General features: G+C 41.4%; 1 protein-coding gene across 3 annotated transcripts; it reads right to left on the bottom strand.

The window, feature by feature from the left end:
* Positions 1–5,614: 5,614 nt before the first annotated feature.
* PPDK (pyruvate orthophosphate dikinase) lies at positions 5,615–43,686 on the bottom strand. Of its 3 annotated transcripts, none has more exons than XR_015689585.1 (21): positions 43,053–43,686; positions 42,907–42,963; positions 42,504–42,737; positions 42,266–42,403; positions 41,997–42,159; positions 41,653–41,888; positions 41,423–41,551; positions 41,083–41,262; positions 40,846–40,983; positions 40,567–40,731; positions 40,282–40,443; positions 40,103–40,192; positions 39,874–40,012; positions 39,605–39,782; positions 39,313–39,442; positions 38,781–38,909; positions 7,127–7,264; positions 6,909–6,986; positions 6,703–6,794; positions 6,197–6,331; positions 5,615–5,996 (listed from the first exon to the last, which is right to left on the bottom strand). XR_015689585.1 is itself a non-coding variant. In XM_087672167.1 (20 exons), exons 1-20 carry the CDS (start codon positions 43,323–43,325, stop codon positions 6,283–6,285), a joined length of 2,898 nt encoding a protein of 965 aa, XP_087528293.1. In that variant the 5' UTR covers positions 43,326–43,686; the 3' UTR covers positions 6,002–6,282. The 3 variants fall into 3 exon arrangements, 1 of the variants encoding a protein (XP_087528293.1); XR_015689584.1 differs by having other exon boundaries at positions 5,616–5,972; XM_087672167.1 differs by lacking the exon at positions 5,615–5,996 and having other exon boundaries at positions 6,002–6,331.
* Positions 43,687–72,089: the final 28,403 nt, after the last annotated feature.

Raw genomic sequence — 72,089 nt, forward strand, 5'->3', positions numbered from 1 at the left:
GGAGGTGCATGGAAGGTACGATTTCCCATGAATTTACAATGTTAATGTTGCAACTCTTGAGGAGTGCGTGACCTTCACTAAAAAATATATTTTCCCATCTATGGTGCACTTTCTCATGAGGTTTCTTCATGCCCAAATTCCATTTATTACCACTTGTAACTATCTATGTCTTCTAAGAACCCTTCTTAATAAAAAGCCTATTGTAGAGGAAGAGCACTTATTTCTCCTCTTTTTAATGCGGGCATAGATGGTTGTGCTATGACTAGAGACTCATGATTATGAGTGCTACCCTATTGTCAACCTTTTGTATGAACCTACTAGAGGATATGAGCAATAGTCAGTTTATGAGGTGTAACCACCCATTTTTATCCACTACATCTTTGAACGTGAGAGTTAACTTAAAAGGCTATATGCTAAGCCAGTCCTTCCTAAGTAAGTCACTTAAACCTCCACCCAACTCTACCCCTATAAGAGAACGGGATGCAACTTAGTATCATCCCTTGCACAAAAAAAAACAAAATTCTCTCATTTTTAATGTATGAGTACCATGAACACTACATCTAAGGACCATTAAATCCCTAGCCCCTCCCCACTTCATGCACTCAGGGCACATCAAGGGCATGAAATTGTGATAGACCTGTCTCCTTGAGTCATGCACAATACCTCCCTCTTCCATGAATTGGGTCCTTAATTGTGGAACAACACCTCAGTCTTGCTTATGGTTCGACATATCTCCCAATCCCAATACTACTTATACAATGCACTACACGATAAGGCAGACACACCCCCTAGGTAGTGCACCTATTTTTCCTTTATAATTACATTCTACAATTGTGCAACTAGCCAACAATGTCAAAGGCCCCCTTTGATTAGTCCACATATATTCAGCATGAGCAGTCTTCGATCATATGTCACAAGCTTATCCTACACATGACCGATTTTTAAAAATTGCCAAGTACCATTTCACAGACCACTCTCAACCTCTCCAATCCATACCATCTAATGCCATGGGAGTGGCACTCACTTAGAAGGGGGATAATGTTAACTCTCGAAATTACACAAGGCGCAAAGAAGACTTGTGAAGAAGCATAAGAACACAACCTGATGGAAAAAGAAGACCAAGAGGGTGAAAAATTAAATTAAATCAAGAAAAAGGGACGTGAGATAAAGCGCATTTTAGTCCTTGTAAAAGAGCGCCAAGCTCCCTCTTGTGCAAGTCGTAAATGAAAAGGCATATATAAAGGAGCCATGAGAATAGAAACGAATAGGAAAAGAGTAAAAAAGAGGACCAAGGTCGAATGGCCAGTCATGGAAATGGATTGGGTGCCCAAGGGGAGAAGGGCATGTATAAAAAAGCCAAAAAGTGAATGGATAAGCTCATTTTTAGTGTATATGCAAACTGGCTCTCTTCTTGTTCCTGTTTTTGCTTCTTGATTATGCATGAGAGAGGGAGAGAGGAAGTGTGTGAGTGTGAGGGACCATGGAGAAGCTCTTCTTCTCCTCATCTCATCATCTCCTTCTTCTCTTCTCTTTACTCGCACGAGCGACTATGAAGATTGGAGCTTAGAGCATGGCGATGGAGCTTGCTTGAGCTAGTGCCTTGAATCATAGAGCCATCAAAGGATTCGAGGAAGAGGACTACAACGATCGGATTCAATGGTAAGCTCGCTACATCCTCGTGTATGAGCATGCACGACTGGCTTGAAACACTTGATGAGCAGTCTATAGGGTCTCGATGGTTGCTACTGATAGTGACAAGTGAATTACTTGCATATAGAAGCAATATGCTTCATGGCACCACCATCAAAGTATCACAAAATCTAAATCCACAACAAACATACAAGAATCATATGTAGTAGGATCATAACTCCTTTAACACTATAACAAGAGTTATTGGCACATAGACTAATATTTCCCTTAGAGGCAAGCTCAAGAGAAGTGAGTAGATTACATATAGAAGTAATATGCTTAGTGATACTACTATCAAAGTACCACATATCTGAATACAACACAAACATATGATAATCATGTGTAGTATAGTCATAGCTACATTGTATACTAAATGCTTACTCTATATCTTATACAACATATACTTAGAAGGAGACACCTACAACCATCATGCTAGCCTCTTTCCATTCGTAAGGGTGGAGTACCATTAACAACAATCAACAAAACTTTCCCAATTCCTTTAACATGATAAGAGGGGTTATTGGCACAATCACAATATTCTCCTTACAGGCAAGCTCAAGAGAAGTGAACATAATACATATATGCTTCGTGGCACCACCATCAAAGTATCCCACATTTGAATACACAAACACACAAGAACCATATGTAGTAGGGTCATAACTCAAAGCTTCAACACTTAACAAGAGTTATTGGCACACAGCACAATATTGCCCTTAGAGGAAAGCTCAACACAAGTGAGCAAATTACATACAGAAGCAATATGCTTGGCACATAGCACAATATTGCCCCTAGAGGAAAGCTCAAGAGAAGTGAGCAGATTACATATATAGAAGCAATATTCTTGGTGGTACCACGCATCTGAATGCAAAACAAACATACAACACATATGTGTAGTACGATCGTAACTACATTATATAATAAATGCCCATTCTATATCTTACACAACATATGCAGATTCTTACCTATAGTAGCCTCTTTCTGCTTGGCCTCTTTTGCAACTAGTTTAGGACAATCCTTAATGACATGATCTTCTATCTTATAATATTTGCAAAATATCTCTCTTCTTATCTTGACTAGCCTTCTTTGTCTAAATAGCATTTGCATATTTTTGCTTAGTAGTAGAAAGGAAAGCTTTTCCTTTACCTTTTTGACTAGCCATTGAAGCTTGGTCTCAGCAAGATGCAAATGTACCTATTTTGCCCACATTGTTGTTCTTATAGCAAAATAAAAACCAACTCATCAAATGACAAAGCATTCGAATTGCCCTTCATAATCAAAGGAAGAGTAGATACAAAACTTTGATAAAAACTAAGAAGTCCATTGAGAATAGTCTTACACAAGTGAGTTGTGCTGGCAAAATCTCATTTGTATCAAAGATTGTTGTCAAAAAACTATATGACTCACCTTCATCCATATGTTCTCTCTAATTGCTTATCCAAGTAAGCAAAAAAATGTGCAAGAGCATCCAAACATGCTTAGCTATCTTAGATAAGTAAATATGTGGGATCATGGTATGTTTAACGAACAACACAATCAAAGAATCTCTCTCTCTCTCTCTCTCTCTCTCTCTCTCTCTCTCTCTCTCTCTCTCTCTCTCTCTCTCTCTCTCTCTCTCTCTCTCTCTCTCTCTCTCTCTCTCTCTCTCCTATTCTAATGAATCTACTCAAGAATATGTAATGGTTATGCTTTAATATTAAATGGAGCAAAACGAAAACCTATAGCATCCTACACACAAAATTTTTTAATTGCTCTTGCTACAAACTTTTGAAATACCATCGAGACTTTTTTCAATTTCATTTGCAATGTTCCAAAGGCCCTTTAAAACCAATACATGACACATCATATAAACCTACAATAGATGGATGGTCCCATCCATATTGTCCTCGAGAACTAAAACAAAATACATTTGGCCATTGATTGTACTTGATACAAAAGTTGCATGTATAGAGAAAAATATACACAAACCAACCTATGCTCTATAACATAGTACAAAGGAGGCTATAAGGACTCTTACTTGTAGAATCGACAACGATAAAAAGTTCTACGCAAAAGGATGAAATAGCATGTGTAGTACTAGCAATAGTGCAAATAGAGACTAAAACAAACCTACATAAGAAGCCTAATAACGCCGTGTCCTTACAAATTCTATTGCAATATTTTTCGACCTATGAACGCTCATTAGATCTCATCCCAATCTAAGGAAATCAACGCTCATTAGATTTCATCCCAATCTAAGGAAATCAAGTGGAGGGTGTCACAACTTTGTCTAAGACGTTGAAACCCCCTTTGATACCCCTATTTGGATCTAGGTTTGCAAGAATACAAGTACACAACTTGGAGAAGAAAAGCTTTAACGATTGCAAGAATGTGAGTACACAACTTGGCAAAGTAGCAACTTGAGAGGCGAAGTAGCAACTTGAGAGAGCACGACTCGAAAGGTATCGAGAGGGGTCAATAGAGAAGATTTATGGGACTAAGAATATCCCAAAAGAGAACACAAACATATATAAGGCCAAGGAAAAAAAAAAACCTTCTAAGGCCAAGGAAAAAAAACCTTCTAATACGAGGAGTGCCCAACCAATCTCAAGTGTGTTCACAAATATTGCTACAAAAATATGATAACATATAGCTCTTGAAAGCAATATCAAATGTGTAACGAATCTTTAGTACTTTATGAGGTGATGAAATGTACCTAACATAGTTGATTAATAAAATATAATATTAAAAGCACAAAATGCATTTTTACTGTCTCAAATATTCTAACAATAATAATTAATACTAATTAATTGGCTTCTTTAAAATTTTTCAAATAAAAGCACATCTAAATATCATATTGAATGTTTAGTTCAATACTATGGAATTTTGACAACCACCTCACTTTTCACATCAACTCAATATTTTCTTCTAAGTTTTCAAAGGTTTTGAATGTTGTGAAATGTTAATATGGAGTCTGTTTTAAAGTAAAATTTTTAAAATAAAAATATCTAAAGGAAAAATGATTTTATGACAAGTCATGAGAAGTGACTAAAGACACTAATCGTGTAGAACCTCTGTAGTTTGTGGCTACTCTATTGTTAAACACTTGCTCAACCCAACACTATGCATCGACCCTATTCGATCTAGTGAAGAGACATCCACATCCCACCACTTTCCATACATCAAGTGCACAACATTGGAAAAAGATGTCCATAAAACTAGATTTCATTACATACCACACAAATAAAATTACGAAAAATGCATTGAAAAATATATATTATACATAAAACTACATAAACTGGAAACTCAACATTGGCAAAAGAGATACATACAACCAAGGGAGCCTTCTCTTTATTTTGACCCTTTTGACAAACTCTATTCTAACCAAGCGGTGAAATTGGAGTCCCTTGACATCACACTTGGCATTATCAATAAAAGAAAATTTTCGTACACTTCACTTGTACTTAGTTTATTCACATTAAAAATAGAGGTTAGTTTCCCAAACAATTTATTCAAATTAAAAATAGTTTCATTTCATGAGACTTCAATATTGCATTATCAACCCCAAAAAAAAAGGGCTTGATAGTCATTTGTACTTAGTTTATTCACATTAAAAATAGAATTTTGCCTTTATCACTAAGTTTTTGCTATGTTGGTCATCCAGTTATTGTTGGTTTTTTGCTATGTTGGTCATCTAGTTTTTGTTGGTTTTTGCTATATTGGTCATCCGGTTTTTGTTGCTGAATGCTTATAAAGTCATTAACACTAATAAACATCAATTTTTGAATACTTGGGAATCATTAATACTAATGAAACTCATAAATCTTTAGAGACTTGATAGGAATTATTTGATTACAAATATGTTTCAAGCCCTTTCATGGCTTTTACTTTAAATTATTTAATCGAACAATAACGATTGCTCTTGCGCGTAAAGCTCACTGATGCTTAAATTTTTCTTCTTGTTCAACTGCATTTCCATTCTAATATTTATTATACTCTTCCATAAGGCTTGCCATTGGATGCTCTTGCTTGTAGAAGTAATAATTTGTATTTTTGTTCAATATTAAGACCTTTCCTTTTCTACTATAATTTACATTCTAGTTTGATCCTTTATTTTCATTCAATACTTTTTTGCTACATTTGAATGCTCCCTACTCGGAGTGTCTAAACTCTTTGCTTTTTACTGATTTTCCTCCTCTTGCTTCTGCTTACCTTTCTACTTTACTTCTCATTTTTGAAGGATCACAATGCCTGTCCACATTGATCCCCTCTGCGAATATCGCAAGGCCATAGCCAACCCCTTGCTCCTGTTTTAAGTATCAATGAGTTACCTGGATATACAAATTTTCTATACATTTCAAAATATCACCAAAAGGGCAAAAAACAAAACAAGTTTGGTGCAATTAACTTCATTTGTGCTTGGTTTATTCAGGTAAGAACCAAAGGGTAGGCTTTGCCTTTATTTTTCAATGAGTTATCAATATATACACATGGGACACCCTGTGATCCTGTACATTCCAAACTTCTTTACCAATTATTCGAATTTACAAACCACGCCGGGTTTGCAGTAATGCAGATATGATGATGGCATCAGCATCTGCTGCAAGCTCTGTCATTCTACTTTTTGGTGGCTGCTTGAGCTGCTGCTAGCCTTGCTATCGGTACCCTGTATGACCAAAAACATAGCAAAACAGAGCTGCTTATATCAGACAAACTCTCGTGTAAGTACACCTGCTGATCACTTTAAACATACACTTTTACTGGCCATCATGCTTATAATCCTACCCCCGAGTTATGGGGCTATTACTTGGTACAAATGGCATAGTTTACACCTGCTTGGAAGTCTATCAGGGAATCATTGTTTTTGTACTTATTTAACCTTTAATCCAATAAAACCTTTATTTGGGGAAACAGACACAAAAGACAAAGATACCTCTCAGTTTTGATGGAAGTTTAAACTCGTGCCCCTGAATGAATGTGTGTGTGTGTGTGTGTGTGTGTGTGTGTGTGTGTGTGTGTGTGTGGAGTAATACAAACCTGAATGGCGAACAAGAAACATAGTCTAAGCCTATGTTGGAAAAGAATTCCACTGAGGATGGCTCTCCTCCATGCTCACCACAAACTCCAACCTACCACATTTTAATAGCCAAAACAGAAAAACGAAATCTCAGTTGATGGGTCCAAATACAGTTAAGTGCAAGGCTCGAAAGAAAAAACAAGGTTCCTGATCTGATCTGCTTTACCTTCAAGTTGGGTTTTGTCTTCCTCCCGCGTTCTGTTGCTATCCTGATGAGCTGACCAACACCCTTTTGATCAAGAACCTGCCCACATTGAGTGCAGTGAGATGCAAAAGACCGATCACCCACACAAACACTACCCACCCACCCATGCCCCAGGCAGGGGAACTCAGGGGAGCCAAAATAGGTACTACATTGGCAGCTTGATGAGAGCCTTCCCATACCTCGAAGGGATCATTTGGGAGAATGCCCTGTGCTATATAAATAGGTAAAAACTTGCTCACGTCATCCCTACTGTATCCAAATGTCATTTGTGTCAAGTCATTGGTCCCAAATGAGAAGAAGTCTGCGTACTCTGCAACCTGCATAGTAACAGAATGGTTAAAATAAACCACAGGAGGTGCTCTCTTCAAGATAATGCTGCACTTGAAACGAAAACTGCTGCAAGTACATATAATTATCATAGAAGTTTATAAATCAATTGCTCAAAAAGAACACATTACAGGAAGCATGATCGGCCCTATGTCAAGAAATATACAAATTCCACATATTATCTTTAGAATACATCAGAATGTATAAAGTTCGGTTGCACTTGCGAAGATCATCTTCCAGAAGCATGATGGGACCCTACATTTAAGAACACATAAGAAACTATATAAATTCCACATACTGTTTGTAGAGCACATCGGAATGGATAAATTTCAGTTGCTCTTGCAACAATCATCTTCCAAAGCAACATTTTAGTAGGCTCCTGAAAATTCTTAGAACTCTAGGGGGTGCATACCCTCAACCCAGTAAGCGAATAGCTTAAGATAGGTTAAAAGAGGTCACAGAGAAGCTTGGCATAGTGTACTGACCCCTTCAAATTCGCTATTTTTGTTTCAGAAATGGAGACAGAGAATAAATGATTTGCCCAATTCTTCCTCATGTTCGCATATATCAGATGGGTTACTTAATTTTCACCCAGGCATATGTTGGAAAATGACAGTCAGCTATGGAGGAGAGAAAAGAGAGACAATGAGAGTGTGCTGAAGCAAAAGAGTAGACAACTTGCGGAACTGAAAGAATGAGAAGGAAAGGTACAAGATAGGTCTAAGATAGACCTAGATCTAACTCAACTAGAGTTAACTGACTCTAACTCTTAAGAGTGGTGACACAACTTATAACTTTAGTTGTGTTCACACTAAGAACTGAAAAAGAACTAAAGACTAAAACATTGGGCACTGCCCATAGAATTGGCAAATTCTAACAGCATAGTGGATGATGATACTTCATCCTTACTCCTAAACCCTGTGTGCTGTGATAATGTTTATTACCTCCAAAAAGCCGTGACATACAGCCACTATGATGTCCTTTAACTGCATCAAAACAGAAAACCATATACTATATCACTGCTCTTATACAGAATAGCCTCTTTTATACCTGATAGATGCAGCCTGCATTCCACGAGCTTGCATGTACTCTCTCTCAAAATACCCTACTAAATTTCAAGTGAAACGTCTCCCAATATATACTCATCTCTTATTAAATTCCCTCCTTCAGAGCAACCAATCACCAACTCTCCTACTGTTGCTGCTCCTTCAATGGTCACTCCTGTGTGAAAATTACTGTTCCACTTGCACTTGTTTGAAAGATTTGACTGTATAATTGCTCGGTCATCTAATGTCCCATCATAAGTAAGACGTGAGATAGAGCCAAAGCTCGTCGCAGGAGATTCGATCGATTGCGCACTCGCCAGGATTTGGCTATCGATCAGTCAAGCCAAGGCATTTACGACATGACCTGAGTCACTTACTGTCATAAGTAAGACGTGAGATAGAGCCATTCAATTGATCAAAACACTTGCTCAGAAGAGGCAACTTCCCAGCAAAAGTATCCCTTGTGACCATTAGCTCATTCTCAAAATATATTCTACAACTAAATCTACAAGTCTGCAAGAATCCCAATTGGAATCATCTCTATAAACCACTAAAGCTTTTTTTGTAGTTTGCAAGGCACATCAAATCTGAATTGTAAATCTGTTTGAGCTGCTTGGTGAATTGTCTGGTGAATTGTCTGATCTTTCTTTCCAATAGTAATTTGGGCGTACCTTCTTCCTAATAATGTACACCTTGTTACCTTCTAGGACCCTAGCACCTTGTATAGATGCTTGTTATCACCTGCTACAGAGGTGATATTATGAAAATGCTGCATGACAGCAAAGATGGACAAGAAGACAGGTCATGTCGCAAATATTCACAGTAAGCCAGGTCATGTCAGATCATCAGTCTAGCTGCTAGCACAATGGTTTTTGTTTGGTCTAGTGCAATCGATTATTCTTCTCCGGCCTCCTCTTAACAATTATTGATCAACTCTCCAACAGTTGATGCAACCTCACCCGCAATATCTGTCACCTGGTCCAAGTCTCTAGACCAAAGCTCCCTGATCTGTTTGCATACCAGTTCCTGCACATTGATCAAATCAGAGACCTAATATGATCGGGAATCTAGGTCTGAAATGGGTGCCTCCAAAGTCAAAAGAACTAAAGTGTAATCTGACAGAATGTACCTGCCAGCTGCCCCATCTGTCACCTTGAGAGCTACCTCAATATTCCACATAGAGAGAGGTTCCCTGTCAGCCGCTTCTACCCCCAAAAGGAATCCAGAGTTTCATCCTGCTTGGGTCTCTCCAAGCACCTCTGACACCCTCCTACAAAAAGAAGGGGATCTTGTGCCTCTCTCTCTCTCCATCTGCTATGCCCTAGGACTTTTTGCCTCTGCCCTTCTAATCCTTCAGTGTCTCTACATTGTTGAAATGTCCTCCGACAATCCAAGACTAGATTGTGGGCAAGCCTGCCACTACCTCGAACCAAAACACAGAAGGGGTTTTTCCCATGTGAAAACCTCTCAATGGGTGTGGTATTTTAGTACCTTAGGGATTGTGCCTTCATTATCATTCTCACATAGTGGATGTGAACTTCTAGCAACTCCTCTCTTGTACACTTGTTCATCACTCTTAAGACTTTAGTACCTTGGGGATTGTGCTTTCATTATCATTCTCTCATAGTGGATGTGCCCTTCTAGCACCTCCTCTCTTGTACACTTGTTCATCACTCTGAGAGAGAGAGAGAGAGAGAGAGAGAGAGAGTGTGTGTGTCTGTGTGTCCGCATGCTGCTGAATCCTAACCTAACACAAAACCATACCTCTTTTCAGCTGCCACTTTGCTCATGATCCACCACTGCCTCAGCTGCCATCAAGTCTTGAACTTGGTGACTGCTGTTTGCAATCTATTTACATTGGAAACCTACCTGTGCGATTTGTTCATGAAGCTTCCCAGCTTGCATAGGCTGTTCGTGCTTACTTCAGTCTTTTCATCATGTGCTTGCCTAGTCCACTTCACAATAGGTTCCCACCTCGTCAGCAATTGCCTGTGAAGTTGCTGCTTGGTCCAATCTTCTCTACAGCTATGTCATGTTGGCCTATAGGTACTATCCACACTTGTTCTAGATGAGGCCACTTGCTCATGGAAGGCTAGGAATGTCTCCACTATTATTGAGCTGATGCAAGGCCTTTTGCTTTGAGTTTTATTCTCAGCTTCAACATTTTGATTTAGCATCAAAGCATTCAGTACACTTGATTGACCCCTATGCAGCTCGAGATAGGACTTGCCACATAAATCTTGACCATGAGCTCCAAAACTTTAAATCACTCACAGAGATGACTTGAAAGCCAAGTTGGTTGAGTATTAGTAACTTCTCGCCAAGTTCTCTACCATGAGGGCTCATAAGTCCTCAATGATTAGGTCACATTGTTCCTTAACAAGCTAGCATGAAAATACTTCCATTTTGTGCAATAGGTGATCTCACAACCCACCATGCCTACATTCAATGAATTTGAGTATCGACCACTACGTTACACTCAGTTGTTCAATTAGTTTCATAGTATGACCTCTATAAAGGGGACTCTCAATGCATTTTCCTAAAAGGGGCAGCAAGGGAAGGGCAAGCAAAATCAAAACTCAAATCAAAATCAGAAGCAAAATTAAACTCAAAACCAAGCTAGTGAGACCCAAGGGAAGACCCAATCTTCTCTAAAACCTTGTAGTAGAATGTACCTAAGAAGAATAGGTATTATCAACATTGTCAAAAGGCTGGCCACTTTCACAATAAGTGTCGATCAAAGGCAAGAGACACGACACCAAAATCTATGGAGACCTACATTATCTCCTTAGAGACATTTGAGGATGCAAATCTATCCACATCTCCGAGTTGCCTCCGATGTTATCTTAGTTGTTTTACATCATATCGGATAGAAAAAGAAGAAGGATGATGATTGATTGTGAGAGACTAAGAGGATGCAAATCCACCCCCCCTTACTATGATGAATAGCCCTCTCCAGAAGGCAATGAGTTTCTTGGACTAGGAAATAGTGTAGAATTCCATGGATAGAAAGAATGGATTAGAGTACGTTTAGGATAACAAAAAATTCAAGAAATTAACAAGAAATAATTATAAAAGGTCTCACCTAATGCATGGACAATTAGCAATAAATAAACTCATAATGATAGATCATGCATGAGTTTGAATTAGGAGCTTCAAAGATTGATATTTTGTGACTACAGAGGCCCACTCGTCACAGCTGAGTACTTCAGCTACTACTCAGATTGTGAATAGTGGATAGTCCATGTTGGGAAAAACTCTTCAGTCAAGATTTACGCTCATGGTTGCGCTAGTTTTGCCATTGACCAAGGCCCAGATCTCACTATGCTAGATGATGTATAGTATGCCCCCCCCGCTTGGAGTGAACTTGTTATCCATCCAACAACTTTGCCGATTGGGACAAATAGTTTTCTTTACGATGACCACAATCGAGGTCCCCAACTCTCTAACTGCTTTAGTGATTGCTCGCAGTGAGACACAATCTAGTGGCCTCTACCACATGATCCAATTTCTTTTCAAGCTAACAACCAAGGGCTCTGAGTTCCACCGCTCCAAGCCTTAGCCACTACATGGTAGCCTATGAGTATTGAGCATCTTTGGCATTTTTTCTTAGGACATCTCAAATGCAGCTCTAATTATGAGTCGTCATATCGTCATATGGTTGAGGGCCTTCCACGCCTTAAGCTATCTCGAGATATCTGTATAGTGTGTTAACTTAGAAAGCAGCACCGTACCCCATTTCCTCAACAATCCACACACAGAACTAAGGCACCTCTAAGATTAATTCATGTTGATTAGCCAATTTGACTTTCCAATCATCTAGACTAGTGATTTTAAAGTTTTTGAGCTCATGGTCAAGATTTTTGCGACGGGTCCTATCTTGAGCTGCATAGATATTAGTCACGTGTACCCAACGCTTTGATGCTAAATCAAAATTCAAAAGCTAAGAATAAAACTCAAGCAATAAGTCTTACATCACTCGATAATAGCGGAGGCATTCCTAGCCTTCCATACGAGGAGACAACCTCATATGGAACATGTGTGGGATTGGGTTGGGGTTCCAACCTTGCATAATATCCCATAGGTTTTAGAAGTCAAAGACATGTCTCATCAGATTAGACCAAGTAGTAAAGTTAGACCCCTTAAAATGAGTCTTATCAGTAAAGGCACGTTTAGCTGCTGAGGAAAAACCATAAAGTGTTTGATGAGGGGGCTTAAAAGAGGATAGTGTGGATGAGGAGGTGGTGGTGGAGGGGGATAGGGAGGAGGAACAGGAGGTGGGAAGACAAAAATAGGATGGAAGTGCCCAATGGATGCTTATTGTTGCGAAAGCATTAAAACATGAATGTTTCCATAAGGTGTCGGTGGACATGGAGCATGGGACACATAACCCCTGTCTAAATGTCAACTCGGGCACAACAATATAAATACAAGGCCCACTAGGTAATACCGTGGAGGCAAACTGTGGAACCGACTAATCTATACTCGATAATGGCTCGATGGCATTCCCCAGCAGTGATAATCCCAAAAGTGTATGGATGGGAGGACAAGTTTCCATCATGGGGACACCAACCAATTGAGGAAAAAAACAAGGTCCTAAAGGCTGTGCCTAAGGGTGAAGGACCCCCCGGTCTCATGTGTGAAGACATATAAGATGTACTTAATGGATATAAAAAGGAAAGAGCAGTGAAAGTAGAGGGAGGGGTGGGTAGGAGATTGAATGGATTGGTAGATGCAATGGTTGGAAATATTTTTGGTTCCTTCTGTCCATTAAATGCATTAAATTGAGATGATGAAAGAGATGATGCATCTTCTTCAAGGAGATGTTAAAACTAAAGGAAAAGAAGGGAAATAACTTACATGTGGTTGAATTAATCTTTAGTACTCATCACTTTTTTAGTGTTCATGGACAAAAGTCTCTCTTCTTTAGGACTTATGAACCAGTACCATGATTGCATGGTCCCTTATTCATGAGAATCACCTAAATCTTGTTGAAAAGAGAAACTAGACTCAAAAGATTGATGAGAAGAATTAAATTGTGTACTTAGCATAAGCATGAATGATGGTGGATGGTCGTACTTGGCTCTTGAGATCTCATAGGGTCTTTGGACTCCATGGAAGTCTGATGTCTCTCCGACCATATCAGAAGTTGGTAAAGCAAGTTGTGAGACCTACTTAGGCTCGTTTCTCAATGGATTCGGCTTGGGAGAATAAAGCGGTGATGTCGTGTTCAAAGTCATCTTGTCCTCTTGTTCTTGCTTCTTACAAAGGGATTTTAGATCAAAGGCCTAGGTTTCTTCGTGTGGAGCTAGGAGTACCAAATGGACATAGACAGTGTGGGGCAGCTTCAACTAAGATGGCCTCCATAAGTGGAGTATGGGCACCAAAGTTCCAAAGCTACTTGCAAAACAAGATTGGGAAGGGTGGGAGGGTAAGCTGTCTATTTATAGAAAGTTTAGAGCTTCCCAAATTAGGGTTTACATGTGGGACATTGAAACACTCTCGAAGCGCTCTCAGTTTAAAAGAAAGGTTAAAATTCATTAAGTCATTGAGTTTTGGGGCTGTTTCATAGAAGCTAATGATAATTTAGCTCACTCACACTACTACATTTGTGCCTCACACAGAAGGCTGCCTTACTACCGGACATCTTCAGAGGCTTCCTTGCTGAGTTTTGGGATCCGTCAGAGTACGACACTCTCCAATGCAATCTTCGAGACATCAGAGTTCAAGGTATAGTATTCATTCAATGCATAGTGTATTTGTTGCATAAACATTGCATTATTCAAATTCATTCATTCCCAATTCTTTACTGTGTTCGTTGTCCCTAAGTTACCCTAAACCTAACTGTATTTTGTTATCAGTTTGTGTTTTTGCATTTAGAGTGTTTCTTCACAGTATATATGTTGAATCACAATGGGGCTAAAGCTCTAGCTAAATATATGCCTTATGAAGCTTGGAATGGCCGGAAGCCAATGGTATCACACATTCGTGTCTTTGGTTGTTGGTTGTTTGGCATATCCTTTGGTACCACAACCACGAAGACGCAAATCACAAGACAAGGCAATTCATGAAGTAAAGGGTACCGCTTGTACCAACCCTCTACAAACAAGATTTTCATTGGTAGAGATGTGGTATTTGTTGAGCAGAACTTCATGGGTTGCAAAATCAGCCCAATGTGAGGCCTATGGGTATGTTTAACAATTTGCTACCATTGTTCCAACAAAGTACACCCAATTTACATCAACATCAGCAGCCTGCTAAGGGTTTGCAGCAGCAAAATCAGCAATAAACACATGCTCAACAGTAACCTGATTTTCAGCCCATTGATCAAGGCACTACTAATGATGAAGTGACCAATGAAAGGGCTGCTATTCAGGAAGCTAAAACAATCGACTGATACACATTATGGAATAGCAAACAGTCCATTACACTTCCAGTAGAACTAGAGTAGCCACTAGCCATGCACAAGGTAACTTGGTTGCGCAGGCACTTCTAGCTACTACATGTAACAAGGAACATATTTCTTAATAGGATGCTTTCAAGTATTAGCATTCGATGATAGCTACGCAGTCAAAGTTGGACTCTATACATAAAGATGGCACATGGGAGTTATGTGACTTGCCTCTTAGCGAGCGTGCTATAGACACAAAGTGAGTTTAAAAATTAAAACACAAATCTAATAGTAGCATTGATCACTACAAGGCACATCTTGCTACCAAAGGGTATGCCCAACAAAGAGGGATTGACTATGATGAAACATTTGCATCCACTTCACATATGACCACCAATTGTAGTGCTACTGCTTTGGCTGCCCATTTTGGTTGACATGTGCACCAGTTGGATGTGAATACTACTTTTTTGCATGTGGTGATCTTCATGCGAATGTTTATATTACACAACCTCTTGGCTTTGTTCTAAGAGGCTCAAAGACCAAAGTGTGCTAGTTACACAAGGCCCTCTATGGTTTGAAACAAGCACCTACGGTATGGTGTTGAGCTAAAAATTCGTCACCCACTAATTAGCTCTTTAAGACCGATCCCTTAGCTCCTACCGTTGCGTTGCTGTGCTGCGCTGCACCCCCACCATCGCTTGTGTTTCCCCTTGCCAATTGTTCGTGGCCGCCCCAGCACACCCCCCCCCCCCCCCCCCCGTGACACACCGTTTCCATCCCCCCCCCCCCCCCCCCCCGCCTGTCGTTTCAACCGCTCCCTTGTCCAACACTACTTCCATCTCCCTCACCAGTCCAGCTCCCTTGTCCAATCCGACTTTCTTGTCCAACACCACCTCCGCCCCCCTCGCCATTGCCCTTCCGGCCAAGTACTGGCCACAGACGCCCCCCCCCTCCCCAAGCGACATCTCTGCCTGGCCCCCCCCCCCCCCCCCCGGGGCCCCCGCCTGGCCACCCGCTCACTTCCCCCCCCCCCCCCCCCCTTGCCTATCCTGCCACCTTGCAACAGCCATCCCCCGCCTGACTCACCGCCTCTTCCACACCTATGGCCTCGGCCCTGCCTGACAGGCCCAAATTCGCGTTGTGTTGTTTCAGAGTCAGCCTCCCATAGTGTCCAGAACACACCCCCCCCCACCGGCACAAAAGAATTTTTCCGCCCCCTCCCCCCCGGTAGCACAGCAGCGAGATTGATAGGTCCTTAGCAGAAACACGCAATGGAAACCTCTAGTCAGACGCCGGTGCATTCTACAAATGCTCCCCAGTCAAACATCTTGCACATCGTCCTATTTGAGAAACAGCTCTTAGACATCCACGCCACAGAGTTGGAGCTTAAAGAAACAGCAATCTTCGATCAAGTAGTAGGACATTCCCCAGGGCCCAGCTTCGGGATTGGCTTCACTCCACATAGTGCATCGGCACTGTGCAGATAGCGAAGGCAATTCTAATGGGTCAAGGGATCTTTATGGTATGACTTACCTCTGCAGACGCAGCACGTGAGCTACTGGCTAGCTCACCCTATGCCTCCACAAGGGGGATCATACATATGGTCCCCCGGTACAGTGGCTTCACAGTGGAGGCATTCACGCTCCACAATAGCTTCCTTAAACACCCGGTCACCCTACTATTCCTCGGACTAGCAATAGAGTATCTCCAGCTTATGGAAGAATTCTGATAGCTCTTTGGCACGGTCTTTCCCGCCTCTTTCACGGACGCAGTGAGAGCCGCAGGAGTCCCAAAGGTACGGGTGACAATGAAAGAGACAAAGAATATACCACAGTTTCTAGAGATTGAGGCAGGTGGACACTCCTTCAGGCAGCACGTCATTGTGACTGGGCAGCCACGGCAGTGTCTACGTTGCTATGACTTTGGGCATATGGCAATAGATTGCACGTGCTTCGAAGCTAAGGCGGCTTTGCTGACAGGCCCACACGTGGATGCGGACAGCTTTACATAGGTCCAGAGACGACAGAGAGGAAGATGGTAGAGGGGGCCGCAGCCAGCCCCTCAGACATAGCCACGGTAGCAAGGTGTAGGAGGGCGAGCATCACCCCATCGGCAGAGCACCGCGAGAGCCCCCTGCCCCACCCGGTAGAACCACATGCCCACACATCCACTCCCAATGAAGGTGTCACAGGCCAACTCACCCAAGGGCCCACCCCCCCCGACCCTAGTCCATAGCCGCAAACCCCCCACCCCCGAGCTATTGATCCCCCCGCCCACAACACCCGCCGGGTGCATCAAACCACCCCACCATCCTTAGATCCCCCTGTTTCCCACCATCACCCACGCCATCCAACCCCCTTGATCCCCACCCAACACAAGTGACCCACCCCCCCTCCCCCACAGAAGGTGAGGAGCCCCACACGCCATCATCCTCCACTTGTTGGTAGTCTTGTCCCTCTTCCCCCCTCCCCTCCAAAACAGCCACTAGTTCTTCTGTTCATACTGCCCGACACACTTTCCCAAGACAGGCACAACTGCTACCACGAGTTTTTTCATAGAGTGGGCCATGGTCTTACTTGAGAGTTGCAGAGCACGGAGTGTTCCCACTACCCCCTGGAGGAGGGAATCTTCGTGGTACGCAAATCTAGGAGCGGCAAGGTCCACCTACTAGCACCACCGGATGGACCAAACTATGCATTCCTTCTCCAAGCCTCTCACACAGGAGACTAGATGACATCTCAGATTGAGGAGGTGAAGAGCCAGGTGGCACACCACATCTCCCAGTGGATGGGAAAAGGTGGACTGGCACTTTTCTCCCAGCAGTGGCCAGGTTGCATGATGGACATTAACTGGTGGTGGGCTGGGGCCGACGTCCCTCATCTGAGCATTATCTTTTGTGCCCCTCCGTAGTGGGGAGCGCCGATGGATGTGATTGAATGGCCCCTAGTACAAGCGGCCCTTTTCTACCAATGTACGGAGTCTCGCCTCTCAACATGGTTGATAGATGCCTCGGTGGTTCCACCAGGCGCATCCATCACCCCCATGGTCCCCGCCCGAGGGCCACCATGGGGAAATGGAGTGAAATGGAGTTCACCTTCCAAGCTGGCAGCGAAGCATATATACATGCCTCATAGTTCCTCTTCTTCGTCGGCAGCTTCCACACCGAACAGACGCTTGTTCGGTCAGCCATAGGTCTCCCCATGAGTTTACACCTTGCGCCCTGGAATGTGAATAGCCTCCACTATAGTGGGGCACGTGGTTCTAGGAAGTTGATTGTCCGGCAGAGCTATAGCCTTCCCTTGCCAGACGGATCGACATCCTACTTCTACAGGAGCACAAGCTTACTCCTGCCCAAGCCCAACGGGTAGGGAAGGTACTTCCGGGCAGCTCACACACTTACTGGGAGCACACCATCCATGCCTATGGTAGGAGTGGGGGTGTTTGCACCTCTATTGGCCCGAGTCTCGCGGCCTGTGTACGAGACCACGGGACGATAGTGGAAGGGAGGGTTCTATGGATCAGATTGGATATTGGGGACTCGTGCCTGGGAGTCCTCAATGTCTATGCCCCTACTGAGGTTAGGACACACAGCAGGTTTTGGGTAGAGATCGCGGAAGAAATCCCAGAGGTGGACTCCTGGATTGTTGGAGGAGACTTCAACAACCTAGAGGCTTTAAAGGACCAGCAGGGCAGAGGCAAAAACTACCAGTGCATGACTAGGGAGGAGCAGGAGGCATGGGAGGTCTTTCTACTATAAGCCACTAACAATAAGGTGATCGGTCTCCACTAGGAAACCTCCAACCGGTCTCCCTCTTTGGGGAGAAGACTAATAAGGCCTGCCGAGAGACTTCCTGGCATCTATCCTGAAGTGAAAATCTCCTAGAAGGCCATCAGTAGGGGGTCTTTCACCACCTCCCAGTAGGTAGTGAAGAAGGCCTTTGAGAGGCCATCCTCTCTCAGGCATTTCTGCCTATCCTGTGTATGGAAAGCCTCCTCTAATTCCTTCTCTGTGAAGGGGACTAGGGGAGAGCGTCCCATCTCCTCTATGACGAGGAACAAGATGTGATCCCAGACCTGCTATTTGCAATGCTGTCCTCTGGTTGAGACCGCCTCTTGTTGGAAAAGGCGTTTGTAATAGTTGGTGGCAATCTCCATCACCTCATTTGGGCTAGAGCGAATCCTCCCATACTGATCCCGAAGGCTGCATATCTGCTCTCCTGAGGTGCGGGGCTAGTGTGCCTGCAAGAACTCCTTGCACATTGTATCCCCCTTCTGTGCCCAGAAGGTTGTTGAGGTGCGGAATGAGAACTCCCAGCGCCTGTCCTCTAGATGGGCGATGGCTGCTCGTGCACGCACCTCCTGTGCGTGGAGGATGGGATCCCCTAGTGTCTCCTGTAATAATCTTTGCGTGGCTGCTAGGTCCCGCCACAGTGCTCTCTTCTCCTCCTAGCACTGCTGCCTGGCCTGTAGGGCTGCCTCCTGGCAGATGCTGCTCGACGCGGCTAGGACCTCTGCAACCTCTTCTGCAATCTGGTCCCTCCTACCCCACTCCCTAGTCTAGATCTGCTCAATCTGACTTTTCACCTCTCTCCTGTAGATCGTGTCAGGGATCCGACAGGATCGTGTGTCTAGGGCAGATGCTGGGGGATCAAGTGTCAGGAGAACCGGGCAATGATCGGACTACGTGATGCTTGCCAACTACCCATGCCAACTGCCCAACCTGGCCTCCACGAGAGCATCCCCACTCTCCTACATAGAACTTATCCAACCACTCCAGCAAGACTCCACCTAGTTGCCTGTAACCCCAAGAGAAGTCCAGCGACCTCTCCCTCTTGTGGAAGGCTGGGTCTCTCCAAGCATTGCGTGCTCCTACTGCAAGCCACCAATAGGGTTCTCATAGGTGGTAGGCGACGGAAGGAGTTTTGGCTGGAGAGATCAGTATAGTAGGGCTGCCCCTTGGCCTTGTACATGTTCCTACTCTTTGCCAAGGCGATGTCTCACTTCCTCAGGTCATGTGTGAGCAGATTATGCGGCCTCTGACTTCCAGTGAGAGAGGAGACTGAGTTGCTAGACTCAAGAGTATGCAAATAATACAACACTCTACAGAGGACGATGAGTTGATGCTGAAGAGAGTGAGACTGGCTCTTGAGGTGTTATGTTCTGCAACGGGAGCGAAAATCAACTAGCGAAAGTTGGTTGGTTTCCTCACAGACCCGGACTCTAGCACGGAGGGGGGTGTCCACCTGGGATTTAGATGGGTGAGCAAAGGGCAGATTGTCCGTTACCTAGGGTTCCAAGTGGAACTCGACATCACTCCCACCCAGCAGTTTCTTCCAGTCCTCGATTCTATTCGAAGGAAGCTAATCTACTGAAGCATGGCTCACCTCTCACTAGCAAGCCGAGCCCTGGTAGTTAATCAGGTCCTCCTAGCGACGGCCTGGTACATCGCCTCGTGTTGGTGCTTCTCCTTATCTTGCGTAGTGCAGCTCTGCTCCCTAGTGCGGAATTTCCTTTGGTCCGGGTTAGATGGCTCCAAGGATTCCAAGGCCAAGGTGGCGTGGGTGACCATCATACGGCATCGGTCAGAGGGAGAGCCTGGGATCATAGACCTGGAGTATGAGAGTATCGTCCTCTTGGGCAAGCTAGTTGTCCACGGCCTCACACCATCATACGGCATCGGTCAGAGGGAGGGCTCGGGATCATAGACCCGGAGTATGAGAGTATCATCCTCTTGGGCAAGCTAGTTGTCCACGGCCTCACACCAAGAGGACAGACCTGGAAGGTCCTATTGCAAGAGGATCTTCAGGATTGTAGACCGAGGCTTGGTAGCGAGTGGAGGCCATCCCTGAGATGGATCTTCACGTCAGCCCAAATCACCACCCCTCCCCCCCCCCCCCCCCCCCCCGATCACCCTTCCTTCGCAGTTTGCTCTGTGTGTAGCAGGGACTCCGTAAGGCCCTAACCCAAAGCCCCCTAGGCTGCCAAGAGGAGATAGACCATCAGCCGATGGTCTAGATCCCCCAGGTCAGAGATCAGAAAGGGGCACAGATTGGCGAGCACCCCCACATCCAGTGGGTTGGCTAGGAGGCCGACCCGGCTCATACCATCAGGACATGGCGGGAGGTGTACAGGATGGTGGACGAGGAGGTGCTGCAACGAGTATCAAGCTGCCAGAGAGAAGTGGAGTTGAGGAGAAAGGAGATAGACACAGCAATACCTCAGGAATCGCTTGCTCCCCCAATACGAGAGCCAATAGAGCCCAAGGAGGTATGAGCCACTAGGTTTTCACCAGCAGGCATCCACCTAGAGATGGCAGGTAGAGTGAGCGGCGCTCCACCGGGGACCTTCTTCACCATACAAAAGGGGGGGTGTCTGGCTCTTGACATAGGACACCAGGATGAGGGGATAGTTGTCCTTTCATGGAGGAGGATCCAGATGATTGGCTTGCAGGGGAAGACATGGTGGCTGGACCCTTTTGTCTTTTGGACGGAGCTCAGGGAGTGGCGCCTCTGGATCTGGGAGGGCAGGCCGCTTGATGAGCTGGAGTGGAACCTAGGAGTGGCGATGGCCGGCCACTGCGGTCGCCAAGAAGCCACCAAGGTTCTTGGAGTACACTACCAGGATTGGTAGACACGTACTAATGTAGGAGGATATGGATTGGGCACCGTCACGTAGCAGACACTGGGTGGAGCATAACATCACAGAGCCTTTCCGACGGACCTTCTGGCGCCGCCTATGGGATAGTTGGAGGCCGAGGAGGGTATCGTTTTTCTTACGGCTACTGGCACGGAGAGGCTTGGAGGTGGGAAATTGGCTTGCCCAGATGTAGGAGGAGGGAGGTTGTAAGCACTGCACACAGCAGCCTCTGGAAACCCCAAAGCACTACCTTTGGTCGTGTGAGGCGGTGCAGCTTGTGTCGAGAGAAGCATGCCGCATCCTTCGCCGTATAGCACCCAGCCTTAGATGTATCTCATGGGAAGCTTTCTGTTGGCAAGCAGTCAACCAAGGTTGTCACCTTCTGTATGAGGTCGAGATGCAGGACACGATATTCATTATCAAGGCAAGGTCGTGCGCAATGGTCAGTTTGGAGGCTCTTCCCATCCGCTAGGTACTGGAGCCCACAATAGACCACTCTGAGGTGTGGGAGATCTTAGGGAGTCTTACTCGCATATCTAGAAGGCACGGTGTCAGAAGGCTTTCAAAGGATAGAAACTTTCAGTACATGCGACCTTAGTAGAGCTCTGGACCTCCACTATCCACTCCCTCTGCAGCCGATGGGATCAAGTGCAGGGCAAGTCCAGGGCTCATCAAGAGCTCCGATGTCATTTCATGCGCACTTGGGGTGGCCAGGACTTGTTTTTCATGATGCAGGCAGGTAGCCCTAGATGGTGATACACCCCCCCTCCATGGCTTCTTGCCCCCATCCCCCCTAGACCGCCCTGAGAGGCTTGTATACTTAGAGCATGAGCACTTCCTTGTATTCAGGTTTTTTCTGAAGTAATATAATTAGCCACACTTTATTTGCACAAAAAAAAAAGCTCTTTAAGACCCCCAAAACTGTATATTACCAAAGTTTCACTAAACGGGGAGTGGTTCTAGAAAACTTCTATGTCCCACATGCAAAACCCTAATTTGGGAGAATGCACTATAAATAGATAGGCTGCCAACCATTCAGCCCTATCCTTGTGTGCAGGTTTCTCACTCCCACATGCAGATTGTAGTCATCAGCCACCTTTCCTCTACTGTCCAGCCCCTACGATCCTCTGCAACACAAGGCATCTCCATCCTTGCTATGCCTCGAAGCCTCATACTATTGCATTTTCAGCTGCCACTTGTCACCTGCACTTTCCTCATCATCAACACCCAAATCAGCAAGCATTTATAGCTTCTAACTTGGCAATGGGCTGATCTCCACCTAGCGACCATATCAACCTGTATTTTGCAGCTGGTGTGAGGCTGCCTACATCATCCTCCACTTCCTCTACTGTCATCTGGGTCTCCCACTACCTTGTTGATCAACATTTTGCACTCACTTTGACATTCTTCAACTCTACCCTCCAGCATTCTGGACACTCATCCCATGTACATCATTGATTTACTTTAGAGCTTTTTGTGTGTGTGTGTGTGTGTGTGTGTGTTATTCTGTGTTTAGGATTTGAGTTGTGTAGGTCACTGTCTAAGTCTGTGTGTTTTAGTTGAAGTCATGCTTTCTGTGTTTCCTCTATGCAAACCCTAGCATATCTTCACATGATATTGGAGCCAGTGCTCTTGTAAAGAGTATCTTGCGATATTGTGGAGGCTTGGTGTGACATTAATGTGACATTAAAGTGATATTTAATGTAACATTAAGGTCACAAACATTGAATGTGACATTAAAGTAACATTTAATGTGACATTAAGGTAAATCAAGGGGAACATGCACGAGGATGACCGTCCAGGCTCTTGGGCGCCCGAACAGGGTTTAGGGGAGCCTAGAACCAAAGAGAGTCCAGGAATAGTAGGACTCACCAAGGTTTGACAACTGGCAATCGGATCACGATGGTCTAGCCAGCAATATACTAGGCAAGGCTGGGAGGTGAAGGAATCACTCGTGCTCATTCATCCCGACAGCTTTCTTTGGTTTTTATGGTCTTCTTCAGAGCCATCTGTCATTGGTATCAGAGCCTATGGATCAGCGGACATGATCCGTCATCCGCCAGGTCGTCTGTCGCTTGTCAGGTCGTCCGTCATCCGTCAAGTCACCCATCGCCCGCCAGGTCACCAGTCGATTGAGGGTTGCCTGCCATTCGTGAGCCGTCGAAGATTTTTTCGAAGTGGTCACTTGTGGTGTGCCACGTCACGTAAGTGTGACACCTTGCAAAACAACCAGGCGTGAGGCGAAACGACCGATGTGAGGCGAAACGACCACGCGTGAGGCAAAACGACCCAGCATGAGGCGAAAAGGGATCCGATTGTGGTCAACGAAAGGCGAAATGTGAAAAAGGCGTCAGCTGTGAGGCGAAACATGAAGACGACTGCTGTAGTCGTGATGATAAGTACCAGATAGCATTCAGGCTATATATGTCACACAGCTGTCTTCAAGGAGCAATTTTGCAGTAATATTGTTCCCTCCCGACTGAGCCAGCATTTAAATCGCCACCAATGGACTGAAATCAGTCAAATTTGTCACACATATAAAAGACATATTTGTGGTCCAAGTGATCGTCCCGTTTTCTGCCGAAGAACTTCATTTTCAGCATGACTGGTCTAGTCCGGGAAGATAAGGATTGTTCCTCACTCTTCGGGCTTACTAATAAATCCAGCAGCAGCTGCCCTATCATTAAAACCAGGGAAGTACTTTACTTTGTATGCAAATTTCTTATCTTTGCTTTCCAATTCCAGTGTATTAATGGCAGAAAAAGGGAAAGAGAGAGTAATGGAAGGTTCTAGTTCTGGGGACCACCCTATGGTAGATCCCCATGAACCAGAGATGCAAGAAGAACAGTGGGAAGAATTTTTTGCTACACGAGAACAATTTGATGATCTTACTGCTCATGTACAGGCTCAGGGGGTTCAAATGGAATTTTTAACCCAAACACTCACTGAAATAAAATCTCAATTAACTTTATTATTAGAAAGAGATAAAAATAAGATAGAAACCTCAGATGTCCCATCTTCATCGAAAGATTTAGATGTGACTATGCGACATCCTAAGGAACCCCACCATAAGTTGAGGGATAATCCAGTTTTAAAGGATATGAAACCCCCTCAGTTTCACAAGGAGGAAAAAGATAGAAATAAAGATACAATCTTTAATTTCCTCCAAAAATGGGAAGATTTACATAAACTTAAAATACCCCACCACATCTCCAAGCACTGGAGGCTAGTTTAACTTTGGGGCCCAAAGCATATAAGTGGTGGCGAACTTAAAAGGAGGCAAATAAAATACCTGAAACTTGGGCTCAATTTGAATCCGTCTTTTTGAAAGAATTCCTTCCTGAAAATGAAATGGAAAGAAATTGGGAAGATTGGGATTATGTCAGACAAAAAGGAAGACCCCTGCTGACATATTTGGAGGAATATCGTGAGATAATCCTCAAATTGGAAGGAATAGATGAATTTCAAAAGACAAGAGAATTCATTAGGGGACTAGATAAAGCCTGTAAAAAGGAAGTAAAAAGGAGTTCACCTAAGACGTTGGAAGAGGCAATTAAATTTGCATTAATCAATGAAGATAATGTGCGTCCAGGTACACTCACTAGTCTCACTGATACGGAGCCCAAGTCTAAGGAATTGGAAACCTCAAAATTTGTGGGCAAATTTAAAAGGAAAATGCCATTCTTTAATGGTAAAAAACAACCTTTTGAAAAGAAACCATATGTGAGGCTAAGTTGAGTCCTGATGACTTTGATAAGGCCAAAAAAGAAAAGTTGTGTTTCAATTGCCTATCCCCTGACCATGCTGCTTGGAATTGCCCTCGAAAGAAAAAGGGGGAAGACAAAGGAAAGGATAAGGACAAGGGCAAGGAAAAAGAAAAACAAATCTATGTAGTGCAGACCTTAGAATTAAAGGGGCATGAAAAGTACAAATCTTTAGAGGTCTTGCACATGGATGTACAACACAAGTGTTGTATGTCAACTTCTATGTGGCAGCCTACTTTTGGACCACAAAATTAGTTAGAGTACATGGATTAATAGCTGGAAAAAGGGTTAGAGTCATAATTGATGACTCTGCTACACATAATTTTATAAATTATGCACTTGTCAAAAAATTGAAACTTCCCCAACAAAAAAGTGGGCATCAATATGTTGTTCGTATGATGCAAGGCCAAGACAATAAAATATGGGATACAATGGTATCCAATTTGGAAATTGAGATTCAAGGATATAAAGATAAACTTGATTTCCAAATTATGAACATGGAAAGAGCTGATATTGCTCTAGGGAGGGAGTGGCTATGGGGATTGGAACTATCCTTAAAACGTAGTTACCATCATAATACACTGGAATTTGAAAGGAATGGTAAGACTTTTGTCATTCAAGGTAAACATGAAGTATCTGATAATCCTTTGTTGTGTTCTACTGAAGTTCAGAAGCTGATAAAGAAGGAAGTTCGTGAGGTATATATGTTATGGTCTCTTCCTGTACAGAATACTTTCACTTTCTATAATATAAAGCAACAGTTTTCTTATGTTTGTGAGTTGAATGTAAATAATGAATTAAGTAGTTTGTTAGATGATTTTAAAGATGTGTTTCCTTCTGATTTACCAAGTGGCCTTCCACCAGATAGGGGTGATATAAATCACCCAATTGACACAAATAAGGATACACACCCTATTTCTAAACCACCGTATAGGTTAAGTGAAACACAACATCAAGAAGTTGAAAGACAAATTAAGGATTGCCTTGATAAAGGGATTATACAACCCAGTAATTCACCTTGGGCTTCACCAATTTTATTAGTAAAGAAAAACGATGGTTCTATGCACCTTTGTGTTGACTATAGAGCACTTAATAAAATAACGGTGAAGAATAAATTTCCTATGCCCAGAATGGAAGATCTTTTTGATCAATTGCAAGGGGAAAAATTCTTCACAAAGATAGATTTAAGATCAGGTTATCACCAAGTAAGAATTAAGACACAAGATGTTCCTAAGACAGTATTTCGTACTAGATACGGGCATTATGATTTTTTGGTGATGCCTTTTGGCCTCACTAATGCACCAGCTACCTTTATGAAGCTGATGAATAGTGTTTTACGGCCCTATCTAGGACATTTTGTAGTAGTCTTCTTGGATAATATCTTGATCTTTAGTAAATCAAGAGAAGAACATTTGGAACACTTACAATTAGTATTCCAACTGTTAAGAACACATTCCCTTTATGCGAAGAAAACTAAATGTGAATTCTTTGCGCAAGAGGTCAAATATTTGGGGCATGTTATCTCGAAAGAGGGAATCAACATGGATCCAGAAAAAGTAAGGGCAATTATTGAATGGCCATCTCCAAGGAACCTGGAAGAGCTACAGATCTTCCTAGGTTTATCTGGATTTTATCGTAGATTCATTCGAGACTATGCCAAAATAGATGTTCCAATGACAGACCAACTTAAAGGGAAAGGAAAGGGCTTCAATTGGGGAACAGACCAAAATGAAAGTTTTCAAAACTTAAGGTAGCTATTGCTACAGCTCCAGTACTATTAATTGTGAATCCCAATAAACCATTTGTGGTTGAAGCTGATGCCAGTGATAAGGCGATAGGCGCGGTCTTATTACAAAAAGGTCGACCAGTTGCTTTTGAAAGCAAGAAATTAGACCGTGCAAAACAGAATTATTCTGTTTATGAGAGGGAGTTGTATACAATAGTACATGCAATGAAGAAATGGAGGCACTATCTGTACGGTGCCAAACTTTTGATTTTATCGGATCATGAAAGCATTAAGTGGCTTAATGATCAACCGGATTTACACAGGCGTAAAGCCAAATGGGCCGAACTCCTTCAAGAGTTCGACTATGAGATAAGATATAGAAAAGGAAAGTATAATATAGTAGCTGATGCACTCAGCAGAATGCCCATCATTAATGAATTGAGTTTTACTCAGTTCACTTCCAACTTGCTTGAATCTTTAAAAGGGAAATGCCAGGTTGATCCGGCATATTCCAACATATGGGAAGCAATAAAAAATGGGGATCCAACTGAAAGTGCTTCTACTGAGGAAGGAATATCTGAGGATATTCAACAAGGAAATGGAGCATCAGGGGTTGCTCAAACTGGATTCAAGTGGAAGAATTTTACCATTGATAATGGTTATTTACTCTACAAGGATAGGGTATGTGTCCCGAAAGATATAGAAATAAGGCGCCAGATACTCTTTGAGTGTCATGATACCCCTAGCGCGGGACATCCAGGAGTTAATAAGACTTATAGTCTTATTAAAAGGCAGTTCTATTGGCCCGGAATGAATAAGGACGTCCTTGACTATGTGGTCAAATGTAATAAATGCCAGGTTAATAAAGCTGAAAGATTAAAAATGGGAGGACTTCTCCATCCACTAGAGATTCCTTCGGGAAAATGGGAGAGTATCTCCATGGACTTTATTGTTGCTTTACCCAGAACACAGAGGGGGCACGACTCTGTGTGGGTGATTGTGGATAGATTAACCAAAATGGCTAGGTTTATTCCAACTTCAACTGATGTTAAAACACTAGAATTGGCTAGATTGTTCGTAGAGAACATATACCGATTGTATGGCCTTCTGGCAAATATAGTTTCTGATCGGGATAGAAAATTTGATAGTCAATTTTGGCGTGCGGTATTTAGGAAGTTGGATACTAAACTTAGCATGAGTACGGCGGATCACCCGCAAACTGATGGGCAAACTGAAAGGGTTAACCAAATCCTTGAAGATATGCTTAGGGCATATGTAAGTAAAAGGCAAACTAATTGCGAAAAGTATCTACCGATAGCAGAGTTTGCATATAACAGTGCCAAGCACTCTTCCACTGGATATAGTCCATTTATGTTAATGTATGGGTTTCAACCTAGAGCTCCTTTTGCAGTAGGACTGCATAAGGAAAAGGTTCAGGCAGCCAAAGACTTTTTGGAGGATATGAATAATATGTTAAAATTTGCTCAAGAAAATATTAAAAAGGCTCAAAATCGAGCTAGAGCATATGCAGATCCTCACCGAAGAGACATCTCCTTTGAAGAAGGAGAATTGGTTTATCTTAAGGTGCCTGAACAAACTAAAACTATGAAAAAGGGACAATGTCCAAAGCTTTCACCAAGGTATTGTGGTCCTTTCATAATACTTAAAAAGGTAGGAGAATTGGCTTACAAGCTCCAACTACCTGCTGGTAGTAAAATACATCCAGTTTTTCATGTAAATAAATTAAGGAAGAAACTGGGTGATTTGGACAATCTAATCTTAAATTATGATATTGAGGAGCTATTAAATGACCAATCTAATCCACATGAACCAGAAAGAATATTAAATGTTCGTAATAGGCAAACAAGGAATACTATTTATCAAGAATGTTTGGTTAAGTGAAAAGATTGTTCAGAAGAAAGCTCAACTTGGGAGCGAGTAAGTACTTTAAAGAAAAGGTTTCCCAATTTACAGTTAGACCTTCCAAGTATCGTTTTCGAGGACGAAACCGATTCTTAAGGGGAAGGAAATGTGGCATTAATGTGGCATTAAAGTGATATTTAATGTGACATTAAGGTCACAAACATTGAATGTGACATTAAAGTAACATTTAATGTGACATTAAGGTAAATCAAGGGGAACATGCACGAGGATGACCGTCCGGGCTCTTGGGCGCCCGAACAGGGTTTAGGGGAGCCTAGGACCAAAGAGAGTCCAGGAATAGTTGGACTTACCAAGGTTTGACGGCTGGCAATCGGATCACGATGGTCTGGTCAGCAATATACTAGGCAAGGCTGGGAGGTGAAGGAATCACTAGTGCTCATTCATCCCGACAGCTTTCTCTGGTTTTTATGTTCTTCTTCAGAGCCATCTGTCACTTGGTTTTGTGTAAGGTACATGAACGACACATAACTCATTCATAATGTTTAAGAGTCGTCCTCAAGCTCACATGGTGTCTTATCATGTTTCTCTATCATTGGAGGCCCTAAGGAGGCATTATGGACTCCGCAAGGAAGACAACACTCCCATCTTCACCTTCACCTTCACTTTCTTTTCCTATTCCAAATTTGTGTCACATGACAGAGGAGGAGTTTGAAGAGTACTCGCACCCTTCTACGAGCTTTGCTACTACATCCTGACTGGTTGGTGAGGCTTGTTACCTCTTCGATTGTGAAGAATACATGGCATTTAGGATGAGTAGTGAACCATCTTCATCTCAATTAGGCCAATGTCAGATTCGTACAACCCCTTTGAGTTGTATGAAGCAAAACCCTCTCTTGTTTCTCCCTTTGGTGTGCAAAATCTGGATGTTTTACAATATGTAAGCTTCAATAAAAGGGGCTCTTGAAGCAAAGATCCTTCATTAGGCACATCTACATCCTTTGCTTCATAAGCATGTAAACCAATCTTCTCAAATCCCTCCCTTCATCTTTATCTTTCTAGTTTCTAGCTATTTTATTGATTTATTTCCATTCCACCCTCTTTTGATCCCCACCTCAATTTCCGCTCTTCTTCATTCCAAAACCTTGGATTACACTCCACTTCTACATCTAGCACACTAGGAGTTAGATCCTCCATCTCCCCTCCTAGCACTCTCTTTCTCTACACTAGGAGTTAAGATCCTCCATCTCCGCTCCTAGCACTCTCTTTCTCCACACCATATTCTACCTATCCTCACTTCACCACCTCCTTACACCATGGTACATCATTATTAGATCGTCCATCTCTGCTCCTAGCACTCTCTTTCTCCACACCATATTCTACCTACCTCACTTTCACCACCTCTTTGCACCATAGTACATCATTAGAGGAAATGCCATCCTTTAACATTATGCTTTCCACATACCCCCAAGTGAGCAAATTGGTTTACCCTAGTACAGCTGTGATGGGCACCCCCATCACTACCCCTAATCAGTCACCTACCCATTTTTCCACCTTCCAGACATAGGAATTTCTATCCTCTGCTTATGGTGTATCATCACACACTCCATGGGTCACTCCTACATAGGGATTTCCATCTATTATTCCATGTGTCCCTATCTCTCCTCCATGGGCTACTCATGTGGTCACCATGCCCATGCCTAGATAGTTCATGCCCACATTTGGATCCACTATGTACACTTCCGGCATGCATGATTGGCGCTCGAACTAATTTTGAAGTGTACTCCACTCTACCACCCTATCCTCCCTCTCCTATTGCTACGGCCAAGGATGCCTTCAAGAAAAGGCTTGTTTTTACAGGTTGAATTTCATCAATTGGTCAACTTTGAGCAACAAATGCTTGAATCTCAAGAACTTTGGGACCTAGTAGTTTGGTCTTAAGCCTATGCCGAACCCTTGATTGACTCACCCTAAGCACGTCTCTCAATGGAGGGCCTGCAATGGCATAGCCAATATTGAGCTAATGCAAGGGTTGCTTCCTGAGTTCCCACTCTCAATTACAACATTTTCCCCTCACCTCATTGATCACTATGCAATACAAGTTCACACTTTGGCATATAAATCTCAACTTTGAGCTTCAAGAGTTTCCATGAAGGAAGGATATGATCTAAAAGTCAAGTTAGCCGCATATACGCAGTTATTTGGCAAGTTCACCACTACTAGCTTTTTGAAGTCAAATGATGATCAAGTTGCGTTCTTTTTGAATAAGCTGCCTAAAAGATACTTCCATTTCATCCAACCCATTATCTCATTGCCCCAATTGCCAACCTTCTATGAGTTTGAATGTCAGTTCTTGCATCATGCAAGGCTGCACAATCAAGTCCACAATAAGTCCTCCACAAACTCTTATTTAGAGAGGGGTCTCATCGCCTCTTCCTTGCAAGGGAAAATGGGTAGTGGTGGCAATAACTCTCAAGATGCGAAGGCACCTCAAAATAAGGGTAACACAGGCCATGTGGACGAGGAGTGTCGTACCAAGGCTCAAGGTCTTCCACCAAAGAAACAATAGCAAAACTGCTTCTACTCATGTTGGACAATCCAATGGGCTACACCTCCCACTGCTGCCCATCTGTAAGTGGCCATTGGACATGCAAGCACATAGGCAACCTCAACAACCTATATCTTTTAGTACTCTTTGAAGAATTAGCTGATTGATCAGCTCCTCACTCCTCTACACCTCCATCTAGGACCGCTTCTCCACCTCGTCAAGCATTTCATTGGCAGCAACCTGCTCATGGACCACTTCTCCACCTTATCAGGCATTTCATCAGCAGCAACCTACTGATGGATGTACGCAATGATGTCACACCCTTAGTCTTTCCTTCTTCAATCTTCCGGTGCATTCACTCATAGATACACACTCATTGCATTGTTTTTTCATTTTAACTCTCATTTTTTGTTTTGTTCTGCTTTGAAACATCTCGCTATTGACCTCTATCTTGCAAATTCTGATCTCTTTTGCAAGGTTTTGTATTTTAGTGTAGGACTAGTACGCACGTTTGAGATAGTCCTTGGGCTTGAGACTTGGGATGCACACCGTTCCTTTTGTGGTTTCATCTTCCTAGGAGATTTTCTACCAACATGGAGGCTTTCCCTCCCTAGGCAAATCATGATATCATCGCCGTGACTTCTACCTTGCTCTTCTAATCAGGGTGCTTCGTCCTCATTTTCATCTATCATCATGGTTTTTGGTGCCACACGAAGACCGATATCAAGCCCCTCTTTCTCCTTTGGCCTCAATATCCAGGATTGAGAGGGGGTTCCTATCCTTTCTGGGTATTCTACAAGATTTGGCACTTGTCTTCGACATCAGCCTCCCCTTCCCTATTATACCTTCCCCACGAGAAACACTATCCAAGTGGCACTTGCCACATGTGCATTCTCATCATGTAGCATACTCCTTTGCAACTCATCATGCAGAGTATTCTTAAGCGGACCCTCAGATGTCTCCATCAGTGGTTCTTCACCACCTTAACATCACCTCACCATACTTCATCACTCTTTCCCTCAATCAACCCTTGATGGTTGGGTTAGCTTGTTTGTTTTGTGATGCGTTGGATCTAACCATCCTTCTTCATTCTCTCTACGGGGCACAATTACTTGAAAGGTTGCAAACCATATCTATTCTCTTAAAAAACAAAAAGAAAATAAGAGGTTCAATACGATCCCATTTGCCTTTGTAGGATTTAGTAGGCCACTCGGCAGTTGACAAGCACCCTTTATCTGATAACTTGCCCTCTCTGGGGCAATTACTTGGACTCCCTTAGTAAGATAACCATCGCCTCTATTGTCTTGGTAGACCACTAGGCTAGCGTCGTGCACCCTCTGTCCAATGCCCTGGCGACTTTGGCATGGGACACCCTGGGATAACATTGAGCTTAAGCTTTTCTTCTAATCCCTTCTTGGTTTCAGGACGTTGAGCAAAAAATTCATTATCAGCTGATTAACTTTTTAAAAGAGCCCCGAAACAATAAATTACCAAAAGTTTCATTAAATTAGGAGCGTTTCTAGAGAATTTCTATGTGCCACATGCAAAACCCTAATTTCAAAAGATCATTTTGTATCCATAAATAGAGGCTGCCCACAATTCACCCCTATCTTAGTGTGCAGGTTTCTCACTCCCACATGTAGATTTCAGCCATCAGCCACCTTCCCTTTGCTGTCCAGCCCCATCGAACTACAGCACTGTCCTCTCCGACACATGGCATCTCCATCCCTATTGTTGTCTTGCTAACTAGAAGCCTCATACTGCTACATTTTCAGCTGCCAAATGTCACCTATAGTTTCCTCATCATCGACACCTAGACTAGCTTACATTTACAACTTCAAACTTGGCAACACTTGGCACCTACATCAGCCTGCATTTTTGCAACTGGTGTGGCCATTTGCAACATCCTCCACTTCCTTTTTTGTCACCTAGTTCTCCTACTACCTTGGTGATCAAATTTTTACACTCACACACTCACATCTCTAACTGGTGGTTATAGCATTCGGGATCCATGTTCAATGCACGTCACACTCCCACACTCTTCAACTCTACCCTTGAGCATTTTGTACACTCTTTTACATTCCTATACAGCATTCGTTCACTTCAAAGTTTGTGTTTGTGTGTGTGTGTGTTTGCGTTTGTTTCTATATTTGAGTTTTGAGTTTTGCATTTAGGGTCTAAGTTTTGCACATCACTATTTGAGTCTGTGTTTCAATCATGGTTATACTTTCTGTGTTTCCTCTATACAAACCCTAGCATATATTCACACATAGTATGAAAAAGATAAATACATATTTGATTGCTCTTGGCTTTAGAGATTCAAACATTGAAAGCACGTTTTATATCTACAAAGATGAGAATTATCCCTTGATTCTCATTCTTTGTGTGGGTGATATGTTGTTGATTGGACCTCATCCGACAAATTGCAACCTTAAAGAATGAATTGATGTATGTATTTCACCACAATTCTTACATATACAATTTACCACAATTGAGGAGGGCATTGCTTTACAATAGTCTAAAAGTACATTGGCCAACTCCTTGAGCATTTTTAGATGCAAGATTGCAAGCTGATCTCTACTATTATTGAAATAGTAGGAGACAAGCCATAGGTTTAAACTTCACGATACAAGAGATCCATTTGATGCCTCTCTATCAACAAGTTGTTGGCTGTCTACTCTATTTCTGTAGAACACATCCAGATATTCAATTTGGGGTCTATCAATCGACCTGCGTTATGCATATGATAGACCTGCTTTATGCATAGCCCTAGTACTACACATTGGCAAGCAATCAAATGTGTCTTTGCCAATCAAATGTGTCTTTCCCCTATCTTAAAGGCACTCGAAGATTGGGCCTTTTCTACCCTAAAGACACTTCTCCTTACTTGCATACATTCATAAACAAAGACTCAGTTGGATGTTATGACACACGGGTGTCCACTGGTGGTAATTGTTTCATGCTTGGTGATTCACGTATCTCTTAGTTGAGCAAGAAGCAATCTACAATGGCACATCTAGCGGCTGCGAAGCTGAATACACGGCAACATTTACAGCTACATTGGAATGTACATGGCTTAGATGCCTTCTGGTCAATCATAGTGCAGAATAGTAGTCACACACTCCTATGTATATTGATAATCAGAGTGCCATGGCAGTTGTGAGGAATCCAGTATTTCATGCCCACACTAAGCACATGGAGGTGCATTATCATTATGTGAGAGAGAGACTCCATGCAAGGGAGATTAACTTGGTTTATATCCCTAGACAAGACAACTTGGCAAATGTGTTTACAAAATCTCTCTGGGGCGAAGTTTGAAGCCTGCCAATTCCTTGCATACATTCACATCATTCACTTAAAAGAAACATGTTTTTTTTTGGGAGGGGGGTGTGTTTTGGTGCAGTGTGTGGGTTGTTGTGTGGGTGTGGGTGTGGATGCGGGTGTGGTGTTACACTTATCCGTCCTTTTGTAGTTTTGGTGTGAACGCGATGGCGTTTTAATGGTTCCAATGGGATTTTGGATCTTTAAGGTCAATGTAGATAAAGTTTGCTACTTTGATCTTTGGGAAGAATCTCTCTCAAAAGTTCGTCAAAAGGCCCAAAATTAGTAAAACCTACCTTCACCTTAAGGGTATGGCTAGAGGTATGGATATCAAAGTGAAGGAGTTGAAGCCCTTTCAAGAGGACGGAGGTAGCTAAGCCCTTTTTTTTAAAAAAGAAAAAAAGGGCCGGTGGGGGAGGGACATTGTTCCCAAAGAGGCTAAACCATCTTTGAGGGCTAGCTAGACATGGCCCCTCCTAATATCCTAGCTCTCTAATGGGGCTACTCAGAAGGTCCTAGCACTTGATCCTTGCCTTGCCATCATGCAAGGCTTTTTAGAGGCCCAAATCAAGGTTCCACAACATCACACAATGTTTTTGCTCAACTTCACTTTTTTTTCATAACATGTCTTATACTCTCAAAACCGTTTCTTACGAAAACATTTCTAAAGTTTCTAAATAAGTAGAAATGAGATGTCAAAAATGTGTTTTGTGAATTTCTTTCGAGGAGGGGTAAAATAAGAAATATGGGTTTTTAAAAAGAAACTTTTTATATTTTTAAATGAGGAAAAGAGGTTTTAAGCCTTCTATGGAACTCTCTTAAACAAGAGAGAGCCAATTGAGCATAAGTGAAAATACATGGGACTCAATTGAGTATAACACATTACCCATCCATTGTTCACTTATGTCAAACTCTAGTCTTTAGACAAGCTATACTATGATTTAGACATTAGACGCCACAATTCATACATATCACACAAAGAAAATTGAAATAAACATGTCACATAGCTCATGTTCAATGTGGAATGGACCAAGCTACAACATCATGATCTTCATTCCAAAACATCATTTGAGAATGTAGAATGTGGAATCGGTCAAGTTGAAATGAGAAATTAGAGAATAAGAAAGAGGAGGGAAGAAAATAAAGAAAGAAGAGAGAACTTAGAGGAGAGGGAAGAAGAGAGGAAGGAACAAAGAGAGGTAAGCAGAATGGAAGATGAAGGCTGCAACTTAGAGGGAGAGGGAGAAAGGCGGAGAAGTGGGTTATTGTTTGTGCATGAATATAGCAATGGGAGGAGCATGGAAACATGGATTTTTTTTATAAAAAAAATTAAAGCCCAGATTAAAATCCCACAACATCACATAACGTTCTAGTGAAGCCCAAATCCACCCTTTTTTTTTTAACCCATGTTTTTTTTTTACTCTCAAGAATTTTTCTTACTTATAGAAATGTTTCTAAAGTTTTCATCTGTGTAAAAATGAAATGTTAGAAACATGTTTTGTAAGTTTCTTTCAAGATGAAGTAAAATAGGAAATGCGAGTTCTTTTATAAAGGGAGTTTTTACATCTTTAAATGAGGGAAAGAGGTTTTAAATCTCTATGGAACTCTCTTAAACAAGAAAAAGCCAATTTATCATAAGTGATAATACATGAAAGTCAATTGAGTATACACATTACCCATCCATTATTGACTAATATCGGACTCTAGTCTTTAGAAAGCTATACTACGACTTAGACATCAGACGTCATGATTCATACATATCACATAAAGAAAATTAAAATAAGCATGTCACATAGCTCATATTCAATGTGGAATCAATCAAGCTGCAACATCGTGATCTTCATTCCAAAACATCATTTTGGAATGTGGAATGTGGAATCAAACAAGTTGGAATGGGGAGCTATGGAAGAAGAAAGAGAAGAAGAGATAAGAATGTATAGGAGAGGGAAGAAGAGAGGAAAGAAAAAAGAGGAGAGAGTAGAATGGAAGATGAAAGTTCCGACTTAAAAGGAAGAGGGAAGGGGGCTAAGAGGCAAATGGTTGTTTGTGCACGAACAAAGCAACGGAAGGAGCATAGAAACATGGAAGTTACTTTTTTAAAGCCCAAATTAAAATCCCACGACATCACACAACATTCTAGTAAAGCCTAACTTCACTTTTTTTTACAACCCCATATTTTTTACTCTAAAAAATGTTGCTTGCTTGTGCACAAATAGAGCAACAAAAAGAGCATAGAAACATGGGAAGTTTTTTTTTTTTAAGCCCGAATTAAGGTCCCATAATATCACGCAATGTTCCATTGAAGCCCAACTTCACCTTTTTTTTAAACCCATGTTTTTCACCCTCAAAAATGTTTCTTAATGTTTCTAAAGTTTCTAAATCAAAGAAACATGTGTCTTTGCTGCTATGAAGCAAAAAGTCCGAGAAAGTAAAGCCAAGATACCACAAAACCCTATAAATGGTACCCCTTTGGGAGTTCACTCAGGAGCTCTCAAGTAATTCCTAAGAGGCATTCGCCAAGGTAAAGACAAGCCAAAGGAGCGTCCAACAACTTGTCCAAAGACCACCATATCCTGGCACTCCTCCATTTCCCTCTAGGACCAAAATTGCTCCAAGAAAAGTACCACACAACATTCTTGACTCGGCACACACATGGATCATGCATCGTCGGATGAGAGGCTTCCATTACATGTCTTTGACAACATGCCCTCCCATATCTAGAGCCTATAGGCAAAAAATAGAAGAAAAACTGCTCAAAAAGAGAGGAAGTGGTAGGGTATTGCAGTCCAAAGCAAAGAAAAGAGGGTGCAGAGCGGAAGGTGGAGGTCGTGATCTGAGGAGAAAAGCTAAGTAAAGAGGCTACTGACAGCAAGCAGGGTAGCATGCAAGGTAGATTGAGCCGATGGTCAAATACATGCAACTGTTGGCAAGCGTGAGACAGATGGCAACTAACAGCAGAAGTGACGAAAACAGATAGGGCTGAAAGCAATAGCAAAATTGCAGTGGGCTTAACTAGAGCATTGCAGAGCCCTATTATTGTCAAGCAAAGGACAAGGGGACCTGGGAATAGTCAAAGACAGCGAGGGTGCTAGTGCAAGAAGGGGAGACAGAAACTCACTAGCATCACACAGCAAGCTGCGGCAGCCAGCTTATCACTCGCATAATGGAAAGAGGCTTGTCAACTCAGGTACAATGTTTTCATACCTTTGTAGACTTGGTTGCAAGGGCCATAAAGGAAGGCAGGCAATCAAAACTCCATAAAGTGTGCAATTGTGAAAACCCCAAACACTGTAGTATGCTCACAATTATAATATTCACGTATTTTCAAGGCTTGACCATTTGAGAAAATGGAAAGAATGAATAGTTGAAGCTGAGTATGACAATTATCTAGAAAATTATAGCTATGGACACATAAAAGAAATGAAAATAATCTGAGGGCTGAAGATGGACAACGCCCCCCGTCCCAAAGAAAAATAAGGAATTTGTTGATAAAGGAGTAGAGATTGATAATGGAGATAGATGGGACCAGCTTTGAGCTACCTTCACCCACTGTGCAAGGAAATTTGATAAGAGTGGGAGAAAATGAGCTCTTCTTGTAGGAGAAAGGAAGACTTTGTGCAAAGAGAAAGTGGAGTAGCACAAGACTAGTGTTCGACCACATGTTATGAGGTATAACGAGTGATGGGACACTTGGAAGCTTGAGTCGAAGTGTCTTGAAACTTAATCTCTTCCCTATGGCCTTCCCTTTAGGACTGAGAAATGTCAAAAATAGGGATAACTGAATTATAAAGTACTGTCAAAACACAAACTTACATTTTTAGAATGTCATCCCTATTTCTATGACTAGCCAAATGTCATCCCTATTTCTATAACTAGCAGTTTTAGGCTAGTTCAAAGCTCCTAAAATTTAAGGACTTCCTAAAAGATGTATTCAGAGGACTTCAACTCATTGGTGTAACTCTATTTTCTCTAACCAAAAGTGCACATCAACCAACACAATAGCTTGCCCTCACAAGAAATGCTAATAATGAACAATTACCATTAGGACAAAAAAGGAATCGAGACAAAAATATACTACCTAAAACTGACATGATTTCATGTGAACTACTCAATAGAAGTCAAAATGTGCTGCTGCTTCAAAAATGCTGAGACTGCCTCAATGATTTTTCATAGAAAAAAATGAGAAAACTCACCTCATCAGCCACCAGTGCAGCACGAGGAATCTCAATCATTGTTCCAACCCTATATGACAGTTTGACTCCCATTTCTGCAAACACTTGCTGTGCAACCTTATGGATGGCTGAAACTTGGTGGCCCAGCTCCTATGCACAAGAATGCATACCTTGTAAGGTCTGTTACTGTTAGTTTCCAAGAGAGAAATGGCATGCCACAAACTATCAGCAGGTCATCTATCTCAAAAAATTACAAAGAAGGTGTTTTCATTGTTGTTGTTAAAGCAAAACACTATTCCACTATAGTTGTGCTGTTGTACTTAATTCTGGTATTGTGTTTTTTTTTTTCCATCCTCATTTATAACTAACTGGCAAAATGCAAAAAGATCACTTGATCTGAGCTCCTGCACTCGTACGTACTAACAGCTTCCATCCAAATACTATCATAATATGTGATGCCGCAATTGACCAGACTAAATTCTAAATCTTATCAAATAACAAATACAAAATCTTGTAAGCAGAAAATAACAAGAAGATTGTTGAGTTTGCATGCCTCTGATGTTCCAACAAGGGGAACCATGACCTCAGGAAGGACCTTAATTTGTTGATTGGTCATGTTTACAGCTGCCTCAAAGATAGCTCGCGCTTGCATATGCGTGAGTTCAGGGTATGAAATTCCAAGCCTTCAAGCATAAACCAAAAGTTGATTGAGTTGATTATGTGATTAACTCCCATGTCAATTTGTTTTGCAAAAAACAAAAAAAAACAAAAACAAAAAAAAACAAAAAAAAAAAACAAAGAAAAAAAAAACTATGTTTGTAGAAAAGTGAAAACAGACTATCAACCTGCATCCACGGAATCCCAACATGGGATTTACTTCAGATAACTTCTCCACACGAGCAAAGACTTCCTCCTCTGGAACCCCTGTATCTTTCGCTAGCTCTGTGACTATCTCTTCAATGTCTCCTTCTGGTAAGAACTCATGTAGAGGAGGATCCAACAAGCGGATGGTAACCGGAAGTCCTGTGAAAATGAACTAAGAAAGTCGAGTTTCACAATATACAACTTAGTAATTTGCAGAAATGAAGACATATTTGACATCATCCACACCTACCATCCATTGCACGAAAGATGCCTTCAAAATCTGACCGCTGGTATGGTAACAGCTTATCCAGTGCAACTTTTCTTCGCTCCACATCAGGTGCCATGATCATCTGCCTTACGTTTTTTATACGTTCATCTGATGCAAAAAACTAGAAAGCAACAGAATTTACAACTTTGATTAAGTTTTAACTTTAACAATCCAACAACAGCTGCTTCATATTAGAAATGTAAGGACTTACCATATGCTCTGTTCTGCAAAGGCCAATCCCTTCTGCACCATTCCTCCTAGCATTAAGGGCATCTTCTGGTGTGTCAGCATTTGCCATCACCTGCAAAAGAATGCTCTCCCCGATATCACAAATTGATGACTGACTAGAAACTGGTTTAAGAATCTGACATTAACACGAGAAGGATTGACCTTGAGTTTCTTTAACTGATCCACCCAATCCATTAGCTTTCCCAAATCTCCACTCATGGCTGGTTGAACCATTGGTTGTTTACCTAGAATTACTTCCCCAGTGCTTCCATTGAGAGAGATCCAGTCCCCTTCCTTCAGGACCACATCTCCTATTGTCAAGGTCTGCAACACAACGAGGTCAAATGAAAAATGTGATTACTGGACTGAAAATGCAAGAAACAGCTGAACATGCTCCACAACTTTTTCCCCCTCATTGGATCTACATAGCCCTCCATATTTATCTACCTTGTTGGCATCATTGACTCGGATGTCTGCACAGCCTGAGACACAACATTTGCCCCAGCCGCGCGCAACCACAGCTGCATGAGAGGTCATTCCTCCCCTAGCTGTCAGTATGCCTTCTGCAGCATGCATGCCACCAACATCCTCTGGACTGGTCTCGTTTCTTACCTACCACAAGAAAACTCCATTGAATAAGCCCTTTTTCAGAAAATTTGACAAAGTAATGCCTATTTGTACCTGTTAAGCCAAACTGACCAAACAACAGAATAGACACCACATTACCAATATAACAGGCTTTCCTTGTGCATGAGCAGCTTCTGCATCCTCAGCATTAAAGACAATTTGACCCATTGCAGCACCTGGAGATGCAGGCAAACCAGTGGCTATAACGTTTGCCTTATAAGTGGCGGGGTCCTCAAACTGCAAGAGCCAAGAAGATGAACTAGATGAACAGTGGTACAGGTGACTCTGCAAAACACAAGTTTTCTATTTCAAGAAAGACTCTTGATAGCCACATACCTGTGGATGCAAAAGCTGATCAAGATGTCCTGGTTCAACCATGTTAATTGCAGTTCCAGGATCAATAAGCCCCTCATCCACAAAGTCTCTTGCAATTTTAACAGCCCCAGCACCAGTTCGCTTTCCAGTGCGGCATTGCAACATCCAAAGCCTATTTTCTTGAACAGTAAACTCAATATCCTACATTCAAAGGTTCAAAATGAGAAAACCTGGCACGGAGGGCTGTCATTGCTCAGAAATGTCCTAAAACTACCAGGTGCAGTCTAGAACATCTGCAGACTCAGAGAATGACGAATGGATCAGAAAGAAATTGAATGTTCTTTGTATAACAATTATTTACCATCATTTCCTTGTAATGACGCTCAAGAATTTCACAGTTCTCAACCAGCTCTTTGTAAGCTTCTGGCATGCATCTCTTCATTGTATCAAGATCCTCAGGTGTGCGAATGCCAGCCACAACATCTTCTCCCTGAAATCGGAATTCCAACCAACAAACATATATTCTGAGATTGCACTGCAATCATAAAATATAATTGTCGCCCTCAAAATCCAGAAAAGAGATCTATGTACCTGTGCATTAATTAGGAACTCTCCATAGAGTTTCTTCTCTCCGGTGCTGGGGTTTCTTGTGAACAAGACTCCAGTGCCAGAAGTTGGACCCATATTTCCAAAGACCATTGCTTGCACATTTACAGCTGTCCCTTTTAGACCTGTAATCTGATTCAAACTGCGGTACTTAATTGCTCGAGGACTGTTCCAGGATTCAAAAACAGCTATGACTGCAAGACGCAATTGCTCTTCAGGATCTGTACAAAAGACGGATCAAACATATAAACACCAAAAGATATGCAAAGGCAACATACAAACTTTAAAGGGTCCTCAATCTGGACCAAAAGTGGTCCAGGAAAGCTCACCTGCAGGAAACTGTTTCCCTGTTGCCTTCTCGTACACAGACTTATACTTAGCCACAAGTTCTTTCAAATCATCAGTTGTGAGGTCTGTGTCCAGAGATACGCCTCTGACTTTCTTCAAACTCTCAAGTTCATGCTCAAATAAAGAATGTGGAATGCCCATAACCTAGATTACACAAAATCGGCAAACAATATCACCACCATTGAACGGCTCTAGACTTGACTATGACCTAACTTTATGCAGCAAGCTTGGAAAATCAAATGGCACAGACCACACCACCAAACATGTCAAGGAACCGACGATATGAATCATACGCAAACCGTTCCCCGCTTCTTGCAGCAAGGCCAACTACAACGCCATCATTCAATCCCAGATTGAGCACAGTGTCCATCATACCAGGCATTGAAATCTGTTGAAAGGATCAGTAATCTCTGTTACAAAGGCATCAGTACTCTTTGCTATTAATACATCCCAGCCATAGTGGACTAGGTGTAAAGCGGTTCACTTACTGCTGCTCCTGAACGAACTGAGACAAGTAGAGGTCTGGATGGATCCCCAAGGCCTGCATTCATGCCTTTCTCCACTGTTCTCAGAGCTTCACGCACTTCTTGCCAAAGGCCACTAGGAAGTTGCTTGCCATTTTCTTCATATTCTTGACATGTTTCGGTAGTGATTGTGAGGCCTGGGGGAACAGACAAACCAATGCTGGCCATTTCTGCAAGGTTTGCTCCTTTGCCTCCCAGCTGAAAATCTAGAATCAGTCAGACTCATGATGTTGCCCCTTCCTGAGGAAAAACTCTAAAATTGGCTTCTTTTCTGCATTGAATAGATAGCTTAGGAAAACACTGGTAACTTGAAATTTTCTTCATTTCATAGCATTCAACACAAAGCTTAAGAATAATTTCAGCATACCAATGACTTCATAGATTTGTCTCCTTGACTCCTTCCTTTCCCAAAGGTAAACACTCTCTGCTTATATCGAAGTATAGGATCAGAAAAGTGCCTTACCAAAAGCAAGAGTAAGTAATCAGACAGAATGGGTGATCGATATGGCCAACCTGCTTGGTGACTGGCATCGGAGGAGCCATAGCTTGGGCACGTGCACCTGGGCGTGAAAGGGCGCAGCTGTGCACAGCAGGCCGCGCCAACAATGGAGACTTGAGCTTCAGATTGTTCTCTGAGGAGCCCCAGAAGCTGGAATCCAACCCACCTGATTTTGGATTGACGCAGGCAGTTGTGTTTGCCATTGAAGCATCAATGGGATCATTCTTCTGCCCAAATTGAGCACAAGAAAGGACTGCTCTTGCCAGAGTGCCACATGCCAAGGCCATTTCTCGAGCTACAAGTTGCTAATTTAGTCAGAAAGAAAAAACGATTTTGCTAATTTAGTCAGAAACAAGCCTGAGTTTTATGATTGCTCTTCCAAGACATGTCGTCTAATTAGAGGTGTGGAATTTTTGGGTGAGGGCGGATGATGAAATGAACCTAGGTGGGACTATCGGATGAATTTCCTGTTTAGGAAAGGTACAGGTCCTTGGGCAGGCAGAGTGGAGATAGAACAATCTCTCTCTCTCTCTCTCTCCTTCTCACCAATTGTTCTTATATCATCGTCTCGCGCGCTCTCTCTCTCCCTCTCTCTCTCCCTCAGCCTCAGCAATTGGGTCTTGTATCAAGCTCACTCTGACACCATCGCTAGTGGACTGTTGTCCTGCTATGGAAAGTGTGGGCGAAGAGACGTTTCCAGAATAAAGTCTCTCACAAATTAGCAATTTCTTTAAATTTCTCACACTATTTCATCGACAATTTTTTGATAATAATCTGAATATATTATCCTGGTCTATTCCGAATCTGACTATATTGCTGTGGTCTGTTTCTCACTAATTTCTTTAATAATGTATTATATTCCGGTCAGTTCCGGGTATAGTAACTCTAAGAGAGATTTTTTAAATGTTTTTAAAGTGGTAAAATGTAAAAGAGATTTTTAGGGTGTCTTGAAATTATTGAACATTTGGTGCGGATGGAGATGGTTGTGTTGCTTTGAAAATTGATGGGTTGAGCTCCATAGAGTCCAGATGAGAAAAGGAAAACCACTGAGCCAGAGAAAAAGAAGATTATCCAGTTTCAAATACTTCAAAGGTCAATCAATCATGCGTTTGGTGGGGGAACCCACTTTGAAATAAAGCATCCACAAAAGTATACCTAGCAAGAGAGAGAGAGAGAGAGAGAGAGAGAGAGAGAGAGAGAGAGAGAGATTCCTTAGGAGTCTCCAACATCCTTTGGAGAGACAGGCTATCCTAATTATAGAAGAAATGTACAGTAACACGTCATGGATACTAACCTTGGCCAAATGAAGGGTCATTCCTACCTACCTAGACCATAGTAGGGTCTAGGTGTTGGCCCATCTATGGAAGTGGTGACTAATAGTTCCACTCTTTTGGTAGGCTACTTTAGAAGTTTTGGTAGGCTACTTTGGAAGTGGTGAGCAAGACACTCGACTCTTTGTTGCTTATAAAGCCATCACCTAGGAACTGCAAATGTTATGCTCCCATAGTCTTGTTTGTTTACTAAACATGTCTTGGTGCCATTGTTTACAAGTGATAGCAACTAGAAGAAGATACTCGAGTGCTGAGCTTTGAGAACATGGACTACTCGCTAGGGTTGTAGTCAAACAAAGACCGTTATGTAAGAGCACATATGAACGTTTCTTGTTCACTCAACCTATGTGCTTGCTACATATCTTAAGAACGCACATAAATATATCACACCTCCAATTATCTCTCCCACTTGAAATATGGAGATGAGGGTTACCTCCAAACTCCAACCTACCTCTACCTACTCTAACTAGCCTATTATAATTTATAGTTATCACTATGGCCTTCCATGTCACTCTTTTTAATAAGAACATCAAGGGCAATCAATTTGGTATTCTCTAAATAATAAAAAGTGAATAATGACCAACTAAAGTTGTTAACACGTGACTTACAAACACAATACTCATAGCTTGTATTTGTGGTTGTGTTTTCAGGAATTGCTCTTCTTTATATTGAGTGTTCATTTTTTTTTCCAGGATTACCTATTTCATTGTTGTTGCTTGATTTGTTTCCTCATGGGTATAATCCATCCTAGTGGTAGGTACGTGGAATCTCGGTTCAAACTTTGGGGGTCCATGTTAAACTTTTGTTTCATTCACTCATTATATCATGATGTTACTTGAACTTTGCAAAAATGTAGTACTATGGGTATACCTAAGCATGAATGAGTCTTGTATGTAGAATCTATTCACTAAGAGGACTAGAATTTTAAGCTTGTAGTGAGCAACTTAAACATACATTTTGATTTCCTTGTGGGGGGGCTTTTGGGAACTTCTTTACACCCAACTTGAGTATTGCTAACTCGTTTCGAAGCATTTTTTTGTGATCTTAAGAAAAGATGGTGTGATCCATTCAATTCAAGCATTATTCATGAGTTTTGATTATCCATAAAAATGAAAGGAAATGCACATGGGAGGATCAACTTTCTTTTACACTTTATGAACGTTTTTAGACCTAGCAATGCATTGCAACACTCTACAAACTTTAGGGTATAGTTTTTTTTTTAATAATAAAAACTCATTGACGCAAAGAAACTCTTGCCAAGCTCACCCCTGGATGTCATTTTGTACACAATGTGAAGTCAACAACTAGAACACAAAAACATGTAAAGCCACTTATTATTGCATGAATATCAACAACTTAAACATCAAATGCAGTCATTGCAAAGTGTGAAGCATATCACACTTTGTATAGCTCCATAGTGTTTAAGTAACACCATGTGCTAAGACCTATGTAAGTACGAGTCATTCGGACACTCACAAAGCAATGGTGTTTACCCCCCCCCCCTCTCTCTCTCTCTCTCTCTCTCTCTCTCTCTCTCTCTCTCTCTCTCTCTCTCTCTCTCTCTCTCTCTCTCTCTCTCTCTCTCTCTCTCTCTCTCTCTCTCTCTCTCTCTCTCTCTCTCTCTCTCTCTCTCTCGATCAATTTTTCTTCTAATCTTCATGCATCATTGCCACAAATCATCTTATTCTCTTAAATTGTTAATATATTACAACTTAGGTAGTAATACCGTTGCTTGTTACGTTATTCCCCAATTGTTTACCTTGGGATCCTTGCTCTCTATCTATCTCCTCCAACCAAAAACTTTGATTATGTATTTATTAATATTTTTACCAAATAATTAATTGTAACTAATGTAGTCCATGTTATCAACATAGTTTGATCCATCTAGAGTAATATGTGGAATCATTACATCCATTCTTGCTATAGTAAGTTTGTGGAAAAACACTTGGATCCATCTAGGGCATGTCCAATTGTTACATCCATTCCTACTAAAATATGATTGTGGAAAACTAGATTTATGTATTCATTTAGTGTTTATGTTCTCTTTATACTTCTCAAGAACTCATTATGATAGATGCATTCTCTTTAGAGTTTTTCTTTTTGAAATGTTGGTGACTATAAAAAGGTTCAAAGTGTGTGTGTGCACATACGCACACACACGCACACACTCATGCATGCATACATATATGAGCCTCTATTGGGGGGGGGGGGGGGGGGGGGGGGTGCACAAGGGGGTTGGGGGGTGTTCTGGGTTTTGTGTTGGTTCGGTCTGTTGCTTGTTGGCATGTTGGTTTGGGGTTGAGAGGGTGTGTGTGTGTGTGTTTTGAAAGGAAAATAGCACATGCACTCCATAAGCCAATTGTAAAGAGTTGTGTATTTGCACATGGATGTGTGCACACACACATGTGCATGTTTTGGCAAAGGAATAAAGTGGGTGGGGCAGGGGGTGTGTGTGAATATGATGTGTATTGTGCATTTTAATACCTAATTAAAAATTGCTACGTAAATGTAAAAAACTATTTAGTTAAATTATTCATTGAACTCCTAAGGCTATTATTAGTACATGAGCTAGGGCTAAGGTTGCTGCTTTTTTATTTTGCTTCAGTACTGCCAATGATAGTTGATTCTCAGCTCTTAGAAAAAGAATGTATCCAATTGTTATTTTAGTCAATCTTGGCACGTGTGTCTTTTTACCATTCCTTCTCCACCAACCCTTTGATGCCACCATGGTTTTGGTGTGTAAGTCAGATGTTATACACGTGCGTAGTGAATGTCGGAAGGTCCCCAAGAACAAAGAACTCTACAAACCTTCATAATTTCAAGTACAAAGCAAAAGCAAATTTGCATGACATGAGACAAAAGAGACAAATTGGGTGCAATCTGCCCCCATGCCTCATGTGAGCGCTTCACAAGGCATGTATTTATAGATTTTTTTATCTTCAAGCTCAAAAATAGCCCACTTTAAAAATAGCATGCTTTTGCTTTTGCATTTGCCCAAATATAAAGTAAGGCGTTTGGGCATCCAAAAGTCGGGCTATGCCCAAATACAAATATCAAATAATGAAATATTTAATCGAGTGCTTATGCGCATACAAGATAATAAATATTTTGTCAAGCACTTTAATAAATAAGTGCACTTAAATAAATATTGGCATCACACCTTTAGTGATAAGGCACGCACCCATAAAAAATAGTAACTCTTCTAGGCATTTGGATTCACGCCATTGCCCGATGCTACCTAATGCCACCGCTACGCCTGATCTACACATCAACTGAAGCATTCACTATTATTAGAAAATAATTAAATAAAATCCAACAAAAGTGAATACCTAGCAGTCTTCAGCTACAAAATAATTAAATAGGTTGGAACTTTGTCCTAACCTTAATTTAATTCAAGTGTGCACTCTAAACTCGTAAACATCCATTAATTTAATATGTATTTTACAGAATCACCCGCTATGGAATCACCCACATGCACATTAAATTAATCTGACACCTGAAAAGCACAGGCGTCCCCGTCAGCTTCTCGCACAAAGAATCCACCTTGTGTATGTGCCCTGGCAAATAAATAGTTTTATGAAAACCATTGTGGTTACGGAATCCACCATGAAATATGCCTCCTGGCATCAGGTTCACAAGGTTGACGGAGAGGGAAAATCTACATCCTAGCAACTTTAGGAGAAGAGTTGTTGAGGTAATAAAGAAAAGTGCACCAAAATGATGCAAACCAAAAATGCATGTCTACATCCCAGCAAGTTTAGGAGAAGAGCTCTTGAGGTAATAAAGAAAGGTGCACCAAAATAATGCCAACCAAAAACGCGTGCGTGCATGCATGTGTGTGTGTGTGTGTGTGTGTGTAAATATGATACATATGTGTTTTCACATCTTTAAAAATTTGACATTTAAATAGAAGGAAACTACATAGTAAGATTACCATTGAAGTCTTAAGAATTATTATTAGTATGTGAGCTAGGGTTGTTTGCAACTACCACTCCCCCAATGCTCGAGTGCACCATGGTTCTTTGGGTTGAAAGAGAGGAAAAATCTACATCCTAGCAAGGCTAAAAGACTATTGAGGTGAGAAAGAGAGGCATATACCATGCACCCCTCTTTTATTTACATTATGGACACACACACACACACAGGTAGAGGTGAGATTTTTCTATATATAATTTTTGAGATGTGTGCCATATAATGTAGTATAGATGGTGCCAAGCTATGTGTTATAGAGTGACCTATTCAGTATGCAAAAACAAAATTCAAGAAGAATAGCATGATGAATTTATTTTGATGAAGAAATCAAAGTCCTTGCTTAGTGTTTAGAATTATCATTTAAACCTCATAATAATGGACTCAAATGAATATTAAGAACCTATTCCCACCAAGCCTTAGGTGGCAACACCCAAAAAGCATCTAGTGCATTGAATTGCTAAGTTGCTCCAATTAAAATTTCAAAAATTTTAAAGCATGAAAAAAGTTTGTCACATTAGTTGGTTTATTTAGTGGCAGCAAAGTGTCCAAGAAGTGACACTTTTGCTATTTAATGAATTGATTTGATTAGTAACCACATTGGGCCATGGCTCTCCCATTGCCCGTTGTGGTTGCAAACCCAAAACTAGTTATAAACCTAACAACCATGGGAACATGCAAGTTTGGCAATTAGATTCCCAGCCTAGTCACAAACCTCAACTTGGTGGAAACTAGTTCTAAATAGAGTTGACTTCTAAGTCCCATGGAATGAATCTCTCTCTGTACCTTGAAATCTTAACTTTGATGTGAATTTACAAATCCTTAATATCATAGTAAGAAACCCTAGGTAGAACATACTACTAATTAAAAGCCTTATAAATATTGTTTAACTTCACTTGTCACTCAAGTATACACGAAAAACTCTATGTTGCTCTCCATGTTGGAAGCTATGCTACTCTCTCCTCAAAACATTCTTATGGCCATCTAGACTCTACAAAGTGTGTCGTGCATCAAAGAGAGAATCCTTATATATTGGGGAGATTCTAGAAGGTTATAGTACAATCAAATGAACTCAAACTTGAAGGTGAGAAATAATGTCTTCCATTGCAATGGAGATAAAAGCAAAAGCTTCAGTTGAATGTCAATATATTTAGACCTAAATCACTTTTTTTAAAACTACCAAAAATTTTAGAAGTTCTAATGTAGTAGCAAGATTGTTATCTCACTAAGTAAACTTCCAAAGATTCTTACATTAGTAGGTCAACACTATGCAAATCATATATGTATGTGCAACCAAATTGTTGTAAGACAGAATAAAAGTTGGTTGGATGAAGTTTTTAATAATTTCCAGTTATGGTATTATTCTAAAAAGTGAATTATTGGATATAGTTGTAAGTTGCATGGAAACCTACTTGATTTCAAGAAATTGCTTCCAATACTTAAAAAACTCATTGGCACAAAGAAACCCTTGCCAAGCTCACCCTTTGTTGTCATCTTGTGCATAATGTGAAGTCAATGACTAGAATAGAAAGTCATATAAAACCCCTAATTATTATGTGAACATCACGTGCCGTTATTGAAAGGTGTGAAGCATATTAGACTTTGTATAGCTTTGTAGTACTTTACTAGCGTTATGTAGTATGATCTATGCAAGCTGCATCATTAGGGCATTGTAAAGTGATGGTTTTTACCCCCTCCCCCCCCCCCCCCCCCCCTCTCTCTCTATAATTACCTTCCTCGTTAACTATAGCCTAAACCCTAAACTTACTTTTCTTAAAATGTTGTTATATTGTTACAACCTAGGTAGTGATATGATTGCTTGTTGCCCCATGTCCTAACCATTTGACTTAGAGGATCCTTTGTGTGTGTGCTCACGTGCATGTGCACACATGCACGTGTGCGTGCAGAGTATTGCCCCTACTAGCTTTATCTTAAAAAATTGTAACTTGCTTCACGTAGTATATAAATAGGACACTTGTGCTAGACTCACACAAGCATGTGCAACTGCCTTTGTGTGTGTGTGGAAAAGTAAACAATTATTATTCTAATTTTCATTCATCATTACTATAAATCATCTTATTCTCTTAAGTTATCATATTATTACAACCTAGGTTGTAATAGGGCTGCTTGTTGTGTTATGCTGCAACCATTTGACTTGGGGATCGTCACTCTCTATGTCTCTCCTCCAACTAAAAACAATGATAATGTATTTATTAGTATGTTTGCCAAAATATTAATTGTAACTGAAGTAGTCCACATTATCAATATAGTTTGGTCCATCTAGGGTAATGTCTAGGGTAGAGGGATGTGTGCACATGCACATGCACGTATATGCATGTTTTTCTTTTGAAACAGAAATAATAGATGCATTCCATAAGCCAATTTTAAAGAGTTTTGTATTTGCATGGGGATATGTATGTGTGTTTATATAACAATCCCCTTTAAAAAAAAGAATCATGTGTGGTTATTGAAAACTTAATAAATTATCACAAATCCAATAACTAATAAGTAACTTATTCAAGCACATATAATGAGATATAAAATGATTTAGAATTTACAATTCATCAAAGATCCTTAGGATACAAAAAAATCATATTTTGAGAGAGTAATTGAACAAATTGTTATTAAAAAGAATACAAATATACAAAAAAATATTGAAGATAATAGTTCCTAGGAGTAGTCTTTCCAAGCATGAGTCAACTATTACCTAGATCCAAAAGATGAAGGTAAGAACCTTACCACCTAACTTGTATTGCAGGTGTAGTCATGGGACCCAGTTGTCATCCCAATCACCAAAACCCTAAGGACTATGTCAATAACTAGGAGGTAACTATTGTTAATGAATTGAGTCCACATGTACCAACTTACAAGCTAGGGCACTAGTAGCCATACTTACTAATATGACCCTACCATTCAAAGAAATACATCAAGATTGAGAAGGTGTATTGCTATCAAAGTTAAAGATAACTCCTAGAGGCAACACAATATTCATATGCATATTATGCTAGTAACCATTGTACTCAATTTCATGTTGCATGATATCCAGAACATGGAAACAACATTGTCATGTAGCAAAGCTCAAAAATATATCACTACCATGCACAAAACTCATGTTGAAGATGGTTGTTTCATTAGCAATTTAAATAGATGTTACTAAAGTATTAGAGAATAACTTGACAATGTATTGAATACCCCTCTTAAATTGACTAAAATACTAAAGAATAAGGCAATATTGTTATAAAATAATAGAGAATAAGGAAACATAAATAAAAAGTAGATATAGATAAATCCCTAGCAAGATCCATTTACTAGGGAAAGCATTGCAGTGTCCTACAACACAAAGAATGATCAATAAGGGTATTGCTTGTACATGTAGGACCACTACGCATAGATATATACCCAAAAATACTAGAAAGTGCATGTTTGAAGGTGGAGATTCATGCTTATAAAATAAAATCCAAAAGATTGCAATAAGTGTAATATCATATGCCAATGGAGAACCTTAGAAACTTGCTATAATGGTCTCATAAAAGTACTTGATTTTTGAATGCGAGATGGCCACTTTGAGGCCAATAGGTTTGAGAGCTATAAATCTCAACATATATCATAAAATGCTCAAAGCAATCAAGTTTGGTTTCTGCTTCTTGTCATCATTTCTTAGGGTGGGATTCATGTAGTTGGAGTAGCAACCTAGAGTTTAAACAAAAGCCTACCAATCCACTTCTTTATACCAATGTTTAGCTAGTTCCATTTTATTTGAAAGCCATGATATGCCAATGACCCTTGTTAGTGCATTTCTAAGCAATCATTGAGTGTTACATGGTGTGCACTTATTCAGCTTTGTATTATGTGCTTGTTACAAATTATGCTAAATACTCATTGGGTCAACTTTCACATAAATATAGAATGCTTGGCATGCAAGCAAAAGATAGTTGTAATTCTTAAATAAGGTATCATAAGCATTATAAAAGCTGGCCACACCACTTTTATAGAATGGTATGCCTATTTTGAATAGTCAACGTGACCTTGGAGGTACTTACATATTATGTGCTACACAAAAAACAATAGCCATAGCTATGAGGATTGATAAGAGCATGAGAAGAAATGCATGGACCATAAATAGGTATTCTGTTATCACATGCAATACCATGGCCACGATTCACAAATCTTCTTGACTACTTCCTTTTGCCTTAAAGTAGATACTTAATTGTTTACTTAGGCATTTATGGAAACATATTTGAAGCATAATCCATTGTTCAAAGCAGTGCATATTCGTTATAAGCACACAACACCATTATACTACATTAATCATACACACCATCAACATAGTTTCTAAAGCATACTATGGAATTTGTTCTACAAATGGAAAACCTGGTAAATCAAAGTCATAATCAATGCTACTAGGTTCCACATAGCTAGGTGCAAGAAGAATCTCACTTGATAAAGTATGTGCATTCTAAAGGGTTTCTTATAAGTCTAATGTCTAGCCATGGCTACAGTTGAATCCTCTTTTATGTGTAGTGGCCTAGCAAGGCAAAATATTAATAGCCTATTAATTACCAAACAATGCACTAAGAGAAAGTAGAAAGGCTACCACTATTGATGGATAAATAATAGCTCAATTATCTTTGCTAGCCAAAAATACAATATATGCAAAAAAGAATCCCCCCCCCCCAAAAAAAAGGAAACAAAACTAGAGCATTGTCATGTGGCTATAGGTTCACTAATAGAAAACCACAAGAAAGACCATTTACCCAAATGTTTCATCTCTATGCATACAAGATATTAATCATGCAAATTTTAGGAGGTTACAAGTATAGTGAATACAAGTCATATGAATGACCATCTGCATGAAGATTTTAATTAATTGTTTGGACTTCATGAAGTAATATGCAATATTGACACATAATTGGGAGACTTTGACAAATGTATTGCATGTCGAGAAGACACAAAGTCACAAGTATCTTTAAACCTAGGGAAATCTCATGAAGGATGAGAAGTATTTTAACCTTAGAATGGAAAATGCTACTTCACTTAAGTTATAGACTTGCTTTTGATATGAGAAAATGTGTGGAGATAAGAGGAACAGAATAGCACGAAAAATGGGAGTAGGGTGCCATTAAGAGAAGAAAATGCTAAATATTGGCACCATTAGTGGTAACCACGATTGTTGGAAAGCATGAAATATCAATATCATGATAATGCTTTTGTGTTTGGGAAGGCAAGGAAGGCTAAAAATCGAAGCTTTTGGGTTGCACAAGAATATGTATATAAGGAGCATAGATGTATGAGGAAAGGCCTTTGGCCTATTTTGAACATGATGTATGTAGGGTATCACCACTAAATACTCTCTAGAATCAAACAACATTGCTATAGTGCTCATGTACCTATAGTAAATTGTCTACAATTAGCTTATTTGAGGAAGAATCATGGATTGTTTTGTTGTCTACATGTATGTATGCTATCATAGAGACTTGTGTAGGGAATTGAAGGGATTTTATGGGTTGAATTCACTCTAGATTAGGACAAATTGAAAGTACAGGGGTTGCTCTAATTCAAGACTATTCTAAGGTTAGCTATTTGTACATAGAGGCATCATTTCCTATTAAACATACATCCCCATTGTTGTTTATACATTTTGGAAAGTTTTACATTGAAACCATGATAAAAAATGGTATGCATACACACTATACATGTTCAATTTATGAATTCTAAAAGCTCTTATTTTCCTTAATCCAAACACCTTGAATATGTGATTTCTACATACACCTCCCTTCTTAAACCCTTGAAGATATTTTCCCTTCTGCAAGACTTTCTATTCAAGGACCATGTGTCTCCTATCTATACGTGCTTTGACATAAAACTTCTTTGGTGAGCTCGACCTAGAAGCATTAGAGTTAAGTTCTATCGTTTGGGTGATGTTATATGTTTCAATTCTATAGGATCATCTAATGAAGTTAGGCAATTATCACAAACCTTTAACATGTATTTGCAGTAACAACAACAATAGAAAATGCAGTAATTTTTTGTGAATCATGAGCCTATTGTGACTAATGCATTATAGGCTATTGAGAGCTAGGCTAAATGGTCAGAATGTTTCTAATTACTTGAACGTGTATGTCAAAAAGCTGGATTTCTTTGGTCCTTGTTAAAAAAATGAGTCAATGACTTATAGTCCATGAGGTGAAGCCATGCATAGATGAGATTTGTGAAAAAAGGGATGCATGGGACTACTTTAAGATAGCTATGAAAGAATAGTATTTCATAGAGGATGTAGGATTGGTTACTTGCAAGACTTTCATAGAATGACTTACAAAAACCAATAGGGCTTGTAGATATAGAGTATATAGGATTGGTTACCTGCAAGAATTTCATGGAATGGGTCACAAAAACCAATAAAGGGCTTGTAGCTATAGAGCTTTTGTGTGATTTTGTAGCACAAGTATGATTAGTTGGATAGTATATAAAGCAACATGCTCTATAATCTAAATAGATAGAGTTATTTTTATTGGTGGCTGATCCTACATCTTAATTAAGCCTAGAAGAGCTCTAGGAAGATGCAAATACTAAATAGGGATTAAAAATTGAATGGTAGGATGTTAAAGATGTTATCTCTATGCTTATCAAGAGGTAGAGAAGAAGGGTGAGGATGCTATGTCTTCAACTCTATAAGTAAGGTTACTAAGCATACATCTAAGTAGTTGTGTCTACAACTATGCCTATTGAAGAGGATGTAATAGATGACTTGGTTAAGGGTATGCAAAACCTACAAATGAAGCTTACAAAGCTAGAGGAAAAGGAGTGGTTTGCAAGTCCAAGAGCTCAGATTGGAGAAGGCTTTGTACAGTAGTGTATCTCATGTGACAACGCTGAGTAAGAGTGCAAGGATTGTGAGATGATGCATTAGATAAGAATTTGATTTTCTTTTAAGGATGGAAAAGTCCACCTATGTTAGACAAGGCTTCCACTTAACCCAAACATTGGAAAGGGTGGCATGTAAAAGTTAGTTGATGATATGGCTAGAATACACATGCTATAGTGGAGGCAACTACCTATGGTTTGTAGATTGAAAAAGATCCTAAGTATTGCATCTATGCTTGGCAAGAAAGCAAAGATTTGGATACATTCTATGCATATAATGAAAGAGGTAGAAGAGGGAAGGATTAGGATGATGTGGGCCACCAATGTTGTTGGCTTCGTCAAGCTACTCTTCAGACTATGTTCTCACCATAAAAGGGTGTGTGCACTACTTAGTGGGTGTTTATCTCACTATGTTGTGGCTTTTGTGCTCATGTGGGTGTAATTGGGAGATGAGTTGAATCCCAAGCTGGCTTGGAATATTTTCTCATGCTTGAGGGCTTGGTTAGTGTTAGGGAGGGAAGTGTGGTGCAAAACTCAAGGAGACAGGTCTACCGATGTTCTCGGGATGTCATGCCCTTGATGTGCCTTGAGTGTAGTGAAGTGGTGAAGAGCTAGGGATTATGGTCCCCTAGGTGATGTGACTATGTGTAGTCCTAAGTTTTTTCTTTTATTATTTTATTTTATTTAATTTGGAAAGCATTATATACAAGTAAATGAGGAGGGCTTTATTGTGGCCGTCTACAATCCTTAGGTGGTTGTTGAGGTAGTGACCATAATGACCTTTCTAAGAATGCTTTGCTCATCATATAAGTCTTCAATGTAGACCTTGTTGTCAAGGGTGTTGTTGGAAGAAAAGGGTGGCTTCAACTGGTAACTTGCTGACATTCATGTCTTCTAGTAGCTCAAAACAGTATGCCAATATGAGTGTATCATGAGGGAGTAATCTCACCATGGCATACTTGTCTATTCTTGCATTCATGTTGAAGAACAATGGGTGGAGATCCTCCTCTGTTGCCTTCTTGTAATTGAGCAGTTGAAGAAGCAATATTAAATAATTGCACATTGTATAATGAAAGCGGGATCTGGGTAGGAAGAGAAATCTTCTACGAATCTTTTGAAGGAAGGGATCAAGTCCTTCTCTCAAAACTTGAGGTCGTGTTTTGGCCTTTTTGCATTGTATATCAAAGGGAACTCATGCTTTCCATGCCTTGAAAAGTTGTAGTCAACTCCATGTCACCTAGGATAAGGCAAGTAAGTGGGGTTCCCTCATTCGAGAAAATAGTGAGCGACAGGCCAACCATGCTTCCATGTTGTCATCCAATATGTTTCTTCTCTAGGCAAGTTGAGACTCGTAATCTTTTACCGTTCATGGCACCTCACACACCTTGTCATGCCAATAATCTATTGATTTATGTCACCGCAATCTAGGATCTTGAATATTTTTCTTTAGCCATCTTTTTCCTAACCTTAATGACACTCGAATTACCTTCTACACAAATATCAAAGGTAGCACATTTTTGAGCCCATGCGAAAAGTTAAAAGAAAATTGCGTAGGTGATTCTTGAGCCTCCCATTATTCTCAAGTGATGAGTTCTCTATCCCAATTGATTGATAAGTACTCCCCTCTCTGTGGAGAGGGTATGTTTGGCATTGGTTGAGTAGCGACAATGAGCTTCCTTCTACTTCTTTCCACTTATTCTCTTCTTCTCTACAGGGCTTTCATAATATTTCTTGGAGGGGTGAGTGCCCTTTCCGTTTCTGTAGCAGTTTCTAGTGGTGGGGATGTAGATTGCTCATGTTCTTCCTATTCCTAGTTTGCTTCAAGCACAAGAGGTGATGATGTTGGTGCTTCCATAGTTTGGGTGGATTCTTTAATGATGGTTATTTCAATCATCTTTAGTTCATTTGTGGAGAGCTCCATTTCCCTAAGCCTCTGTACCTATTCTTCCTTTGTCATGCTATACTCTTGTTGGGGAATTGTCACCCCTAAACTATATTTGGGTACTTGCATAGTGAGTTGCAATTTCTTCTTGAGGTTTTCCATTGTGTCATCCTCACATGGTTGCCACACCTCAAGTAATGTGTTGATGAAGCTTTGATGCTAACTTACATCACTACCTCAATTGCCTTAGCTCTTTCTATTGCCAAGCTTCTTTCACACTCTACTTGCACTAACATGCCCACATTCTTTTCTTCCCACTGACTCACCCTTCTTTTTGCTATCTCTAGCCCTTGATTTTATCATTTGGAAAGGATTTCCAATGTGATTTGTTATTCTTGCAAAGTTTGGGAAACTATGTTTCTTTGTTGCACTTAATGGGCTAACTGCTTTTGAAGTTGGGCATAGTTATGCGCAAATTTTTCTATCTCGTTTTCCAAATCCGCTAGTAGGTATTTTGTTGTGCTAGATTTGCCTCCTCCATCTCCCTTGTTTGTTGTCATTGGACCTACTTCATCTCCTCTAGTTCTACCTCTAACTTAGCTTTGCCTTTTATAACTTGGGCATAGTAGCTTCAAGTCACACATGGTTTTCTCTTTCCACTTCACATTGTCCCCACAACTCTTTGAATTCTTTATCCTCATCATTCCCTTTCTTTATTGTAGCTAGTTCTCTCTTTAGACTAAAAATATATCTTGTTTTTTGTTGTTGGTAAGTGGCATGTGCTCTATTTCCTTTTCTAAAGCTCCCAAGACTGACTTTCTCTTCTCATCTAATTGATCTCTTTGCTCTTCTAGATTGTTAAAAAGAGCCCTTCAAAACTTGGTATTGGTGGACTTAGTGCAGTCATGGATAGAGAAGCTAAGGACCCTTCCACTCTTGGCATTTTATGTGCATTTTGACTAGATTTCGCATATGCAAACAACTACCAATCGTTTGATACCAGTGATCATGGCTTCTTCTAATCTTGCATATGAGAAAGTGGCAACCTATGTAGCAAGCAGATAGACCATGCTCTCCAATCTACTTCTAGCCAAATCATCCATTGTGGGGGACTAGGATGAGTGGTTTTGTGGCTAGAAGTGATGGGGAAGGTGTTTCTAGTGGAGCCTTACCTTTGCCTAGGATAATTGGTGGCCTGGCTATAGGTCTTGTTACACTAGTGCTTACCTTTGAAAACCCTCTTAGGTTGAGGTTCATTAGAGCTAGCTCTTCAACTCTTGAGGGTTTCTCTATTGATCTTCTAACCACTAAGGTTGTGTCTTCCTGCTCTTGCTGTCTATGGTGCTCCTTCTCCTCTTATTGTGTTTGCCTTCATTCCTCTTCCTCTCTTTTGGAGGCTTCCTTTCTTTTTTTGAGTCCTTTCTCCTCCTCTCTCATCCCCTTCTCTCATTCGATTGATAGCTTAGTGACAATTTCCCCCTTCTTTTCTTTTGACAAATATGGATTTGGCTTTTGTTACTACTATTGGTTTCTGGCCTTCTATACTGTGGATCTTGGAACCTCTCGCTCCTCAACTTAGGTAGTCGCTCTAGTGCCATGGCTTGAGCTCGTCGAATATTAGTTGTTATGTTCCTAGACTAAGTTCTTCTTGTTCTCCAACTGAGCTTGTCATGGGGGCTTTAGTTGCAACTCTTTTAGTAGGTGCTTTATTGGCTTAGAGCTTTGGCCATGTGGCAATGAGTCTTCTTGCAATCTCCTCTACCTCCTACTGCAATCTGCTAATTTTCTCTTCCCTTGCTCCTTTGAGGATACTTGCTCTAGAGTTTTAGTGCAAGTGGATGACACCTCATGCATTGCTATGCCTTATGGTTGTTGTGCTAATGGTTTTTCTCCTGGATGTGATTCTTTGGTGACTTCTTGTATAATGGCTATTAGTATCTCACCAAATCCTACCAAAGTGGTCTTGGTTACTGCCTTCCTCCTATCCGCCTCTCTGCTTGCTAATGACATGGATCCTAATTTCTCGGACTCGTGTGCCACAACTCAATGCCTTTACCATATAATGGATGGTTTTTATGATGTAGGTATTGAGGTTTTCAATATCCATTGCACGAGTAGCCACAATTTCCAACATTGTGATGTGGATTTTGCTCATCAAGGAGTTGTACATGCTTCCAAAAAATAGGGCATGTATCAATTTAGCTTGAATCTTAATTGAGGGATCTGGGATATCCTTGAGGCTAATGTCATCATTGGTGAAACCATTCTGCTTGTCCATCCCTAGCATTGCATATACATCCCTTTTTGTTCATTTCTTCTACTTGTTTGGTAGGCCCAAATCTTTGTACACCACCATTGCATTAAGAGGGATCTCCACCAATTCCTATCCATTGTTATTACTTAACGTAATTAATCCACTATGCTTGTCAAGATCTTAGGTCATGAGAAATTCTTTGTAAGGCTCATAATTTATCTCCCCTTCAAACTTCTACATGTACTTGTGCAATTCACACTGGTCTACTAAGTCTCTAACATCTAGATTTTTAGCAGCCACTTCTTTTAGGTTGTGGATCTTTTTGTATTGAAGTAGATTTATCATTTAACTTCTATACTTAGCTTGTAGTTAGCTTGTTCTTCTTCAAAAAATGGTGTTTGGGACTTGGTCATCCTTTCTTGTGTGGCTTTGTGTCCTTGTCCTACCATAGTCAATGTCTAACAACATCTTGTGATAAGTTTTAAAGAAATATTGAGTTTATTAAGAACAAAACCTATATATACAACTTGTTAAAAGAAAACAAAGCTTCACCCTCGCACAAACAAAAACAAATCTAAAATCCTCACCTCAAGGCTTCGCATCTCACACAAGGAAATTTTCACATATCAAAATGTCAAAAAATGATTCAAAAAGTGTTCAATTTAAAGATTGAGTTTATGCAAACCCCTCCTCCTGCCAATGGATTGCAATACTTCTAAGATTGCGTAAGGGGTCATAATAACTATTTTTACAACTATCACTCATAAAAGTGTGGATTGTATTCCATGGTAGTGTAATGGTCCATGTCCTGTGGACAGATATCAATATGGGTAGTATAGGTTAGAAGATTAATAATGAGGTCCTGTGAACCAAATCAATTAGCAATATGAAGCTCTCCCTCGTTAAGGACTTGGTTGATGTACGAATACAACATCACATTATCTTCTAGCGTGCATTTATGGATGAGAGTAAGTATCTAGAAGGATGTGGAGGCAACATAGGTAGGATTGTACTTTGACGTTTTAATGCCACACCATTGCTCTGCATTGGCCATGATTTGACATTCCTCTCTTTTCCATTGCACTCATAGAGTAAACCAATGCTACAAGGATAAGGAATCAATATGTGTATGGCGATTGAGATTGGCTAGTTCATTGGATGTGAGCTCAACACAGTTTCATTTGAAGGAGGTGATTATTCTTCCTTTTAGGGTCTACTCTCGTGAAACTTGAGTTGCAATAAGCTCCTTAGCATTTCAAACAACCTTGGTGAAGATGAGTTCATATTCTTACCATGAGTATGATAAAAACCTCACATTGTTTGTAGTGTTTTCATCGAGGCCTAAGGCAAGCTGTTTGTAGTTGTGAGCAAATAGAGTGAAGGTGTTATCGAGCCATTGAATACATGTGATGATGTCATTGCTAATATCAACCATGCTCCCAATTGGTTCCAAGAGAGACTATCTCTCATACGAAGGTCTCATGTCAAGAGGGGAATCTGGCTTTTGTGATTGATTTTTTTGAGCGGTTTGCATGCTTGGCTTTGATTTATCGTAGGTATTGAAATAAGGGCGCTTTTAAGCACATGTGGCAGTCTACCAACCCTTGACTGGTTTTGTTTTAGTGAATGAGATTGGGACACAATTTTTGCATTCTTTGGTGTTTCCTTGTGGTAGGAGATAGTCAGTTGATGGAGTTTCAACAACTCATTGGAGTGTCATCCTTTGCAACTTAGTTGCTAGGGTTTAGAGGCTGTTGGGTAAGAGTGGTTGTGGTACTTGCTTTCCCGCAACATTGTTGGTTCTACTAATGGCACATATGCAAAATGGACCTAGACATTTGAATTTCATTTTTTTCTTATTCCTGTTAGTGAAGTGCCCTTTTTGAAATCTTGTTGTTTGACATGTTTGTCAAACCAGGCCTTCTGTTGCACTTTTTCACAAATAAGCGCATGGTAGCTAGTAATCATATTTTAGAAAGTCACTCTAACTCAAGCAAGTGGTTAGTCCATGGTATTCGTCCTTGCCATCTTTCTTGGACAACTATTCTTAGACTTGGAACAAATAATTCTACAACCATGATCACGTTTGTGTTGTATATCAATCTAAAGGATGTTTGGCCAATCATCGTTTTGTAGGCTATTTGGTGTGCCCATAGAGAAGCCATGAGTTTATTGTCCCAATCACTCTGAGAAGTGGAGAAAATTTTGGTAATGACATTGATCAATGTTTTGTTTTTGGACTCTGCCTAGCCGTTAGCTTGGGGATAGTAAGGGGAAGATTTTCTGTGAATGATCATAAAGGTGGACAACAAGTGTGCAATCACCTTATTAATTAAGTGGGTCCCTTGGTTGTTTACTATCTCAATTGGACGACCAAATCAAGAGACCACCTATTCTAATAAGAATTTAATTGTGGTCCTTGCATCATTTTTTTGGTAGCTCTAGCTTTCACCCACTTAGATAATCTGTGCCAACGATGATGTATCTTGTTTGTGAGTATTGCATTACAGGGCTTATGGATCCAACAAAATCAATTCCCCATTTTTCAAAAGGCTACCTTGCTATTACTAGATTAAGCTCTATTCTATCCTTTTTTATTGGAATTTTGGTGCATTGGTACTTGTCATCACAATGCTTCACAAACCTTGCAAGCATCATGAAATAGGGTAGGCCACCACAACTAGGATTGCAAGATTTTAAGCAATGGAATCTCCATCAAAATGGCCTTGCAATTTGTGTGTTCATCTCTCTTAAGACTTCATGCATCTCATATTCACAAACACAACATCTTAGCAACCCATTCTGGCCCAAGTGCTACAATTGTCCTATGATCAATTGATATGGTTGTGCTTTGATCATGAGGTGACATAGTCTAGCTTTTTCTATTGGGCTATATGGTATTCCTTTTTCTAATAACTCAATAATATCATTTGCCTAGTAAGGAGTGATATCAACCTTAAAAAGGTCTTCATATTTCGAAATCCCAAATAGATTAGCGCCTGGTAGGTCATCCATAATGCCCTCTTTAGCTAGCTCCCCGTTAGGAATGCAAGAAAGATGATCAGCCATGTAATGTTGTTTTCCCTTTTGCACAACCACTGATAAGGCAAATTCAACGAGAAGTAATAACCATCTAGCTATGAATCTTGTAGTAGACGGCTTATTCATAAGGTACAACAAAGCCCAATGATCCATAAAGAAAATAAAAGGGGTTGCTAATAAATAATGTTGAAACTTTTCATAGCAACACTATAGCTAATCCTTCCCTCTTTGTGGTGGAATAATTAATTGTGTATCTATGTTGGGGTCTAATTGATGCTAAGAGGCATATTCCATGGTGGATTCCGTGAGGTTTTGCGGTGGATTCCGTAAAATTATATTTGTTGCCCATACACAAGTTGGATTCCTTGTGCGAAAAGTCGATGGGGACGCCTGTCTTTTTCGGACATCTTGTTAATTTAATGTGCAAGTGGGTGATTCCATAGCGGGTGATTCTGTAAAATACATATTTAAATTAAGGGACGTTTATGAGTTTAGAGTGCGCACTCATAATAAATTAAGGTTAGGATTGAGTTCTAACCAATTTATTTATTTTGTAGTTGAAGACTGCTAGGTATTCACTTTTGTCGATTTAATTTTATTATTTTCTAACAATTGTGAATGCTTCAGTTGATGTGTAGAGCAGGCAGCGGTGGCGCTGGGAAGCACTGGGTGATAGCGTGTATTCAAGTTATTTAGAAGAAATTATCATTTTGATGGGCACACATCTTAGGCGTGGCGCCAATATTTATTTTGATGCGCTTATTTATTGAAGCGCCTGATATTTATTTATTATTTTATATGTGCATGGGTATACGATTTAAATACTTATTACTGGACATTGTAATTGGGCACAGCCCGACTCTTTGGATGCCCAACCGCTTTAATTCTTTAGTTGGACAAAAGCAAACACAAAAGCTAAAGCGTGCTAATTGTAATTTGGGCTATTTTTTGAGCTTGGAGATGAATAATATATTAAATACATGCTTTGTGGAGCGCTTACACAAGGCATGGGGGGAGATTGTACCCAATTAGTCTTTTGCTTCATGTCATGCAAGTCTTCTCTCTTGTTTTTTGTGCAAAAGGAGAGTTCTTTTGTTCTTGGGGACCTTTCGGCGCTCGCTACATACGCATACAACATCCGATCTGTGCACCACTAATGAAACACACTTGATAATCCAAATTACATTCTCCAAGTTGGCACAAAACTACTCCCACAATAAATTTTGAAGCGTCAATGTGCACATGAAAGATTATGCTCCGATTTGGGGCTTGTAGGATTGGTGCGATAGCGAGAGCATTTTTTGGTTCTTGTAAGAACGTTGGCATTTCTAAGACCGCTTGAATTTGATCAATAGTTTGTAGAGTGCCCGCAAAATGAGTACATAGTTCAACACAAACCATTGATAATATCCTATGTATTCGAGGAAGCATTGAACTCCCTTATAGTTTGTTGGTGGTGGTAATTGACAATGACTTAGAATTTAGAAAGGTTAGTAGCAATGTCGCTCTTCAAAACCACATGCTCGATGCATCCATGTTTTACCCAGAATTGACACTTTAAAGGATTCAGGGGGAGACTATACTACCTACAACATTTGAAGACTACTCGAAGTTTTTCGAGATGTCCAACCCAGTTGCTATAGATGCAAAGATTGTCTACAAACACTTCCAACCATTTGTGATACGTCTTTGAATATTGTACACATTAGCAATTGGAAAGTGGCAGGTGCATTTATCAATCCAAATGGCATCACTACATATGAAAACATGCCCCATTCAATGGTGAATGTTGTTTTATGCCTATCGTCTGGATGGACTTACACCTAATTATAGCTTGAGAATCTGTCAAGGAAGCTATGAGTTTGCTTTCTTATGACTCTAGCATGTGCTTGGTGTGTGGCACAATGGATAGTTGCCTCTCTTTGTTGTTGTGTTTACTTTCTTGTAGTTCACACACACTTGATCTTTTTCATTTTTCTTTAGTACTATCACAATTGGTGACATCCAATCAACGTGCTCTATTTTATAGAATCCAACATTCAATAATTTGTCGATTTCTTCTTTGACAACATGTGCATGCTTGGGATTCATAATTAGAAGGAGAGGCATCTACAACATGTAAATTAGCATCTTTCTTCTTAGTTTGTTTTGTAGCTAGTTCAATACAGCTCTTAATGACATGATCACCTTCTTATCATTCTCAAAAAATCTTTTAATCTCAATTTTCTTCTCATGCTTACGAGACTTCTTAGTTTGTTTTGTAGCCAATTTAGGATAGCTCTTAATAACATGATCACCTCATTACAATACCCACAAAAGCTTTTAAACTCAAATTTCATCTCATTTTTATTAGTCTTCTTTGTCTACATAGTATTTGTAGATATTTGCTTGCTAGGTTTTCTTCTCATCCTTGTGAGCTTTCTTTCTCTTGAACCTAGGCTAACATTTTGATTTTATTATCAATCTCCTTGTAGTGCTCCATTACGGAACATTTCTTAGCTCGTGCCTTTTCTTTATTTAAGTCCACAAGACATCTTTTTGTCCAATTGGATCTCAGGTTTACATATTGGGATCACATCTGTTAACCCCAAGCCGAGATGGCGGAGAAAGGAGAAATGAAGGAAAAAGCGAAAAACAGATAGAAAAAGAGCAAATACATGCAAGTGGCCTCTAAAGCTAAGCTGGGGCAAAAAGCATAATTTTAAATGAAAGGCTCCTAAAAAAGCTCTAAAAACTCTTGTAAAAGAGTGCCAGGCTCCCTCCTGTGCCAATTGTAAAATATTAGATGGGTGTAGGCTAGAGGCATAAGGCTAGAAGAGGGAAATAGAGAAGGACCTTGCTACAATGGCTGGTTATGTAAAAAAGGGATGGGTGCCCATGCAATTTTAGGGCTTGCATATAAAGTTCAAAAAGTGAATGGAAGCTCATTCTTTTGGTGTGTGGCTAACAAGAGTTCTCTTCTTCTTCTCTTCCTCTCTTCTCCTTGCTTGTGTGTGCTCTTGAGAGAGGGAGTGTGCGAGTGTGAGGGAGTGAGTGTGTGGGAGTGAGGGATCAAGAGGAAAGCTCTTCACCATCTCTTCTTCTCTTCTCTTCTCTTCTCTTTTCTCGTGCGCACGGCTATGGTGGATGCAGCTTGGAGATGGAGGAGGCTTGAGGATGCTTGAGCTAGCATCTAGGATCGTGGAGCTACCGGCGTGTGCGAGAGATGAGGCAACTCATTTCGGCATCAAGGTAAGCTCACTACACTCATAGGATCGATGACGCGTCGGCTAGTTGAGAGATAGCCATTAGAGCTTGCTTGAAATGCTTGAAACAATAAGCGGTCCGTGGGTCTTGACGGTTGAATGTGAGCTCCCTCTACATTTTGGTTCCATTGCAGGGACCAATGGATTCAAGCTTGAGCACTTGTGCGCTTCATATCGAGCATCGAAGTAAGGGATTCATCCTTGAACCAGAGCTTGAGATAGGTAGGAAGTTGGGTTTTTTGATCTTCGAAGCAAGTAAGTTTGTTTGATGATTGGAAAACATGGAGAAATCATTTTAGTTTTTTGCTTTCGATTCTTATTGCATTTAGCATAGGTTAGGATTAGGAAATCGAATTGGAAAAGGGTAGGGTTTACCGTTGCAAAACAGGGCACAAATCATGCAAAAAATGGCAAAAAGGTTGCTTGGGATGCTTAATGTCGGCAAATGAGTGATTGCGAGCATCCAAACCTTACCCAGGAAGGGATTTAAGAGCCAAAAGACCAAGGGAGAGCTCCTTTGCAACCCTTGCACAGAGAGAGAGAGAGAGAGAGAGAGAGAGAGAGAGAGAGAGAGAGAGAGAGAGAGAGAGAGAGAGAGAGAGAGAGAGAGAGAGAGAGAGCCCGCGGAGAATTGATTCGATCTTGTCACCGGAGAGCCTATCGATTGCTTCAGGTATATCAATCACTTCCCCTTGCAACCTAGTTGTGATATGGAAGGTTGTGTGTGAAATGATTAGCTAAATTATCGATTTTGATTAAAATCACCTCGGCGCTGCCTCCTCGCGCACAACTCGGCCCATCCGAGCGGTCGGTTTTTGGGTTGAGTCCCAGAATTGGCCCTCGGCCGACTGGGCCCAAAACCCTACTCAGCTTGTCCGAGTGACATCATTCGGCCCCACTTACAAACTTGGCCCTTGGCCAACCATCCTGCTCGGCCCCCCTCGGCCCGTTCGAGCAACCCAATTCGGCCCTCGGCCCATGTGCCTCGGCCCGTCTGAGCTACCCACTCGGCCCCTGCAATTCGGACAAGTTGGGCCGAGTGAGGAATTTTCCAAATTTTCCAGAAAGTTGACCAGACCCAGCTAGAGCTCAGCCACACAACCTGTCGCGAGTCCTCTTGATGCTCAGAACTCGATTTTGGCGCAAGGAATTGGCAAAATCGTAAGGCGCAGCCGCTTAGCAGCTTGCGTAGGCTATCACGAGACCTAGAGTCCTAGAGAGAACCCGTTGAGCCATAAACCCTGACCGGACCAAGAACGAGCAAGGCAACATAGCAAGAAAACCCGAAACCCTGTCAAGATGGCCAGAGAATTGATCGACAAGCCTATCAGGCCCAAAACAAAGCGAGAGTGTGTAAGACGCTTAGATATTGTTTGCTGCACTCACCTTGAATTTCCACACTTGAAGTACACTTAAGGAAAACTGAAAACCCGATTGAGCACAAGTGCACGGGAAGGAACACAAACACTGAGAGGAGATAAATTGAGGATTGTATTTAATAAGTCAAGGAACTTAGTCAGATAAACAACTCAAGGAACCAACCAATAGGAGAAGACCCAAAAACATAGACAGACTATCGACACATGGAGTAGGACCAAGCGGCGCCAAAGAGGTGGATTTGACAAACTTACTCAACCTGATTGATAGCTTGGTGAAGCATGAGAACATGATGATGGCAGAAGAAAACCTAGACCGCAGGCCGAACGAGGAACTCGACTTAGGAGTCTTCCTAGAGGCGATTCAATAGCTAGTTAGTAGCTACGATGCGCACACCCGGTATGAGTACCGCGATAGGACAGCATATAACATCATCGCAGACTTAGAAGAGGAGAGGAAGCTAGCCCACAAGGCACTGCAAAGCATAGTAGAGTACAACAGCGACCAGCAGGCTAGGAGCCAAAGGCAAAGCACAGAATTACGCGAGGTACAGCGGGTGCTGAACCTAGTCGGTAGAAACCGAACCGATCATGAGAGAGCCCTGGAAGAAGACTTAATGCTGAGCAAGCTTCTCATGAAGCGATTGCTAGACAACACAGCAGTAGAGCAAAGTGTCGCAGCACTAGCGACATCACTGCTAGCAGGATTAGGAGCAAACCAAGGCTCCAAGAGCCAGTCCAAAATCCCAATTGTTGCAAAGCAGCTTGACAAGTACTAGCCCCATGACGATCCATATAGTTTCGTAGAGCGATTCGAGTAAGTTTGCGAAGCCAACAGGCTCACTGACCTAACTCAGCGCTCTCAAGCGTTCGGGCTCTACTTAGGTGACAAGGGTAGGACTTGGTATATGATTTTATATGCCGCAAGCGAACTAACTTCAACGACCTCAAGAATCTCTTCATAAAGAGATTTGCCGAGCCTAGATACTCCGACAATCTGCTAGTGCGACTGATGAATGCCAAGCAGTAGGAGGAGGACATTCGCGATTACATGACCCACATGAGGAGTCTCTTCAAGAGAATCCCTACGGGTGAACGACCAACTAAAAGAGCAGTGTCAATTGTATTCATCGGCGGAATTCGAAATGAGGAACTATATAAGGCTTTGGCAGGCAACTCAAGCTTGTAGTGAGACGCGCTAGCTAGGGCTTTTGAGGAAGCTATCAGAGTTGATGACCAGCTAAAAGAGAGAAGCTCCAGGAGCTTAAACTCAGAAGAAACCAACTCGGCGGAGCTCAGAGAGAGCTTCAACCTCTAGCAAATGATCATGCCCAACCACCCAAGATAAGGCGAAAGCCACCGAGGCTGATGTAAAGATGGAGATAGCCAAGCTGCAAGACATGTTGAGACGACCAATGCGCCCACACATCCAATGTGCGTACTGTGGCGGAAACCACTTGCCAGCCAAGTGTCAAGACCCTAGGTTAAGACCTTGCGCTAACTGTGGTAGGTCTGATCACGACATCGCGCATTGTAGATTACCAAGAAGACTTCTGTACTCCAACCATACGACCAACCCTACCTAGTGAATAGGCCGCAACCATTTTTTGGAAGCGGAGCCCCATTGGCCCTTCTTGCGCCTAATGACATTAAGCCGATTGTTCCTAGGATGGACATAAACCCTACAGGCATACCTAGACCGCCTGGTCCCTACGTGACCCATCCATCGAGTGACGCTCCAATCCACTATGTGGAAGAGCCGAATGAGGAAGAGACTTATGTATACCCTTACGTCTCGCACGATGACGAGGGCAATGTAGTCCTTATGGACTATCGACCAGTACCGGTGATGGCATTAGGAAGAGGATGAGATAGAGGCCTAGGGGGGTAGACGTAGGATCCAATCATCTGTTGGACTTGTGGTCAACCAAGGCATGTCTCATCACATAGCCCTGAGAGGGAGCAGTAGAACATAGACAAAGCTGACCTAAGGTGCATTGAGTTCGGGATCACTCATCTCTTCGTCGACTGCCCAAAGCGAAAACCATCTTTGAGTTCAGCCAACGTGCCATTTGTCCCATTGAGGCTGTTTGGTGTCGAGAACCTCAATGGGGAGGTCACACCTATCCCATTGCGGGTCATGACTCGTGCCCAGACGAAGAAGGTCGGCATATCACTGCTAGGGCCTAGCAACCTCGATGTAGCATCGATAGGGAAGAAGAGACGTAGGCGGAGAAAGAAGAGGCCTAAAGCTAAGGTTGCACTGAAAACTGAGAGTGCTACTACTCTGCCTGCTGGAAAGAAGGTCACTGATGCAGAGGCAGAAACTTCATCCCCTAAGACAGCCGAAAAGGGAAGAGCTAAGGTAGGGGAATACCCCATCGGAAGTGCCAACTAGAGGACATAAAGAAAGTGAAGGAATTGGTGAAAGAGGCCCAAGAGCACCTAAAGGATGGTGAGCCCATCCTAGAGGACGAGATCGATGATCTCCCCAGCATAAGCACACCAGTTGCACCCCCTCGACCAAAGTCGGGGGATGCGACCGCACCACAAGCAGTACCGCTTAGGCCAAGTCTTGATGCTGCAGGCTCATAAATCAGTCACGGCCATTGGCTAATACAATCTAGATTAGGAGAGAGACAAGCAGCCAATGACCTCCTTACCACGCTGGTGACCACCCCTGTGACGCTAAGTCTGGGAGACTGCTTAAGCAACATCCCACCCTATGGCAAGACCTGAAACAGTGGGTTGAAGGATTACGAGAGCAAGATGTTGATCTGCACGACCACGATGCAGAGACATAAATACTGACTCTGACGCTGCACTCTCTGCCAAAGGCTGGTGCGTAGATCGGTCGCTGTATGCTCACGTAGTGAATCCCGGAAGGTCCCCAAGAACAATGAACTCTACTTTTTGCACAAGTTACAAGGTAAAAAGCATGAACAATAAGAGCAAGAGACCAATTGGGTTCAATCTCCCCCCATGCCTTGTGTGAGCGCTTCACAAAGCATGTATTTTATGTATATTTCTTCTTCATGCTCAATAATAGCCCAATTTACAAAAATATATCAAGCTTTTAGCTTTTGAGTTTGCTTTTACAAAAATAGGAATAAAGCTAATGGACGGTGCCCAAAGAGTCTGGCACACCCAATACAATGTCCAAATAGAAATAACATAACCGTGCGCATGGGCGCATACAAAATAATAATAAATAATCGATGCCTCAATAGACATGACAAAATATAGGCATGGTGCCTATCAAAATATAATCCATAGATCGAATACTCGCTAGACTCCAATGCTTTCCTCCGCCACTGCTGCTATCTCTACACATCAACTGAAGCATTCACAATCGTTAGTAAAATAATACAATTAAACCGACAAAAGTGAATACCTTAGCAGTCTTCAGCTACATAAATAAATCAACTGGTTAGAAATAAATCCTAACCTTAATTTATTACGAGTGCGCACTCTAAACTCATAAACATTTATTAATTTAATATGCATTTTGCGGAATCACCCGCTATGGAATCATCCATGTACACACTAAATTAATGAAACGCCCGAAAAGGACAGGCGTCCCCATCAACTTCTCGCACAAAGAATCCACTTTGTGTATGAGCCCCGGTCATCAAAGTGTACGGAATCCACCGTGAAATATGCCTCCTGGCATCAAAGGCCTTGCACGCTAATGCTTTCTGGGAGGGCACTGAGATACATGCAGTCTTACCAGTCCTAGCCCTAGGCGACACAATGAGAAAGGGGATCGTAGACACAGGAGCTGGGGTTAGTGTGCTTAGCCGCAGTGCTTCAGTCTTGGGGAAACCAACTATTGAGACTGCTAAGTTCAATGTCTCACTAGCAAATGGTATGAGAGTGAAACCATTCGGGGTGCTAAAAAATTGGCTAGTGAAAATCACAGGTGTGCCAGTTCTTGGTTCACTTTATAGTCATGAAGGATGTGGACTACGATATCCTATTAGGCCAACCCTGGATGCACAATGCCAGAGTCATTGAAGATTGGGGTAACGGCTTAATCTTCCTTAGCAATAGAATGAATGCCGTGAGGGTAGAGATGGACACCTGGAAGACCTCACCAAATCGACTTGGATGCCATCTCCGCGATGCTTAAAGGGAACGCTCAAGTCAAGAAGTCCTATGGACCCTTGACCAAGTATATTCCATGCCCAGAGGATAAGTGAGATTGGATGCATGTCCTTGCTACAATGGACCTACCATTCTTGGATCATGAGGCATATGAGCAAGCCATCTGTAAATCTAAAGATGCACCCTCCGTACTAGTTTGCACGATGGTAGGAACCCTTTAGGGGAGACCTAAACCTGTCACCTTCCAAGTGCCAAATAACAAGAGGGAACCCTAGGAGATTCTGGAATATTTAGTGGGCAAGCTAGCTGGCAATCCAGCGGCAAACTTCAAACCACTCCAGGATCTCTTAGATGAATCCAAGTGGCAATGGACCAAGGTGCATGACTTGAACCTCATGTACCACTGGGCCCTAATCCCCGATCAAGGACAAGAGATATACCAAGACCTAGGAGGCGATGAGCGGTCTAACGAAGAGGACTCCAATGACGAATACGAAGATTGCCGATCTTTCAATGACGAAAGTGAGGGTGAGATGGATACCGTAGAATACAACACTGAGGGACAGGAAATAGAACAAATACGGGCAGACTCCAAGCCGTAGAAAAAGAGTGTCTTCAAGATAGAGCAAGGGGTCATGCGCATTGATTGTGATCATGCCTAGTTGGAACACGTAGGAGCCATAGATTTCGATCAAGCAGGCCTAGCCCAATCTGGTACGACACCAGTGCTTAGGACAGAGTCACCATCTGAGTTGCGACCACGAGGGGAGACCACCTCTTCTAGTGAAGATGGGGAGTTCGACTGTGAGCCAGAGGTAAGTTCAGATAGCGACCCAGAGATACCTAGACCGGCCAAGACCAGACACACCAAGGGGCACCTACCCGTCCACTTGAGGTGCAGATGGTTGAAAGAGGAAAGGATAAAACAACCCAAGGACATACGAACAGAAGAACAGAGAAAACCGTAGGACCTCCCTAAAAGAT

Source organism: Lygodium microphyllum, chromosome 29 (genome assembly GCF_053477565.2).
Source record: "Lygodium microphyllum isolate KBCC chromosome 29, Lygodium_microphyllum_v1.1.10, whole genome shotgun sequence".
Lineage (NCBI taxonomy): Eukaryota > Viridiplantae > Streptophyta > Polypodiopsida > Schizaeales > Lygodiaceae > Lygodium > Lygodium microphyllum.

Bases quoted from the DNA above. Each gene is read 5' to 3' on its own strand.
- PPDK (XM_087672167.1), bottom strand. From the start codon at position 43,325: ATGGCCTTGGCATGTGGCACTCTGGCAAGAGCAGTCCTTTCTTGTGCT. The intron at 40,984-41,082 runs GTATGTGGCTAT...TGGCTCTTGCAG, and splicing joins ATCAGCTTTTGCATCCACAG to TTTGAGGACCCCGCCACTTA. The intron at 39,443-39,604 runs GTTGATAGTCTG...TTATGCTTGAAG, and splicing joins TTGGGATTCCGTGGATGCAG to GCTTGGAATTTCATACCCTG.